This window comes from Aspergillus viridinutans (assembly GCF_018404265.1).
Source record: "Aspergillus viridinutans IFM 47045 DNA, scaffold_1, whole genome shotgun sequence".
Classification (NCBI taxonomy): domain Eukaryota; kingdom Fungi; phylum Ascomycota; class Eurotiomycetes; order Eurotiales; family Aspergillaceae; genus Aspergillus; species Aspergillus viridinutans.
Window position 1 is genome coordinate 3,259,291 of NW_025091217.1, and position 52,134 is coordinate 3,311,424.

Here is a 52,134-nt window from a genome sequence, read left to right on the forward strand (position 1 = left end):
GAACAAGATCCGAAAAGATAGCAACAAATAAAGAACAGCATATACATCATCAACAATACCGGAAGCTAGAGGCCGTAGCATCGTAAGCATATTCGTAAAAAAGAACACAAGGGAACCAAGCCTCCATGATTATCCATTACCATTTCATAACGGATCTTGTATAGATCCAGTTTCCCATTTGACCCTGACGCCTCCGGATATCATTGCCAATTAACATACCAGAACAGAAAGAAAATACGAAGATCAGCCGAGAGCCTTCAGCTTACATCAATCCATGAAGCTCAGCATCAACAAGTCGTGACCAGAGTGTGACGCCTCAGATCACGTTGCTGATATCCATGGTCGATGATGGAGCGACGCTGTGAACAGACTTGCTTCCGTCCAGGGACATGCGGTCGCTGCTGAAGATTTTGCTGGCCCTTGGATCCTTGTTGGGTCGAGCGACAAGCACCTGAGCAGGGCAGACAACTACTTCATCTTCACCCTCGCCTGTGTCGTTGCCCTTCTTTACCACTAGCGGGAACAAGACCACCCGGACGACTGCTTGCTGCGACTCCAGCTCCTCATTTGATGTTGTCTCCCCGCTGCGTTCGTTCATCAACGAGGCGTTGAAATAGACCTGCCGTGCCAGGTCCCCATTTGTGTCGTATTCAGGTTGGAGTGGCGGCAGCATAATGTATTCGGCCAGCTGCGTGCGCATCTCAATTGACAGGTTGACTGCAACCCGTAGAAGCTTGCGTAGGGACTCCAAGAGCTGCGCTTCGGCATGGCTTGGGGGTGGGAGGAGGCGCGACAGAGTCTCAAAGATTTCCAATGCAACCGCTTCTGTGTCGCTTTCACGCTGGCGAGCAAATGCCGGGCGCTTCGACAGGAGCGTAAGAGTAATCGCGCGCCAACGATGGACAGCGCTCCGTGGACCAACCTCGCTCAGCTGCTTTTCCAGGGACTTGAGTTTTTGGCGCTGCTCACGATCCATGCCAAACAAATACCGCGTGAACACAAACTCCCACACCATAGTCATCACCACAGACATGAAGACATCGCGACGACGAACGCGGTCGGCGAGGTAGGTATCTGCATCGTAGCCGTCCAGGATCGCATTGTCGAAGCGGTCCGCAATCTTCTCATCTTGTATCTCGGCAAGTTTGCGGCAGCGTCGATGGTCGGAGTGTTTGGAGAACCGCAACACCCATTGTTGCACATGCCCACACAGTTTTTGACATGCAGCGTCAAAGTAATCCTCATCGCGGAAGACGAGAACGTTGTCATGCAAGGATGCCGCAATTTGTTGTTGTAACTGCGACACCTTATCCCGAGCGGTCTCAAGCTCTTCCCTCAGCCGTCGCAGTTCGTTATCCTTTCGCGCCAGCGCAGTCTCAATTTCATGCCGCACTGTGTTCTGTACTTCCATGGAGAGCTGCTCATATCTTGAGCGCAAGTCCTCCAATTGGCGAGATGACGATTCGCGCACCGACTCAATTTCCTTGGCATGGGCGGCGGTCAGGTTGGAGTTCGTCGTAGCAAGCCCTTCGTTCTCCTCTGTTAGGCGGGTCACTTCCTTTTGAAGCCATTCCACGGAACTTTTCAGATTTTCCACCTCGGCTTCTCTGTCCCGTAGGTCGGCACTGCGCTCGTTGAGTGTATGGTCGCTCTTCCGACGGGCGACACTAGCATTTCGAAGTTTGTCCTCGGCAGCTTCACGAGCGGCAATGAGGAGTCGATTTTCGGAGATGAGTTGATCGAGACGAGCTTCAAGTTCTTGGAGGTGTTGCATACTTCGACGATGACGGATACTGGGCGGTCGGCTCGGCGAGCGAGGCGAGCTGGGCGTCTCTCCCCATCCCTCCTAGACCGGGATCAGTTAGTATTGGAAGGCCAACAATAATCGCATCTATTAAAAGAGATAACAGAATTGAATTAACAAATACTTACATAGACGTCCGTCATGGCTCGTATGGGGCGCTTGCCCTTGTCCGTGACGGGGTCGTAGGAGGAAGACGAAGCGATGCGCTCGACGTTGACATCGGAGGGTGGGGGCTGAGGAGGCTGGGGCGTATCGTGTGGCTGGGGACTGTGGCTTTCCTGTGCCTGGCTAGCTGCCCGCAAATCCCCGCTGGTGTTGCGACTGGTGCGTCGCAGCAATCGCTGCCCACCAGTCGCACTGTGATTGCTCTGCACGCTTTTGATGCTGCTCACACTGCTGGGTCTAAGGATGGGCATTCCTTGGTCCGGAGTTTTGAGTACTTCTGCAGGCCATTCGTTACCTGGCCGTCGTTTCTTGACAGCGAGTCCCGCATCCTCGTCTTCTGAGCTTCTGAGTTTGTCGTTGTCCGCTACAGGCCATGTCTGACGTGCCAATGCATTATCTGTGAACTTTCTGATCGGAGTTTCGGGACGTGGTAGAACATGGTCGGGCTTCATCTCCAGACGGGGCGTCCCGTGTTCGGAAACCATGGATCTGAATTCGCTCGCTTGCCCCACTCGATCCTCTGGCTCTTGTTCCGCGATGGGTTGTAATGGAGTACGTGGAGGTGAGCCTACATCCGCAGTGGCCACTACTGGTCCTCCAAATAGAGACGTTGTCGCCAGGGGTGGTGTCACTGCCTTGGTGATTGGTGTGTCCTCCAGCGACCATGTTAGCGGTGGGTGATGGTGTCGCCCATGAATTGACGGGCTGCGACGAAGCCCACAGGAAGAATCGTTTCTCGGAATCCGCTCGTCCCGGTCCATTTCGACGGGAGACGTTTGGCTGATAAGGGACGACTTCTGTTCATGCACAGGCAATGGTGCGTACAAGGGTGTTTCATCTTCTAGGGTCCGCGTAGCGTCGTCCTCCTTCCATCCGATTTCAATAGACTTGGCTTCGTTCCCTGGACCATCGGATATCACAGAAACATTGTATGAGGGGTCAACCTCAACGTCGACAGCAGGGTTAACTGGGGTGCTGCTTGTGTCCTGCATCTTCGTAGGCTCTTCCAGAGATAGATCCCGTGTAGAAACCGTAGTCCTTGGCTCTGGAATTTTCTCATCTTGCTGACCCAGTAAATGGCTCTCTTTCGGCTCGCCGACCGGGATAGGTGCCTCCGAGACCTGGATTGCGCTGTTGCCATCCGCATTTTGGTCGATAGTCTCATCCTCAGCCCTATCTTTTACCGACATCAATCCTTGGCCCGGAACAGGAGGTCGAAAGGATCCGCGCTCAAGATTTGGGAAGATGCTCGCAACTTTGCTTTGCTTAGACGGCACAACTTCCGTCGCGCTCTTTGCTTGATCCCATGCCAAATCGTTCTCGGAATGCTGCACAGCTTTTTCTTGGACCGTATTAGGAGCCACTTGCGAACTTACAGGTTCTGCTTTCAGTTGGGCAGACTGCTCCGTCTCGACCACCGCAGAAGGCTCTATCATTATCCCGCCTTCTTGCGGAGCAGCTTCTGTTTCGTCGGCCCCTGTATGGTGTGCACTTCCGTCGTTGCCTCCCCCTAGCTGCTCTTCACGCGATTGACGTTGTCGTCTAAACAACCCCTCTGGGATGGCAGACTCGTCAAATTCTGCAATGGCTGGCTCAAAAGGAACTGCATGAGCCTCAGGTGATGACAATGGCGTCTGTTCTTTGATTTCGACTTTACCTTTGTCCCAGTCTATTGCAGGCCAGTCATCCTCGTCAGCTGCACCTTGGTGCACCTCCGAAGCTCCAGGCTCGACCTCAAGTGATCGTGAAACCTCCACGACTATTCGCTTGTCGGAGGCAACTGCCAGAAATGGATCTTGGTCAGACTTGGCTTGGTCCTTGGTAGAAACAGATGCCCCGATAGGATCTGTTGGATTTTGCAGCTCCGGCTCGTCTGAAGGCTCGATGGCATCCTTGGCAGATTTCTTTTTGGCCTTTCTTTTCTCTTTCTTGGACAATTTTCTCGCAGCAGCTGCTGTGGGTTCAGGCTGACTCTCGATGGAATCCTCGGCAGCTTGCTGGTTTCTAATTTCAAGGCCTTGGCTTGGTTCGGCCTGGAAATTGCCCTCTTTTTCCTGCTCCATAGATAACACATCCTCAGTTTGATTGCTCACATTCGGAGTCCGCTCAAGAGTCTCTTGAGGTCGATCGGTGTCCGATGGAACCAACTGCTCAGAATTTTCAAGTTTCGTCCCCTGCTCTTCCGAAACGTTCGCCTCAGAAACATCACCAGAACTCTCCACTGGGCCAGGCTCGCTTGGTATGGTGGGCGTAGTCTCCACAATGCTGGATTCTCCAAGCTCAGCAGGGGCGGGAGTTGTTTTCTTTCCTTGCTGTTCTTGAGCTTGCTTCTTTGCCTTCTTTGCCTTTTTCTTTGAGTTCTTACGACTCAGGGCTGCTTCTTCAATTATTGGTTCCGTAGCTGTATCAGCATCAAGCACTGGCTTCTCCACAGCAGGTAGTTCCTCTGGAGCCGTTGCATCTTCATTCAGCAGAATTTCTCGCTCGAACTCCTGGTTGGCAGCCTCTAATGATTGGAGGCTATCAACTGTCTGGCCTTCAGAGGTTTCTATGGCCTTTAAATTGTCTTCCGCCGGAACAGTGGATTGAACCGCGCTCGAATGCAGTTCCCCTTCGCCAGTGTCTGCCGTGGTCTCGGTAGGTGTTTCTAGTGCTTGGGTGGATACAGGAGTCACCAGCTCGGTTGGCTGACCATCAGAAGGTGGAATGAGGTGCTCTTCAGTCGCCAGCGGTTCCTGCTTGGATTCATTTTCGCGTGACTCAACCGCAGCCTTTTGAGCAAGGCGCTCTCTCTTCTTGTCCTTCTTGCTCTTCTTCCGTGAAAGAGCCGGTGCTTCCTCAAAGCCGTCCTCCGCAGGCGTTGCCTTTTCTTGCACCTCTACGGTCTCCTCCGTATCCTTGATCTCAACTGCAGTTTCAGTTGGTTTCTGTTCGGAAAGCTCGTGCGAGGGCTCGGTGACTAGATCCGCCTGAGGCTCGGCAACAGGTGACGTGGGATCAGCCAGTCCATGGCTTGTTGGCAATTTTTCTTGCACAGCATCTACCAAAAGCTCCTGCAACGTCTCATCGGTCTTTGTCTCCTGTTGCGCCTTCTTTTTCTTCTTGTCTTTCTTCTTTTTCTTTCCTGAGATTGGTAATGGCAACTCTTCGTTGTCTAGCTCAAGGATATCCTCTGACTTTGAAGGATCGTTAACCTCGATATCAGTGGATTGATCCTTAATTGAGGCATCTCCGCCATCTGGCGCGGATTCTGGAACCTGTTCCTGGCTCATGGAATCTTCAGGTGTTCCTTCAACCGGTGCTTTCACCGACTCCTCCACTTGTGCGTCGCTTTTGATCTGAATGGCGTCTTCTCCTTGTATCGATATCTCTCCCTTCTCTTCTTGTGGAATCTCAAGTAGACCTTCGTACCGCATCTCGGGACCCTCAGCCACAATCTCGCTCTTGACTATCGTACCTTCTTCACCAGATCGCTCTAACCCATCATCAACAGCCGGCGAAGCATCGTTTGCGTTGTTTTCACCTTGTTCAACATCAATAGATGTTGCTGCTTCGCCGACGGAAGTTGGCTCGACTTCAAGCGCGGGTTGGGAAGGATGATCGAATGGCGTTGCTTGTTGTTGCTCTACCTGCGAAGATACCATGTGATCAGTCCATGTCAGATCTTTATCGTTGCCGCCGTGTGGTTCGGTGTCGTGGGACTGATTTTCTTTACCGTCATCTTCAGCAGGCGTGAGTGCCGTCTCAGGCGATGGCTCCGTGGACTTCGCTTCGGTAGAGACGGCTTCACTCGTTTCTTGAGAGAACTTCGCATCGGGGCCATCCGCTTCGCCACTTGGCGTGTCCAAGGGCGCCTGTTCCGAGATATCTGGGGCAGTTTCGGCGGTGCTGGCGGCGTCGTTTGCGCTACCAAGAACCTTGGACTGACGCTTCTTGTCTTTCTTTGCCTTTTTCTTTGCTTTTGCCGACATAAAGCCGCTGAACTCTTCTTGCGGTGTCTGCTCTTCGTGCACTGTTTCAGACACTGTAGTGTCAGGCTCGACAGTGTCGTGGGTCTCTTCCGTTTCAAGGACCGGTGTCGATTCGAGCGGCTCAACGTTTGAAGGCTCAGGCGGTATCACTGGCACATCTTCGGTTGACTCCAGAGTGTTCCTCTTCTTCTTTCTCTTGTTTTTCTTTGACTTAGAGGGGCCGGCTCCTTGCTCACCATCATCAATGGGCGTTTGCGGCTCGGACTCTACTTGTTCCGCCAAGGCCTCTGGCTTGATGCTCTCGTTGTCTTCTAGCGAAGGCCGGACAGCGGGCTCCTCTTTCTTCTCGTCTAACGATTCGGGGTCCTGGACGCTTTTGACACCGTCCTGAGTTTCAGACCAGAGGGCCTCCGACGAGACTTTCTGTTCTTGTAATTGGGACGCCTCATCAGCCAACGTCGGAGCTGCAGTTTCTTCCACAACGGGCTGTTCCTCTGCCATTGAACCTTGGAAAGGCTCAGTCACCTGCTTGTCTTGCTCTGTAACTTGTGTAGCTTCGGCAGTTGACTCAGGTTGCTCAGGTTGCTCAGGTTGCTCAGGTTGCTCAGGTTGCTCAGGTTGAGTAGTAATATCTGCTCCATCTTCAGTCAGGCTCTCAGGGACTGTTTCTGCGGGCTGAAACTCCTCAGTAAGGCCTTTCTGGGTGGTAAGTTCGTCCTCGGGCTTCGGATCCTCATGCGGGGTCACTGTATCGCCAGAAGTCGCAGCAGGGTTATCAGGCTCGCTCTGCTGAGTCGACGGCTCTTCAATCTCGAAGGAGACAGACTTTCGCTTCTTTTTGTCTTTCTTTGCCTTCTTCTTGGACTTTGCTGTTTGAACTTCCTCTGTGGACTCCGCAGTCTGAGTTTCATCTGCAGCGGGCTCTTGCGTAGCTTCATTGGAAGAAGCTTCTGCAAGGTTCTCTGGTTCTTCTGAAGTGAAAGGTCGTGCTGGCTCAGCAGCTGTTTCTGCAACAGTTTCGGTGGCGTCGATCTCAGACTTCTGCTGCTCTTCAGGGGTGGATGGAAGAGGCGCAGATTCATCAACGCCTGAGGGCTCTGGAACAGGTTCGGAGGGAAGCTCAGCAGTTAGTTCTTCCTTGGTAGAGGGAGACTGCTCATCGTCTAGGGCAAGCGACTGGCGCTTCTTCTTTTTCTTCTTGTCCTTTTTTCTAGAGGAAGCGGAAGACTGATCATCCTGAACTAAGCCTTCAGAGCCGGCTTCGACGTCCAGAACCGCACCGCCTTGGTCAGTCTCTTGATTCTCTGTGCTGACTTCGGCTTGAGCTTCTTTTGCGGCCAGGTTATCGTCGGCAGGCTCATTGTGCTCAATAGTCTTGTCTGGAGAATCTTCAGGTGTGCTCTTTTCTGCAGCCTCTGGTTCTTCGAAGGTGGCACCTCCTTCCAATGCGGGCGTGGGGGTGGATTCTCCTTGGACAAGTTGAGCAGCAGCAACAGGTGTTTCGGTGGGAGTGGCCTCGTTTGCATCAAAGACACCATCCTGGGTCAATGGTTGCTTCTCCAATTCAGTGTTCAGGTGTGAGACATCGAACCCCGTGGAACCAGACTGAGGTGTATTTTCATCATTGGATCCGTAGGACACGTGTTCTGGTACCATCACGAACTCTTCGTCGGAGTTGGAGCTGCGTTCCGTGTGCAAAGACACATCATCCTTGGGCTGTTCTTGCGAGGGCTCAGTTGTCGCTTCCGCGTGCTCAATGACATCCAAAGTAGGCTCGGATGACTGCGGTTCAGACGGCACTTCGTGGCGCATCTGAGCACCTGCAGAAGTAACATCCTTGGTATCGGCTTCTTCAATCGACTCAGATGCAGGTGTCTCATCCAGTAAAGCAGATTGGCGTTTCTTCTTCTTTTCTTTCTTCGCCTTCTTCTTCTGCGCAGCGGTCATAGGGACCGCTTCCTCCGTCATGCTTTGATCTGGTGTTTCAGCAACTGGGTCAACGGTCGGCTGGCTTTCAGTTGGCTCCTCTCGCATCCGCTCTTTATCGGCTTCCAATGAGGAATCTTCGCGTGCGACAGGCAGATCCGCGTTCTCATCTGCAGCGTCTGCGGGAGTCAACGACTCGGGGGCTGGCGTTTCATCAGGTGCAAGCGACAGGCTCTGCTTCTTTTTCTTGTTCTTCTTGCTCTTTTTTCCAGACGCTGCAGTTTCCCCCGCTTCGGGCACAGGTTCGGGGCCCGGTTCAGGGCCAGGCACAGACTCAATATTCGGCTGCTCGCTGGGCTCGGACACATGTGGTTCTCCGCCATTGGCCTCATCTTTCTCCACAGCTAAATTCAGTTCAACAGCTTCCGCTGCGGGGATGGGAGCAACGTCTTCAATCCCTGCAGGTGCTTCTGTGTTACTCGACTCTAGCGGTACCTGACTGTCGCCCACGGTCGCTACCTCACCGCTTATTTGAGGCTGCGGGGTCTCCGCAGCCTCAACTGATCGGAGCTCTTCAGTCTTGGCTTCTACCTCAGACTCAGGCTGGGACTCGGAAACATCGACTGATTTGCGATTCTTCTTTTTCTTGCCTTTCTTTTTTGGCTGCTCGTCAACGTGCTCTTCCGGTGCTGTCTCCAGGGCGTCTTGAGGCGCAGCGGGCTGTGATTCACTCATGATCTCAGCTACTGCGTCTGGCGCGACCTCTTCCGCTGCTGTCGGATGATGGATTTCTTCAACTACAGTTGGCTGGGAATCGTTTGCTACCTCGGCCACGTTTTCGGATAAGGGTTCATCTTTGACGTCTTTTGGAAGGTCGGTAGCTTCTCCCTTATTTTCATCCACAACCTCATCCGGCAACGTTACTTGAGGTTCCTCCACAGCAGTGGTTGTATGCTCAGGCCCAGGTTCAGGCACGCCTTCAACTGAAGAAATAGGCTCTGTAGTATCAACAGCCTCACTCTGAACTAGTGTCTCTGCAGTGTTCTTCCGCTTGTTCTTCTTTTTGTTCTTCTTGCTGCTTTTGCGTGACAAGGGAGTTTCCGATTCCGCAGTAGTCGGAGTGGGCTCTTCGTTTCGAACACTAGATTCTGCTGTTTCGACCTGATCCGTAGAAGGAGAGTCAAACACGGGAGTAGAGGTCTCCTTGAATTGCTCTTGTTGTTCCTCGGGAAGGTCTTGGGTGAGGGCAGGAGCATCCACCTCGACAGGCTTCTCTGAGATCTCAGCCTGTTCTTTGTCAAGCGGCTGTATCTCGGACTCTGGTGCCTCCTCCTCGTTCTGTTGCCCATCAAACCTAAGATCGGCTTGCTCGGTTTCGGCGCTCTTATCCTCGGGAGAGGAATCCAATGCGTCATGCCAAACCTCAGGAGAGGCCGTCTCATTCACCATGTCATTCACTGATTGTCCCGAAGGATCTATGCCTGAACTCAAGTCGCCAATTTTGTGGGTGATCTCGGTATTCTCTGGCAGCTCTTGAGGGCGAGTAGGCTCAGCTTGGAACTCTTCACCAGAGTGCGGCAACCCTTTAGCCTGATCATCAACCTCTACCGGTGAGCCGTGCAATTCTCCCGGTATGGGAATATCGTGAAACGTAGGGTCTTCAGTAGCTTCCATTTCCTTGGGCACCGGTTCGGGCTCGACAGTATTCTCAGGCACAGCAATGGTACTCTGCTCGGTAGGCTTAAATTCGCCCTCTGCAGGCTTTGTAGTTTCCACGGTAGGTTCTACCTGCTCTCCCGCGATGACCTGCAAAGTTGCAGGGGATGGTTCCTGGGCCTCTGTAGAAGTGGGGTCCTCCGTGTTCTCATCCGGAGCAGAGCTCTTGTTCTTCTTCTTTTTCTTCTTTTTAGACTTCTTGGAAGATGCCGTCTCGGCTTGGTCCTCAGCTGGTGTTTCAGCAGTTGACTTGGCAGGCGTATCCTCAGTTGCAGCAGGTGCCGGTTCCTCTTCAAGTGCTTTGCTGACGTCCAGCGCTTCGGTGGCCTTTTCTACAGCAACTGTAACCTCTGTCGGCTCCTGCTGGGGCACACCTGTAGCTTCAGCACTGGCAGGCTGTTCAGCAAGAAATTGCTCCTTTAGTGCTGGCTCAGAGAGCTCGACGGCATCAGTCCGTGCATCTTCAACGGTAGACATTCCCACCTCCCCCTGATCGACAGTCGAGTCATTGACAGGTGTAGCCGGCTCCTGGGTGCTTGGATCCATGCTCTGACGCTTCTTCTTATTCTTCTTCTTCTTTTTCTTGGCAGAAGACGAAGATGGCTCGTCAGTGTCCACTGGTGGCACCTCAGAGGTAGCCTGATCATTGTCGTTCGCGTTCTCATTCGTTGTCTCGGACGGAAGCTCCTTGTTCTCACCGGTTACGTCTCGGACGACCGCGCTGGCGTCCAGCATCTCCTTTTCTTGCGAAGTTTCTTCCGCTAGGGGAACCACTGTATCCACCGAATCTCTTCTCTTGTCGTCTCGCGGGACGCTGTCGTCGTTCCGAGTCGGACGTGATGTCTCTTGTTCGTCCGCGTGTGGGACTTGGGGTACAGGCTCGGATATCTCAGGAGACTGCTGCAGGTGCGGTTCCTCAGGCCCTTGCTGTTCGCTTGCGGCAGCCACTATTTCGTCCTTTGACTCTTCAGTGGCTTGCGGTAGCTCAATTTCTCTAGCAACCTCGGGCTTCTCGCCAGTAGAGCTGGTGGCTGCAGCAACCGCAGCATCCACAACAGCTGCAAAGTCAAGAGGTGTGCCGGGGGTAGAGACGGAAGCTGCTGCGGGTTCATGGTCGGCAATTGACCTATCAGTTCTGTCCACCTCACCAGGAAGATCCACCGGACCTTCTTTGTCGGAACCTGCAACGTCCGGCTGCATGCTGAGATGACCGCTCACAGCTGCTGCAACAGCAGCATCCACCACCCCAGCGAATCCAGGGCCCTCGAAAGCGTTCACGGTCCTGGTTTGAGTGGGCGTTGTCTCCGTGTCCTCTGAGGCCGCGATAACATTATTTTGTGGAGTAGAGGGCCGAGAGGGCACGGCCTCAGCCGCGCGTTCTACATTGCCTTCATTCTCAGCACTTGCATCCTTGACACCCACGGCCGAGCCCTCGGCGGAGGGGAGATCTCCCATGTCAAAGGGCTGTACATCTCCGTACGGGCTCGGATCCTGAAGGAGTTCCGAGGGAGAATGAAACTCATATTTCAGCTTCTCTTTCCGTGAAGGATGATGCGGGTGTATTTGATCGAAAGTTGCCGCGATAGGTGTCACCTGCTGAGAACCTAGGACATCATACTCGACCCCTCTGCTCTGAGACACGTCGATGCCGCTTGGTCGGCGAGTGTCATGGACATGATGGCTCAGATCAACCGCCTCCCAGCTTCTCTCGTCCTGAAGGGCTGTGAGGTCTTCCACGGAGGCATTCGCGGATGAGGTCTTGCTTGACGGCAGCGATGGTAACGGTTCCTCAGGCTCATGCTCCCCGTGTCCAGGACCGTGACGCTCTACCAACCATAGGGGCCGGATCTCGCGCGAACTCTTGAACTCTGTAGAATTTGGTCGGCGTTTAGGGGCTGTTGGAGACCCAGGAGACGGTGTAGTAGGGGCGCCAACGGAAACTGAACGGTTGGTCCCAGGCGAGACTGGGGGGCGACGGAAGTGCAACGGCACCGCAGTGGGAGAATCCTTCGACCGCAACATGGATGATCGGCGTGACTGGCTCTGGTTGTCTTCCTCTTGCCTATTCGGCTCGGGCGAGGCCGGTCTACTCCGAGACCTGGGGGCTGTATCCAGGATCCTCTCCGAGGCTTCGGGAGGTGTCGAGCGCCCTCTTGGCCGCTGTTCTCGTATGCCTGAAGCCAACCCCGTGACGGCCTCCGCCAAACGAATGCGCCCCGAAGCACCACACTCTCTATCGCCGCCGCCTATCTGGACTGGCATTTCGGGGCCTTCCGCTAAAAAAGACTGGTTCTCGTCGTTGTCTTCCGATATTTTGCGATCCTATACGTAGAGGAAACGAAGAGTAAATCATTTTAGCATATGCGCGTTAAGACTGGCTTGCTTGATCGGTCCATATTCGGGCCATAACCGAGCACAAGACATGTTACAGTAAATGAGATCAAAACAGTTAAAGATGACTATACCTTCTCAAACTCCCCCGGTTTCCCCGAATCCACAATATCCTCGTATCTTCGTCGCCGTCTCTCTTCCCTCCGTTGCCTGCTAGACTTGTAGTTCTCAATGTCAATACCATCCTTGTCCCTGGCCTTACTGTTCTCCTTGTCCGAACCGCTCTCCTCATCTCGCTGGGAGGACCGTTCCTCCCTCCTCCGGCGGCGAGACTCCTCGTACTCTCGAGGCCCGACCTCCGACTGGACTTCACGCGACGAAGGTCTATCTGCAGAGGACGACCTCTTGCTGTCTACCGGCTCTGAAACTCTCGAGCCAAAGATACTGCTGAAGAAACCTCCCGTTCTTTTTTCCTTATCCTTATCATCCGTGCTCTTGCGTTTCTCGCTGGACTGCCCAATTCTGGCGGGCGAGGATGTTACAGAGGCAGAGTCAGTAAAGGTGTCACTGTCACGCTTGGAGCGCCTCTTCCGTCGCTTTTTCTTTCCCTCACTGCCATCCGCTTCAACTGACGCAGATGCGGCATCTTCACCATCGTCAAAGTAACCACTGTCTTGTGTGGATTTTCTTGATTTTGTTGAGGAATCGTATTCGCCAGATACAGGGGCAGAAGCAACGGACCGGCGGTCTAATTCGCCGTCCTCACGCGAGTCCACATCACGCTTTGTTTCCGAGCGGGACTCTTCCGTTTCGAATCCGCCGGGCATAGAAAACGAGTCTCGAGCAGGAAGATCAGATTCATCGCGTTCCTTGCCAGAGTTTGGATCCTTTTCCGCGTCGGATAGAGCTTTACGGGAGCCGTCTCGCTCATTTTGCTTTTCGTTGAGCCGGTCAATTACCTCCTGAGCGATCGAAGTTCGAGTCTGAGGCTCAGGGGGTTCTTGATTGTCAGGTTCCCGTGAAACAGGCTCGGGTTCAGAGTACAGTGGCTGCTCTTCGACGACTCTGTTGGATTGGGCTTTTTCATCTTCAGGGGTCTCAACCTCGCCTTCAACGAAGCCATGCGGAATCCGAGACTCTAACCCGCCCTCAACCCATGGAGGTCTGTATTCGACCCCGCCTCGAGAGCCAGGAGGAGAAGACCGCGTATGATACGTTGGATCCTCCGTCACGAGGGCAGGATCAAAGCCTGCGGCTGCGGTGGCAGCAGCCAAGGCAGCCGCAAATTCAATGTCCGCACCCACGTCATTCGCGACGCTTCTGGAGGATACCCTCCGTTGTTCGAGTACCGGTGAATGAGCCTCCTGTCGCTCCCTGGTGGTCTCATGGTCCACTGATTCAAGCTCGGATGACGTGGACGGAACTTCGTACTCATGCGTTTCGTGCTCCCCCCAGGAGACACGGGAACCGGTCGTTTGTCGTGCAGCCGGCTTCACATCTTCCTCTTCTTCATGAGGAGGCAAATCCCGAAGATTACCCACGGGTGAAGCTGCGTCTCTGACGGATCCACTCAGGCTTTGAGGAGGAGTGGGCTCGATAAGTTTCAAAACAGGTACCGACCATGGCAGATCTCGGTATCCGGAATGTGATTCCTCCGCCTGCTGCAGCGCTTCTCGGGATTGTCTTTCACTTGCAGGTTCAATCTCAACGATAGTAGGCATCGAAGCAGGCGCGCGCCGCTTGTAGGTGTCCGGGCTATACCGCAACTCTTCAGGAGCAAAGAACTCGGCGTAATCGTCGTATTTGTGGGGGCTACGACTGGGACTCGGCGGCTTGATAGGCTCCGGCTGACGTTCCTCGGGCGGATGATCACTCGCTTCCTGGGCAGCCTCTGATTTACTACGGCTGGACACTGTTGACTCCGGCTCGGATCCACGGCGACGCTCCGCTCGGCGCTGCTGTCGACGCTCGTCGCGGCGGCGTTGGCTTGTTTCGGAAGGTTCGTCAACCGAACTTCTTCCAGATAGCACGGTAGCTGCAGCTGCGGCGCCTATTGCACCCGCGGCGACAGCACCGACCCCCGAGAATGAATCTTTGTCCTTTCCGGAATCCTTGACGTAGCGATCCTCTCTAGACTCTTTTTGTCTGCTGTCATCGTATCCACGGTCTTCGTAGCGTCTTGAACGACGATCATCATCCCGAACGGTCGGTTCATATTCTCTATCAACGAGTTGCACGCCGCTGGCCCGCTCCGCTTCGCGCTTCAACTGCTCAAGGTGGTCCGCGCGTCGCTCCTTATCAGCTTGCTCCTTGGTCAGATCAAACTGAACCGAGGTCTGATCTTTGACGGTCGAGCGACGCTTCAGGCCGGTTTCTGGCGCACCTTCCAGAGGCTCTGTATGGAACACAGGGGAAGAGTCGCTCCTGCGATGTGGTCGATTGAAGCCTAGAGCTACATTCTGAATTTGTTCAGGTCTGTAGGGGATGTAGGAGGTCGGGGGGAAGGTAGGTGGAATCACGGGAGCAGCGTAAGCGGGAATCGATTCGCCCTGGGTAGCATAAACGGCCTGGGAGACTGGAGTCATGGGCTGCGGCTGCTGCAATGGAATGGGACCAGGTCGAACGAGTGCGGGTCCAGCAGATGACAGAGACGTCACCTTGATCGCATCAACAAGGGTGGGATCACGAGTTGGCACGGGGGCCACATGCTGCAAGCTTCCAGAGCTGCTTGACGCAGCCTGCCTAGGTAGTTTGGAGTCTCTGTCTTGAGTAGATGCCAACGCAGCCGTTCCTAGAGCACCTGCAGCGAGAGCAGCACCTGTAGGAAATCGATCCCGAGGGGGGCTAGCCCTCTTCTTCTTTTTATCTTTTTTGCTTCCCCATCTCCAACCCCATTTTGAGGTACCAGAGTCAGACGAGTGTGATTCATCGCTACCGAACAATGCGCTATCACCGAACGCGAGCGCCGAACTGACACTGGAGGAAGATTGGTCCCCTGAGTCCAGATCCTCCCAGCCCTCATCGTTAGTGACGGATGATGCGTAATCCGAGTGCCGCGACCGCGTCTCCTTCGCCGCGAGAACCTCTCCGGTCCGCCGACTTCGTCGGTGAGATGTAGCAGCTAATGCGGTGGCTGCAGCGCCTAGTCCCAGCAAAGCCGCATCTACGTCACGGTCTTTCTTCTTACTGCTCTTCTTCTTCAACTTGCCAGCGGGATTTCGCGCGAATCCGGTACCGAATGCCAAGTCCGCATCAAGCGAGGAAGAGGATGAGTTGTTAAATGAAAAGATACTCCTGCGTTTCTTGACTTGGCGCTTGTTACGGTTTTCAGAAGAAGACGTGAAGAAAGAAGCAATGCCACCACCAACGGACTTTCGAGCAGGCTGGGAGATATCGAGAAAAGAGGAAGAGTCAGAAGTTGACGACTTTCTCCCTTTTGCCTTTCTGGGTGATCGACTGCGGCTGCGACTGCGGCTTCGATGACGGGACTTGGCCAAAGCCGAAGCTCCTGAACCCACTGCAGCACCTAGGGCTGCATCCCTGAGCGCAGAATGGCGGTCATTTCGGGAGGACGAACGGGATCGGGACCGAGAACGGTGTCGTCCACCTTCATATTGGCTCTTCTTCGAGTCTGAGTAGATGGTGCGGGACTCGCGGTCCCGAGACTGGCTGCGACGCCTATAGACGCCACGCGAGGTCTGGCTCTGTCGTGCTGTTGAGACACTTTCAGTGTCGTTGACGGTCATTACTCGGCCCGAACGGACGCTATAGGTGTCTTCAAAATCCTTGTTATTGAAAAGCGCTTTGGCCGCCATTCCACCCAACAGTCCAGGCAGCAGCCAGGAACTCCGTGAGGACTTCTTTCGTCGGCGACTTTCATCCTCGGAGGATGTATAGCGACTTGCCTTCCCCACCCGCGAGCCTCCGCTATAGCGCTCGCCGGATGAACGGCGTGGGCGGTAGTGATGTTTACGAGGTGCGTCACGCGAGGAAGTGCCCGGTTCGAAGCAGTATTTGCAGACGCCTATGGCTTCGGTATAGTCTTCAAACATACCAACACCCTCAGGATCACGCCAAAAATCGATGAACTTGTCAAGCGGACCACGTTGGCGCTGTTGAAATGCCAAACCGCCCGAGGGAAAAGGAGCCCCGTGGTGGACAGCAGCGTGGTGGGGATGCAGAGGGCTTGCAGCATACGGCAAGGCTGCTCCTGTTCCAGCAGCGTACCACGCCGGATTGGCCGGTGCATTGTCAATTGTCGGACCTGGATTTCCGAACCCATGCTGGGAAGATTCGTCGTAATTCTGCATGGTGTACTGGGATAGATGGTCGGTGCTCGACATCGAATGGTGCTGGTGGTGGCCAAGCATGTAACCCGCTGCAGCACCCGCGGCTGCCGCTCCAACCGAGGCGCCGATACCATGGTTATGGGGCGGTTTGGAGGTGCTGGACGCCACGGGGGGGGCATAGGGAGCAGCCGTTGGGACAGGTTCCGGAGGCGATGTCGGACTGGCCGGCAAGGGAAAACTGCTTCCTGCTCCATAAGCAGCAGCACCAGCAGCCATCCCCGGCATGCCGAATGTAGCGTTAGATGGCTTGGGAGGCTTGGACGTTGCGCCAGCAGTTGGACGATCCGGTCGTCCTGGCGCTGGATCCACGTCTAGGTCGGCGGCGTCTGCGAAGTACGCAGCTGCTGCGCCCATCTGGCCCATGCTGCTCGGCTCCGGTGGTGGGTTGGCGACAGGCGACGCAGTCATGAGATGCGCCTGGCTGTTGGGAATGATGGATGGAGGTTTCGGGCGCACACCTGGCTGCTCCGCAACAGACTGTCCCTGATCTCCATAGTAATCGGCTGCTTCGCCGGCGGGATTCGGAGGCCGATATGGCTCAGCAACATAAGTAGGAAACTGACCTGGGAACTGCTGCTGGACATGGGGGTCATAGACCATTGGGGAATTTGGCTGAATGGGCATGGATGTGGAAACAGGCGGCAAATACGTATCGCCGGACTGAGTCTGTGACCGTTCCCGATGACGGTCGCGAGACTCTACAGCGTCGTCTTCCAATTGCGCCCGCTCGTTCCTCTCCGACCGGGGCCGTTCACGCTCACGACTCTGCGATCGGTCTCGGTCGCGTCTGCGAGAACTGCGCCCATCTCTGTCGCGAATATCAGAAAAGCGATCGCGACCGCTTTCTTCATCGGTATCTCTGCGTTTGGGTGTCCGTTCAATAATAATCCGATCGTGCTCGACCGATATGCCCGGTTCTGCCGTCGCATAGCTCGAAGCGACAGAATCGCCCGCTGCGCTGGGAGCGTATCGCTTGCTGCGGCTGCCTGAGGAAGAGTAGGCCGACAGATCGCCCAAGCCACGATCACGGTCGTCACCCCGTGAGGACTTGTGGCTGACCGTCGAAGAAGCCTTGGAGTTGGTTCGGCGGCGGCTACTGCTCTTGGAGTTGGAGGTTGTGCTGCGGGCATCGGAGGAACGGCCCCCGCCCATCAGGGCCCTGAACATGGTGGGCTGAAAAGAGCGATCAACACGATGCTCCTTGCGGCTCAGACAACCATGTGGGAATCGGAATGTTGAGTCTGGGAATGCTTCGATGGTTCAAGGCGGAGCTGGTGGCTGGTCGACTGGCGAGAGTGAACAAGAATAACAATCGTCGTAATGGTGCACTAAGTCAATCAATCCAAAGAGTAAATTAAATCAATAGATTAATTAGGTGTTCAGCGAGGGACTAAAGCAAATTCGTGACTCGTGATGCTAAAGAACGATGGCATGAACAGCGTGGAAACAAAAGATCGCTCAGTCCCAGCTCGAGAGGAGAACCTATCGAACGGATAATGGATTGTTGTTTTCCGCAAGGTAAACAAGGACAACAAACGGAGCTGAGCCGTGGTTCTTTTTCGTCGGCAGCCCCAGCCTGAACCGCTCGGATGATAGCGCTGGGTCAGCTTTGCTGCTAAGGGTGGTTGCTCCAGAGAATCGGCCGCCAAGGCGATCCAGTGGGCGGTTAGCGCCTAAGGAGCACGGTTCAGCTCTGTAGTAGTTTAGAGTATTTGAGGGAAAACAATGATGATGATGATGATGATGATGATGATGGTGATGAAGTTAGACAGTGATGATGAAAGTAAGAATGTGGGGAGTCGAGTTGATGCAGATGATAATTAGGATCCATCCAAAGATGATGACTGGATGATAATTCCCCTGAACGTGTTTACGTCTGAGATGGCAAAGAATGCCCGCAGGACTGAATCAAAAGGTGAGTGTTAGCCGACGAAATCGCGGTGAGGCTGGGGAGGCTGGTTGGCTGCACGTGCCAAGCAGCAACGAGAAGAATATGGTAGCCTTAGGCCAGGAGGCTGGTAATGAACTTTTCCAAATTAATGTGTAGATACAGAGGACTGTATAGGACGATTTATTTACTGATTGGAGATTGCTATGGTTGAACGTAATCAATCCTTCTGTGCGTCATTTCTCTGCCCGGTTCAGTAGGTACAACCCTCATAATCACTCGAGGTTTGTGGCTACCTGAACTTAGGACTGGAGAACCTGCCTCAGGTGTCCATTTGAGGCCTCTCCATAGCTGCAGTAACCTGGCCACGGACTCGTTCCCTAAAAAGCACAATGTTAAAGTACTCCCTGTCAAGCCAGTAGTCGCACACCGATTACTAAAAGTTCTCACTCAGGGCTAGACAGCATCAGCTAGACAAGCGGAGCAAACAGTCCAAGCACCAACCAGGCTCGACCAAGTCAACCCGAGTAATCAAGCTCTAATCAGCGCGCATCAATCTCTCCAACCACGACCTCAGCGAATGCTGGAACCAAGGTGGAAAGCTCCTCAGGTTCCGGGCCAGCCACCCCGACGAACCCGGCACAACAACATGCCCACTATTCCCCGTGAGGATCTGTCTCACCAACTGCTCCGCGACCGTCTCCGGCTTCAGCAGCGGGTTGTACCACGTATCCTCAGGAGTTAACCGCCCAATGAGCGCCGTCTGCGTGAATCCCGGCGTGAGCAGCACGGTCCGCACCCGCGGGGCATGGTACCTCGTCACCAGCTCTACCGCCAGTCCCTCGTGGAACGAAATCGCCGCGGCCTTGGTGGCGGAGTAATCGACGATATTGGGGGTGGTGGTGTATCCCGCCAGCGAGGCAACGGTGGCGACCATGCCGTGGTCGCGTTTGACCATGTGCGGCAGAAACTCACGCGCGAGCCAGTAATGCGCGAGGGTGTTGACCTCGAACTGGATGCGGGTCTCCGCCTCCGTGCTGCCGAGGATGGTCTTGTCGCTGCAGACTCCGGCATTGTTGATGAGGACGGTGGGCTCGCCTAGGCTTGCGCGGATGTCGGCGGCGACGGCCGCGATGGCCGAGGGCGAGGTGATGTCGCATTTGTGGAAGCGGACGGTGGGCGGGAGGCGGTCCTGGTCCTCCTGTGGTGGGTGGATATCCAGGATGGCGACCTTGATGCCGCGGTCGCCGAGCAGCTGCGCGATCCGTCTGCCTATCCCATTGCTGCCACCCGTCAGCACAACCACCTCGCGATTCCAGTCGAACCGGTCCGAGACGCCATTGTTTACGGTCCGGGCGTTAAGCCAGGCGTTAACACGGCGGAGGGCGGCGAGGAAGGTGAGAAGCTGGAGGACCTGGAAGAATCGCGGATGCTCGAGGGCGAGTTGGTGGCCCTTCGCGGTGTACTGGGCCAGCAGCAGGAGAGGGAGCGTCTTCCAGGGACTCAGAAGCGTGCTCTGAATCAATTTACCGAGGACATCGGCCGTGAACCCTATCCTCCGAGAGAACACGCTCTTTTAGACCCAATAGCCCAACAGACAGTTGACATTTGGGATGTGAAGCAATCAGACCAACCTTCGCGTGAGAGCCACCTTCTTTGTGTCACCATGGTGGAAATCAATGAAAGTGTTTTCCTCCAATTCCAAGATGCAGACACCATCTAATAATCAGGTTATGCTGGACGATGGCCCCTTGGACCCTTTGATCTAGAGGATGACCTCCTTAATGAGTGATCTGCGTATATAGGCGAGCATGAGGGGTGTCGCTGATTGTCCAAGGAAGGGACAGCGGGGAAAGGTCAGAAGCAGCCGAGGTGGGCTCTACGGTCCCTCGACAATGCTGCCCTGTCCATTGGCATGCTAAGGCTAAGGCTAGATATTCAGCGTTCATGAAATGTCTGTCCTACAATTGACGGATATAATGGGTGCAATTCACTGGTCATTCACTCAATCACGGATTTTTCTCCTTGCCGAATTATGCGTTGTACAAGTGAAACCTGGATATTCTCCGAGCAGGAACAAGTCTCTCCGTCATCTCTACAGTCACACCACTGTCCCTGTTGTGCATCACGCATGACAAGTGCTCCTGAAATGCAAGTCTTTATTGGAATGAGTAACGTACGCCATTCGACAAACAGGCCCTATCTTGAACTCTTATAATGAAGACAATGACCCAGTGACACCAAGATATGGTATGACACACCATCACTTCCATCCCCAGCAACTGGGGACAATCATCCGTTAGACTTTAGGCAATTTCGCATACAATATTCGGCCGTCCATCTGTCCAATAATGCAGGTAGCCAGGTCTGTTGGCGATCATCAGCCCTGCTTCGCGGAAAATGCAACGACACGATACCTCCCGTAGGTACAGTCACAATGGTAAGGTGTAACTAGCGCCGTTTGAACAACAAGGAGGAACAAGGTATCAAACCAAACAAAAAAGGGTCCGAGGCTAGATGATGCCGGTATGATCAGAATAATTCCAGGTAGCCACCCATCCGTTCCCAATGCGCAGCAAATTATATCAAAAAGAATAACCCAAGATGTTGAAGCCCTGCCCAAGAATGAATGATGATAAAACAAAGAACCGCCGTGCAAGACACCTATGTATGTATGTTATATATGAACCGTGCCATGTCAGGCATCAGTATATGCAAGGGATTCAAGGGTCGAAGAAAAGAGCATGGACAAAAGAGGGAAGAGAGGTTCGAGTCGATTATGTCCTAGAAAAGAAAATAGATTCGAAGGATCGGTATAGATGGGATAGTTGGTGTTTGTAGAAGCCCCCATTTTGGTGAGGAGGTTTACCTTTTCAGGCGACCCGCGGGAATACCGTGCAGGCGATGTTCTTAGGCGGTCTCCCCCGGCGGCAGCGAGACGGGAAGCGGTATGAACCTAGCTATAGGCGGATGAGAAACTCGTGTTGGCGGGCTCTCGAAAAATCTTCTCGTAGATTTCGGTCAGGATCCGTGCATCGGCTCGAAGACTAGGGGAGATATATCGGCTCTGCAACAGGAATCTAATTGTTCGCTTGAGAAGTTTCTCCAGCACATTTCGGTCCACTAGCTCTGAGAGACAGGACATGTAGGTCGCAGACAGCACGAGCATATTGCCGAATTGCGCATGAGCAGTTCCAAAGATATTTGTCACGATCGGACGACCTTCGATCCCATCAAAGGCCTCTGTACTCAGAATTGCAGAGTCGATGCATACTTTGCAGGCTCGTCGTAGCTTAGGCGGAAGGTCTCGGTATGCAATGGTGCCCATCGAGCCTCCTTGGAAGGAAGTGGGGGCGCTATGGACTGCTATGCCCATATCACTCGACAGACGTGCCATGTTTGAAGCCCGTTGACTGTGTGGTAAAGAGGGCGAAACCTGCTGAGATTTCGAGCCAGAGAGAACGGACCCGGCGGGCGACTCGACTGACGCGGAGGTTGGATTGGGATTTGGGAGTCCAGCAAAATGCAGAGCATGATATAGAAGAGGACGATGGATGATGTATCGCGCGCCGTAATATTTGGCCCGCATGCGAGCAACGTTTATGTCATTTGAAGGGGGATCAGTGTCTTTCCATTTCATGATCTCTGGAAGACTATTTCGCCACAGTTCGAGATTCATGCTAAGAATTTCCTGCACGTTTGAGGTCCACCGGTTGTTGCTCGAGCTGTTCATAGTTGTAGTATTGCTGGAAGGATTAGCTGTGATTGCGGCGATTGCAGCGTTGACAGCGCTCGCAGAACCAGCAGCATTGGTGGCACTGCCCGGGTTTGCAGTGTTAGAGCCTTGTTGTCCTATCAAGGTATAATTAGCGGTCTTCCTGGTGATATGGCCTTAGGCGCCTTACTCTCAACTTTGTACAGATCAGTGTGGACACGGTTAAGGACTTTCCGGAGGTGGATTTGGGCAGAATAGAAAAACATCATCATGGTACTGGGCGCGCAGATCTCATTTGGCAAAGCAAGTGTGAAGCGTCCCTTTGGTAGACCTATACGTGACTCTGCACGAGAAATGCCACTGGCGGGAAGATCAAGTTCTGCAAGAATATCACTACATTCTGAGTTAGTTGGGCCCGCAGGCTAGATCTGACAGTGACACCATCACAAGCATACCTCTCAAGCTGAAGACATGTCCAATACGCGAAATCATAGAGGTCTTTCAGGGGGCCGTCCTGCATCTGGTCATAGCGTTTCCTGGTACTGCGGTCAGCAAGCCACCTTGAGGGTTCAGTTCGGCTTTGGACAAAAGCTTACGATCGAATGAGTACTTGGCAAGCGCGAGCGGCTTGGTATATCCACCCATGACTCTGGAAAGGATGCGCCAGCTGGCCGGCGTAAAGTCCTGCGAGCAAAGCCGCTTGAACATGAAGCAAACCATTGGCCCCTTGAAGGCCGCCAAGGATCTGCGTGGCATATGCATAATAAGATAAACCCGGAACGACATCGACGTTTCTGAGATGTCGATTGGCAGGCACGTCTCGGCCCGATGACCCTGACCGCCCTCCGACGCTTCTCCGACCGTCAACAGGTGAGGGAGACGGGACAGCTTGGGGTGCGTAGAAGCTCCCCTGCGCTGGAAGAATCATGTCAGATCCAGCGGGAGAAAGGACGCTACGGGTGGGCGGGCCAGGGATCCACTCTTTGCGAAAATCCGGGGGGTTATCAGTAACAGGAACGGGGACTGGTGCTCCCACTTCGCAGATGCTGCCCAGCGCAAGCACGAGAAGGAGAACAGCGTTGTCAATTGACTTTTCGATGCGACGGCTCGTCGCTTCTGTCCTGACGCCAGCGGAAGTTGGAAAATCGCACGCTGCACCTTGCAAAGTTTCACATGACCTTTTCCTTTTTGCACCTCGTGGCATGTCGCCTGTCCCTGTAGGCGTCGATCCGGAAGTCTTCGGTAAGCAATGGAACTTGATGAACATTTCGATCTTCTTGTCCAGGTCACCCTGGTCGAGGAAGGGATGAAGCTTGTGTATGTGCTGAAGGTAACTGCGATGATAGCGACGGACGGTGTCCGGATCGGCCCACAGAGTACCATACTCGTCAACCCCCTTGTCTCGAAGCTTCTGCGGGAAACCACTGGGATGAGAGCTCTGCGTCCAAGGACTACTCGGCGATGCTCGGTGGGTGTGAGTATCATCCCATCCGCTGCTGGAATTCGAACTAGTCAACGGGGTTGGCGACATGCGATCCTCACTTGCGTCGTCGCCCTCACCACGGCCATAGACGCGAATCAAGCCACGTCGCTCTTCAAGCTTCATCACATAATCCTCGTCGTACTCGCGGGGATAGAGTAGATTTTTAATCGACGGCCAGGATAGCAGCTTGTGGGCAGCCGTTGTATGTTCCACGGGGATGGACAGCTCGCCGTCCTCCCTCTCCACGTAACTCTGTCCTGGGAGGTCATTCGAATCCAACTGCTGCATTCCCTCTCCATTCTTTGATTCTGACTCAAGCAAAAGATCAGCAGCACTTGGTTTCAGCAATCTATCAAGTGTCTGCTTGGGTGGCATTGATCGGGTGGCATCTTTGACAGCCAAAAGTTTCGGCTCTTTCAACCCGACCTCGTTGGAAATCTTACTAAGCTGCATCCCATGTTCCATCTGTACAGTTTGAAAATGCGTCAGACGCTCGTCGAGCTTATCTTCCAGATATTGTATCTTGTCCAAGATCTGCTGGGTGGCCTTTTCCTGTCTAGCTTGAGGGTCAGTAACCGACAACCAGCCAACCGAAGGACAGAGGTCAGGCAGGTCACGCACTTGTGGGGGGGAACTTCTTTATAGACACATATCAAATTGTTCTCCTTGCAGTGGCTGCAGGCGGGCCGCCCTTCATCGCACTTTGCCTTCCTTGCTCTACACTGGTCGCAGGCCTATTTATATTATGGAAGAACGTAAAGTTAGTCTATTTTCTTTGTATCCGGCGCAGTCTCTTTTTCTGCGCCATGGAAAAGAGACAGTCATTACCTGTTGAGCCCGGGCAGCCTTGCGCTGGCGCATACCAAAGGCCTGATTTTGGTAATAGTTCGGCTCATAGGGAGCAGGAGTATGTGAAATATGCGGGACCGGCGTCGGAAACTGAGCTGGAGGCATCGTATGTGGAGCTGGAGGAGGGGGAGGGGGGCCATCGCCATTACTGCTCTGTTCTTGAGGGGGATATGTCATCCGCGAACGAAAGTCGGGGGGCGCCGAATGAGGAGGAGCTGGATGCGTTGGTGTCGAATGAGGGATGGAATCATGCGAAGCTCCATTCATAGGGCGGAAAGTCGGCGGATGGGATTCCGTCGGGGTGAGACTGGGAGCAGGCAAACTATTTGGCCGACCATACGGCCCGTCGGGAGGTAGCTGAGGCAACTCTCGATTCGGCATGACAGGATACCCATGGGGCAGGGAAGGTTGAGGGGGGTTGGAGGCCCGTCGCTGCTCCGCGTGATGCTGCTCGAAGGACGGCGGGTAGGGGCGCCATGGCTGATCGTACGCCCCCGGCGCATTTGCCAGGCCATGCGCCGCCTCAGGAGGAATGCGATGATGCATTTGAGGAGGGGGGGGAGGGCCGGAGTAAGGAGGGAGCGAATGTGACTTATCGTCCGTTCCAATCATTTCGACAATGGTAGGTCCGCACCTCCGGCCGGTGACTCCAGGTTGCCGTAAATCCGCTACGAACGGTCTGTTCAGTGCGACAGTCATACAGTCATGAGGACATGTTGCAGTCCCGCAGAAAACACAATGTGCAATGTCAAGTGAGCGGGTGGGGTGGAGGGATAGTGAGAGTTGGACAAAGCTCAAGAGCTTCCCGAAAGAGGTAATTCAGCCGGTCAATTCTTTTAGCTCTCGATAGTCTGCGTTGCGCGTTTCGCTCTTCTATTTTTCTTTTTTTTTTTTTCTCTCCGTCCCTCTTTTCGGATCGATATCTTCCTTTGAAACGTTTGCGACCAGGAGCTCCGAACGATGCAATCGAACGGTTAGAGGCGCAGTTTGCGGGATGTATTGACTGACGGGCGATGGCAGTTACGAACGCGCAAGGCACGGTGAAACAGCTTTCCGATAGCTATCCAGGAAGAGCCAGCAATCCGTTAACTAGGAGTGAATTAAGAAATGAAGCAAGAATTAGACAAGAAAATGATCGAAGCAACGACAATTGAGCAGCCAGGACGAAGGAAGGCTAATGCAACGGGATACCCAAGGAGATGGTAAGGATAGCAGGAACGGGCAAAAGCAAAGCGGATGCACAGTAGCGGACCGTTCAAAGGTACCAAGCCAGTTATAGCGCAACGGGGGGAAGAGGGAAGAGCAAGAGATCTGCGTCCACACTAATTGCAGTGGGCACTCGACCCTGGTAAGGTGTTGGCAGGGGGAGGTACTTTATTAGTAGCTTCAGATAGAGCTGACCAGGGTTGAGAATTGGGGGTACATGTGGTGGCATCATTAATATAAGAAATCAAGCTGACTCCGCTTCGAAAGGGAAAAGAAGGGGAAAGGAAGAAAAAGGTACAAATTGGCAACTTCATAGATCCATCTGGCACAGTCCAAAAGCCAGTAAGGACTGAAAGATGGTAAGGTAGTACGATGGTGATAACGACAGAAACAACCCACCTCGGTGAATGAAATGCAGTGTGGATGAAAAGAAATGAAGAAAGCAAATAGGCAAAAAGGATGGGAAAACCAAGACAAAATGATGATGGGATCATGGGGCACTTACACAAGAATAGACTAGGTATCCATCCAGAAAGGATAATGCGAATAGAATGGATACACCAGAGGTTTGCCTTTTCACACTCCGATCCTTCGGGAGATAGATAGCTGTTAGCCAAGGTCGGTAAGCCAAGCTGTCGGGTCGCCCTGGGTGTGTCAAGAGTCGATTGAGCAAATGGTGGCAGAGCTTGAGGTGTCCAGAAAATAATAAGGTAATAATAGTAAATAATAATAATATCGAATAATAATAACAATCACCTCAAATTTTTATCAAGTGGTTAATGGTAACGGTATTAACGCTGAAGAAACGCGGAGATGGCCCCAAAAGGGCAGGCCGGTTTGGATGGAGCAGGAGCTGGAGACTCGAGGGGCGGAAATATGATTATTAAGGGTGGGAAGTGAGGATGAAGGATCCGAGAATCGATAATCCCCGTGATCAAGATAGAAGGAGGGGGTTGGAAATGTCGGTTGTGTTGTTGACTGTTCAATAGTTCCACACTGTCACCATGGAATGGCAGTAACAGCCTGTTTACTGTAAGGTGAATATCGTGGATTTGCGACTGAGAGATCGAAGGAAAGCGATCAGGAAAAGCAGATGTGGCCGTCGGAGATTGCTGTTGGTGCTCCTGGTACTGACGAGACTGATGAGGAGATGGTATAGAAGGATGCCAGAAAATGCCCCTCCTTGATAGCAGTCCTCTCTCCTTTGATTCGGTTGGCTCAGGTTCTCTTTTTAGTGGAGGAAATGTCAGTAAGTAGATAGGTACCTGAGGTGAATGGATAATAATCGAGGTAATGAACCTCTGGCTCTGTACTAAATCAAAAGAAGTACGCAGAAGTAGAAAGGCACACTTTTCTGCGTATCTCTTGTTTCTCTGATCTTCTGTTGCTTTTCTTTTCTTTTCGTTTTTGACGCGCGCGTCCTTCTGACTGACTGGGTGTCGTTACTTGTAACCTGAGCCAGGATCCTAGTTCGCATGTACTAACACAAGCCACCAGAATTGACAGATCGCTTTTTGGTCCTTGTTGGGGTTCCTAATTATTTTACACCTCCAGGTCTGAGAGGCGTCTCGATTTCTGCTCTCCTGAGGTATTTGACTGCTACACTGGAGAAAAAGAAATAAAATGTAAAATATAAAATATAGAATAAAACATACGGAGTAGAATAATCATGAATCATGATAATAAATAAATAGTATGGAAATGCAAATACCTCCTACTACGGAGTGGAGCCTAACGAAACTAATATTAATGGAGTAACTGAAGCTATGGAGCAAAGCTGTCTGCTGATGTGCGGGATCATGGACGGGCTGAAGGGACGTAATAATAATAATAATAATTCTAATTCATTTTCACCAGAAGCATTGGAGAACCTCCGTACTCCATACCGATCTGCTCATTCTGAGCCTCCTGAATAGCCTGCAAATAGATAACGATTAGCGTTTCCGCGAGGTTTTCTGAATGTGAGTTTCTTCAATTTCCTAATTTGTAGTTGAGTTCCGCCACTATTTAGGGCGTAGCTCCATGAGCTGTCTGAAATATGCCACATGGACAGTAGCAAAGATATGGAGTAAAGAGGACGGAGGACTGGAACGGAAATGTTCCCACACCGTTTGAGGACCGCTCTTCATCTTTGGTATCGTTGATACATGACTATCAGCATTGAGTTTGGAGACCAAATCTTATTCCTAACCGACTGTCTGGGAAGAGGAAAGTATAGACTAGAGTGTGGGTAGATACCTAAGGTAAACGGGTTCTGTTGTTGATACCCAAGTTTCGGAGGGGGTGGAATCCATCAGGAGCACTAGACAGACACACGGGCAATTCCCGAATACTCATGGATACCCATGCGGCCATGCCTTGCTCACCATTGCCTTTAATCATTTTTATTCTTGATCAGCAAGTAGACTATGACTTTCAGCCAAAATCAAACATTGTTTAAGAGATCAGATCAGGAATGGAGGGGACTCGGAGTAGACACTGATGGAGCCACGGATCGAATGGTCGACATCCTCCTCCCAAGTGTGCTAATGGATGATGATCTGACTGGACAGCAGAACTGCCAATTGCCATCCAAATCAAATGATCATTACTACCTACCTTGGCATCTTCGTTTTCATGTCATTTTGCGGTCAGTCACTTTGACAGTTTGACTGTTATTGATTAGCAAGGGGGCTCCCTATTTTCGTGTCCATCTCCCTGTAAAACTCAATCTTGAAGTCTAAACTGCATCTTCCTGGAGCGATTGCTTCAGAAACCGGAGGTGGATATCCACAGCCATCCCAGGTATTCTGAGAAGCGTTCGACTTGATAGGCGGATGATCCTGATGGATACTCACACGGGATACTGGTACTGATCGAGCCAAGGGGGAGGGGCTCCCCACAACAGGCGAGAAGGAATGCATGATGTGACCCTGAAAGTGTGCTGCATAAATGCCCCACGCAGAAGACGGTGAGAATCATCAGGTTGCTCTGTGGCTGCTGCAGTAGAGTCCTGATGTTGTTGTATGGAGCGCCAAGTGGCCTACACAGCATCGTTTTCCAGATCCATACCACCATCTATACTTGCCATACGGAGCAGAATCATCCCCTCCATTTATCAACCAGGCCAAAATAAAATGCCAGCTGTCCCCTGGTTCCCTCCGCATTTTCAGGCACAAGTACAACCACTCTTTCCCAACCACAGGGAAAGAGGAGACGGTAAGTTACGGGAACGGGTGTCACGCGTTCTGGCAGTGGTTGTGGTTGTGGTTCACCGCGGGATTAGCTCCATCTTAGATCTCGGGTGATGCTCGGCAAACAACATCTGGAAGTGGAACTGACATCCGAACCAGGGGTGTTCCTCTCTATCCACAGAGCAAATGTAGATTTCGAATGCTGTGCTTGTAGCTGTCAGTATTTGCAGAGATTTATTCAGGATCACTTGACAGGTAAATATTTTGCACCTCGGTATGGATAATGGATGCCCCCTCACTTAACGAGCAATGATAGCCCGGTCAAAGCTCTACAGCGCACTCAGAAGTGCTGGGTGCCATACTGAAGACACAATTGAGCATATAAAGTCAAACCGGCGTTCTCTGGAACTGAATCCTTTGAGAAATCCCTAATCCATTAGAGCGGTGAAAACGAATCATCTTGGCTTTGGAAAAACGGAGAGGTACGAAGTCTACGACATGTTGATAGATCACAGGTCTAAATGACATGGTCTGATTGCATTTGCCACTTCTCCTTTGTTCGCTACTAGAGTGGTTTTGTGTGATCACGGGAGAACGTAGAACACTAGAAAAACTGTTTCATTCCTACGGTGCTATTCTACAATGTTACCTACCTATCCTTAACATCATCAAACGTCCAACTATGGTCGATCCCCCTCGAGCTGATTGATGATCTACGCAAGGAAATAATTTCCTAAATCGATCTATGTTATAGTTATCATATTATTCTACGCTTTACCTGTGTCTGCCTCCAGTTGATATGATGTAGTCTACCTCTCTAGTTGTCGTCAAGTCCCGAATGAAATCACCTAGTGTCGGATTGTGGATCGTCCGCCTAAAATTCCATGATCCCGTCCCCTGGAACCTCCGTCGGTTGGCAGCATCATATCTGTTGGTTGGATCATTCAGCCGAAACAGGCGGTCCACAACTTTCTAACACTCAAGTACGTATTCAACAATGTGCACGTCACAGGAATAATTCGACAACTTTACGCAAATTTACTGCAAAGGATGAATGGCATCAAAATCTTGCCCAAACAGAGTAAGTACGTAGTACAGCCCTCGTTCAAGCCTCTTTCTCTGTAAGGACAAAAACTAAAACACCCCACAGGACAAGATCTACTACAGTATCCACCCGAACGGCGGACAAGGCATCGGGTCAGAATGAACGAAATGGAAGCGTCCGCCGTCCGGACGTCCATCTTGCGGATGATGTACATGCATACTGCAATGTATGTATGTATGACAGAACCGGAAGATGGTCAGGTGCCTGAAGCAAGGGATAGCCCTGTCCTGTCCAGAAGTCAAGATTGGCGGACTGCTGGCTCAGATCTGCATGGGGTAAACCAGACAGTGCAACCAGGTAGACGGCTCTCTAACTCTACTCATGCCTTTTTGCCTAGTTGTCCTTGTCAGTGGCTCTTTGTTTGGTGTTACGAGTATCCTCTATCCTCACCTTACGGGCCCAGATTGCCAGAAGGAGAGGCTGGCATGCTGTTGTTCAACCCGAGATTCTTACTAGCTACCACTACCGCAACCACTACAACGACCGTGTTTGCTATACTACCCTTGTTTAAGGCTTATAGCAGTGCAACTGACTCGCATATCCTGGGTTGCAAACGTATTTGGAAAGATGCATGTTCAATAAGTCGCTTCCCACGCTGCGTACCGGCTAATCGCACCTTAGCAAGAAAAATGCGGCTACTGCTTAACCAGCACCCTTTGTTCTGGGTCTCCAGACTCAGGATCAAGACTTGCGCCGCCATTGGACGGTGGAGCCGCTTCTCATCAGTCCTGGCCATGTATCGGATAACTCTGAGACTGACGCGGGCAGCGACTCAAGAACCGAGACAGGATGCTCATTTGAGCCGTGGACAATCTGACGTATTGATTGTCGGAATAGCTGAAGGAGGACATCAGGTTCAATCTTGATTCATCCATAGTTTTGGATATTCATCAGCAACTCTATTTTGGGGAGCCACAATTGTCCCGCACCAAGTGTGATGCAGCGGGAGAGCCCGCTGCCGTCTACGGATTGGGCCCTGGTAGGTAGCGTGCCCACCCATGGCTTGATGCTGAAGGATCGATTAGGGAAGCTTTGCTTCTATCATTCTCGGTCATCGAGGTCCGAACTCTGGCCTTAAGGAGAAGGCCTGATCCTTGAGCCTAATCATTGACACAGATATCCTGTCGGTAATCATATAAGAGTACTGCTACGAGCCTACGATCATAAGAGAAACAGTCAGCATTATCTCTTGGACACCGAGTGGACATGTCCTAGATGCGTATGGAAGTAAACCCGACACGTGGATGGCGTACATCTATCTCAAATGCGCAACAGACTCAACGCTATGAGATAGCATACTCCGCAATCACCCTATATGACCTATCGACTCCTATGGAGAATGAACTAGAGAGGTACCAGATCGATCGATGAATGTAACCCCTCATAATTATTAACTCTCCACAGTCTACTTTCCATTTTCTAGGTAAACCTTACCGTCATCCTTACGCGATCAATCACCTGCCCTAGTCCCATCCTGACCATTTGCATGTTCGTTACAGAGTACTCACACACCATCAAACGATCGATCAGACTGATGAACCATGGTTTGCGGCGTCTGAGAGGTTGATCGGTCGTCAAGACAAGAGCTCGGATCGCCTGATCATGCCGCTTGCATGTGCATAATCCGCATCGTCTCGGATGTCAGATATGTCAGATATGTCAGATATGTATCTCTAGAGAGCGTCAGGTTGTCGGCCCTTGAGGCTCCTGCGTAACCCCGGTGGAAGTACAGCAGATGAAGCAATCTATGATTCTCACGGCTCTAGGACGATCAACACCTACATTTTATTAGAGATATAAAACGGATTGATACGCGATATATTATCAATTGCGCAGTTCGTTCTTGAGTTCTTGATGTGGTAGATGCCACTAGCTGTATGTGTAGACTTGCATATTGATCTAACCTGAACGGTCATGGTCAAGGTTTCCGACGACTATGTATCTAGTAATGCTCTTCTAGGAGAGGCAAGTGGGCGCAACCGTTCTCGGTGATTGTTGATCTGAAACGGAGTAGAATCTCCCTCTGACCGAAAGCACATTTGATTATCTGGTGGGATGTATAAACTGGCCAGCTGCACAGTATGGAGTCCTCTGCATATGGCTTGCGCATGCACTATGTAGGCTGTAGCTACGGACTAGTCAGAGGCCCATTGCGTATTCGACTACCGACTACCGAGTAAACTAGATAGTACTAAACACTATTAATACCTTGCAGTAATGGAGAAACTTCCCCCCAAATCCTCACGTCAGGCATCGATCCACCGACCTGGTTGACGGGCTCGGGAGGCTTCAACATGCTTTCGCGGGTAACCCATTCCCTATGACAGTGACGGCACCCATGGAAGAGGCCAGAATCGATGAATCCGCACTCCCTCCATACGGTAGTTTATGACTATTGTCATTTGTCAGTGCTGATCATAGACAAAAAGTGTACGGAGTAGTACAGAGAGATTTTTATCCTTTGCCGCAAGAACCCCCAATACTTGCCGGTCAGCCTCGGACTCGAAGCGCGGTCTCTCAAGCCACTGGATCTATCACATTTTTCATCACTCAAATGGAATATCTGTCACCGTCCACTTTCCACTGCCAACTGTTTCAATGAGACGGGCGTGAGGGGTTTGCGAGCCCCAAATATAACCGTATTGACATGTTCATTTCATTCTACACGGAGCGCGGAGTACTCCGACACTACGTACCTTCGCAGTAATCAAATACTGTTCCGGTGATTGCTACGTCCTTGCTTGCTAGAATACGTGAGGTGCATTAAGACTACATATGATTCCGGGACTATTCATCTATGGCTACCTACCATAGCCATGGAACAATGTCAGCATGGAGTAGATAAGCTCGACCCCATCTACTTGATACTGCTCTTGCGCACTGTGCACCACCAATGGCCCAAGCGTACACTTACCATCCTCACTTTGATCAGTAGATGGACCAAGCGCTGTAGCCTTCCCACCGAGCGTCACGACCAGCCGCATAGGGCATAGGGCATAGGCCACAGCCCATACAATGGTGAAATCGAAAGGCCGAAACTTCTTCAGGGAGGACAAGGCAGAAGTCTAGCTCCGAGCAGAGCATACTTGCAATCGAACAGATGGACTGGTCTGGATCACCGCGCAGAAGTACGGTGCTACCATGATCGCATTCACACTGAACTTTCTCTGCTCCTATGACTACGGAGATTGGCCAGATAGACCCTCAGTGCAGGGTATAAAGTACGGGAAATGCATGCTCCAGCCCCTGATCGGCACCATGTGTCCTCAAATCGGCCCAAACCGAGTCGATGACCTTGTAACTTTTACACTCCATGATTGACTAGACTAGACCATCCCATCCAGCTCACAGAAACAAAGTACCATGGGGGTACAGGCGACGAAGAACACCCACCATCACAAGGCAACCCCGCACACACCCCCGAGGACATAAAACACCTCCAATGGTGACCATCCCCGGATATGATTTCTCCCTCCTTAGGTTGGATAGCTCAAGCCACGCAGTTACAACTATAGGGTCTACATAATGGACACGAGAAACCGAGTCGAAGGCGAAGATCACGGAGCCTCACTTTTTCCTGCATGGTGACGGATTTGGAGAACCGCGGAGAGGTATCATAAAGTATCCAAGAACTGCAGACTCGAGCCTCGACTCTTGGGTCCTGGGTCTTTAGTGTCGGAGTATCAAATTCGAGCATTCTGCACAGACCGAATGTGAATGTGAATGTGAATGTGAATGTGTGTGCTGGGGCGCGTGGGACCAAGCCACCACCACATGGCTTCGTTGCCTTTGGGTCTGGTTTGTGGATGGATGGAACTTGGAAGCTGACGGGGGGGCCCGGGGGGATGGCCCTGCGTGCTCCTATTCGACTTCAGGGGGTAGATGGCCATAGCCGCAGCCATGCCAATTATTTCTTCCTTACTCCGCAGGATGTAGAGTAAGTACAACTTATAGCTGCAAAAACTGCACATAGATATAGCTGACTGCACTGTCTATAGCTCTACGTGTGTGAGTACAGGAGATATTTGGAATGATTGCGTACTGCACGGAGCCTTCATCTATGGCATGTAAGGGAATATGACTTGCAGCATGTATTGTGGTTGATGGTCTTGTCGGTTCTCCCTTGCGTCAGGTTGATTAGCTTGATTTGATTTCATCTAAACATGCATAAAGTCGAAGGATGATGAACGCGTCTGCTCTATGTACTCTGCCGAAACGTAGGTATTGTGTTCGCATGCTAGGAAATGTGGTGATGCTCAACGTGCAGCTGGATTCTTGCTGGAAGTAAGTCTAAGGGCCGGTCAAAGACGGTCACTGCTTGCGCAAAAGGTAATGGAACATCGTCCACACGCCCTGAAACGCCTCTAGGCGTTCCTGTGTGTCAAACAAGTCGTACCATTTCGTTCGTCGAAGCTTGAGAACCTGCCAGGGCTGATCAAGCGTGTCGGTCTCCGGTGGGAAGTCACTCTCGCCTGTTGTGAGTATGTCCAGATACCGACGGTGGATTCGAAGGTGAAGAATGGCAACGTGGTGGTTGATGGAGGAGAGCATGTAGATCTAGCACCGGATTAGCATGAGTTCGCCCCTGCCTTGATGATTCAACATACATCGTCGAATGGGCTGTCCTTGTCTTTTCCAATCTGAATGTACCTCATCCGTTTGTCCCAAAGACTAGGACCTGGCTGCACAATCTTCCACTTTTCAGCATTGCTAAGCTTCCGCCCGGAGCCCGCTCGACGGGATGCGAGAAACGGATGCTTGTATTTGGAGCGCTTGCGATCTTTGCTATCCCTCACAGGTTGGTCGTCGCCATTGCTGTTGTCCTGCGTGTCCTGGGTCGCTCCGCCCCATCGGGGTTTGGTCGCCCACCACTTGCCCTCACCGGCTTTCACTTCCGTCGTCCCTTGCCTCGCACGTTCCTGCGCAGCGAGAAGCATGGCGCCGAGCTCCCGAAACAGGTCGCATACCTCCCCATGGCCAGACCCTGGTGCATCTTCAGGTCCTCGGAACGAGGTCTCCGGCCTGCATTGGGCGACAAAGAGAGGGCCTTCCATGACACCGCTACGGGCCAACTGTCGGTCTTTGGGCGATCGGGCAGCCTGGAAGGACTGTCGGATGGGGAAGAGAAGTTTCTTGACGGTCAGTCGCGGTGGGAGCATCGGGACAGTTACTTGGCAGCCAAAAGGCCAGGCGGCCATCTCAGCCAGCGCTCGCACCGTCTCCTCCCGAATATCCTCTGGCATTTCCTGTCCGCTACCTACCCGGCGGCCGGTATACCTTTGAACAATCTGTTGCTGCCCCTCTTCCCGGTGTGAAGCCGTTCCGTCGAAGGTCTGTGTTGTTGGTGGGTTGTCGACATCCATAGGCGTAGCTGTTGAGTCCAGTATCTCTGACGGCTGCGGTTCGCCATCAGTCTGCATCTTGTCTTCGTCGGACGCTACTTCAGGGGTATCAGGGCGCTCGAAGTAATTGTCCATACTGGAATCCCACCACTGGGACATCCGTTCCAGCCCCGTCCAAAATTTTCTTGCATGAGCCACTCGGACCCGCTGACGGCCCTCCTTGGGCGGTAGTCGTGCAACTTCTCGGAAAGCATCATCATTATCCAAGAGCAGCTCCTTCTTCAAATTCTCGAATCGGTCCGCCGCGGGGTATGGGTTACCATTGTCCATCAAAATCGGCTCGCCATCTTCGGTCTCATTACAGGTACGAGCCTCCCAAGGGAGCGGAGGAAAGATTTTTGAGCCCTGGGGGACAATGCGATCTGCAGTAATGTCTGTCTCCATTCTAAGATTGAAGGCTTTCAACTTCTGTGTCGAGAGGTCCTGCGGCCGGCGGATCGAGGCTAGAAGGTTGGATATCTCCCTTAGAGTCGACTCCGATGCGTCGTGCGGGACATCTAACACGTCATAGACTGGAAAGTCAATTTTTGTTGGAGAAGGCGGGGGTCGTTTCTCTTGTTCAGGCGGCGAGCCCATCGTGGGCAACCCTATTCGAAATTAGCATTATGGTCAATGCTAGTGTTAATATGTCAGGAGAATCTATGCATTCAAGCAATGCCGAATCCCACAGCCAGGAAGCTCAGGATGTAGTGATTGCTTGACACGCTGACATAGCAGCCATTGGTTTTGAGCATTGACGGCACAGTCGTCATGGGGGCATCCATCGATGAATCTTTTGTGCCATAAGGTATACTAGTATATACCACAGATCTCTGTGTAACAACTAGTGAGGGGGAAATCTTACCCAACCCACTGGTCCAACCGATCATCATACTGGTCAGGCTTGCGCTTGGTATTTCCTGTCAAGGGAACGTGCGAGTATCCAGCTCGAACAAGATAAGATCGTGTCCAATGTATTGAGAAGTAAAAAAAAATTATCAAGATGAAGAATCAATCACATGCTCCTCCGTATATGGGAAAATCGCGGGATATCGAACGGAAATGCGGCAGCTTCAATTGACCGAGTAGAATTACCATGACCAAAAGCAATAATGGAATTCTTTCGATGACAGTCGGTTCATTAACTGAGGTGGTTGCTTTTGAAGAGATTAACCACACAACACAATGATAAGGGGAATTGCAAGAATGATTGTTGTCGAAGTTGGATTGTGGTTGCGGAGAGAAAGGAATTAGTAGTAGATATGTCCAACTGGGCCAAGGATGCAAAAGGTACGAAAACAAGCCACTGTCAGGACTCAAGAGGGGAAAGTGATAATCTTGGCCATTGGTGGGCCGAATTAGCATCAGCGTTAGTTCATCCTATTCTGGTTCAACCACCATTATCATTATTCTTATTATCACCATTTTCAAGATCTCATCAGATGGGAAGCGAGTGAGCCATCATTGTGGCCAGTAGATAGAGGGTCGGAGGGTAGTATATAATTCCTCTGCGGTAAGGCATCCAGATACTCGTTCGTACCAGGAGTACTTTTGAGCCCTCTCACACGCTTTATAACAGCCACTCGGCCAGCAGAGACACGTCTAGTAGATACCTTAATATGCAATTGTATTGACCATTCATAAACTCTGTATATTTACCGCCTCTCCACATCTATGGCTTCGACTTGGCGGAAGATGTACTGACTGCCCCGCTTTGAGGGATAGGAGCACACAATGTTATGACTTGGAAGAAACTATAGTTTCGACGTGTACAAAGTAGTTATGTAGAGTAATTGCCAATGTTATTTCACCCGCCACTCAGCGTACCTAGATAGGTTTCACAGGTTTGCTTCATACGAAGTACCGAATACAAGCCAACGCATTGGAGCTGCCTGAGGAAGTAAAGTCATCTAGGACAATAGTCGGACCGTTGATTGAATCACATGACGCATAATCAGTAACTAATCCACATACAGACTAGCGAATGACTATGTTGATGGCCCAATCAAGAAATGTGTCATCTTCTCCGTGTATCTACCTCTCTAGATAAAGTTCAACAAGTGAAACCTCCATCGCCTGATTGATCATGGCTCAAAGTTCTTGCTCATCATCTTCACCGAGTTTAATGGAATTTGGTCTAATTCCTCGGTCTTCAGGAATAGGACCCCAACATGCTATGAAACCATTTCCCCATCTGCAGCTGCTACTCTCCCTTGAATCATGGTTAAATGAAGATACGAATCTCCAGCGACTGAGCGTCGTGTGAGGGGCTGGGGAGCGGCCTCTCGCTTGAGTCGCTTCCACCCCATGCGACAGACTAACGCCCTGCCAATTTATCGTCACAGTGATCACTGCATAGTTTCTCATAGGATTGGACGTGCTTGTTGGGCTCTGTCTCACTCGATCTCTTCGGGATGAATTTCCTCGAGCCAGGGACCACTTATCCCCTGCTTAGATCCTTCTTCGATTGAACTCTCCCGTCTTGGGTACTGCGGACTACTAATAACGTAATTCCCAGGTGAGCCGGCCACCCTAGCGAGCCGGCCATCTCTGTATTCCATATAAAATGGCACCCTTCAAGACTTTGATATCTCAACAACCACGCATCTACAGGGGCTAAATCTAGGCATGAGGTATATTATAGTTATATACTTATAATCTATATCCTCCTTGTATATATATACATGTAGCTAACATAAAATACACCTGTAATTTTAGTAATTTTAACTTCTAGATATTAAGAGAGAGAAATAATATTTTAGCATCCTAAGAAAGAGTATTTATATACTTCAGACTATATATATTCTAAATATCTTACTTAGATAATAGCATATGTGACTATGGTTAAGATATCTAAGCCTTGACAAGTGCCATTTTATATGGAATACAGAGATGGCCGGCTCGCTAGGGTGGCCGGCTCACCTGGGAATTACGTTAACTAATAAGCCAGCCCTAGATCTCGGTTCCTCTTAACTCTATCCTCGCTATTCGCTCCCCATAAGCCCCTGGTCGATACCAACCACACGCGATTGAGCTGAGAAAGGACCCCCGTTATTCCTCCACGTTTTTAGTATTGACTGTGTTCTCCATATTTCGTGAGTTCATAGTATCAATCTACACAAAATCAATCTATATACTACAAAGTGGGCTAGAATGCTACGCTGAACTTTCGTGTACCACCTGTGCTTCACCGTTGAATCCTGAAACAACACGGCACAACGCGAATGCAGCCCCTTCGAGCCCTGACTGCTATGACTATTGCGTTCGTCTCCTGGCACGGGGCACAGTGAGACTTCAATCATGAAGATATAGCGCGTTTACATTTCCTATCCATTCATTCCCTCGCTCTGGACTAGATTCCGAAAGCCACTACACCGTTCTTCCAATTTGTTGACCTCTGGTCGTTGTGGCATTTTACGCGCCGCACCTTTATCCAACTGGTCTTCATTTATCATTTCAGCACTATCGATTCATGCATGCCAGCAATTACCGCTCTTGGCCTTCCACTCTAGCAGAGCGAACGTCGCATCCGTCCAGCCTGTGGGCTTGGCCGCAATGTCGATGTCCAGTCCTTCTATCATCTTATATCAGGGCTTGAGATGTACCAAAGTGCCCAGAAGTTCAATTGCAGCAGCATCATTGCCTGCCGTCGTGCCAGAACCTACACCATTCCTGTCAGTCTCAGTACAAGGCGAAGAACCCGTGACGACGACTCTACCATCCAGCACGGAAACCGCCGATGCAGTGTCGCAATCGTCTCTTATCGTCGTCGCTCCTTCAGATGCCCATTTAGTCCCCAACCCAACTACATCCTCTCTCTCGGAACCTCCACCAAATCCCAAGAGCAACACGGACATACACACATCCGTTGCATCTCCTACCTCTCATAATCAGACATCTGGTCTTCCATCGACTGATCTGTCGACTAAACCGTCGGGCTCCGAAGTCCTGACGACTTCTACGGCGGAGACCAGGTTTATGGTCGACATACCCACAACGAATACAGTCACCGCAGCATTTCCTTCCGCAACGAACCCTTTGCAGGATTTTTCAGATCGCGGATCTGAAGACGTGCGCAACCGTCATACGCTTCGTACGATTTTGGGGAGCATCTTCGGCACCGTGGGCTTGATCGCCCTCATACTCCTGATGTGCTTTCTGATCTATCGTTATAGACGGCGAAAACCGCGCGACAGTCGAAGTTTCGGCGGGAGCGAGAAACTGCTGCGCAATGGTCGGCACTCCGCAGACTCCTGGGCAAGCTCCCAGCACGCCTTTTTATCCAGGACATCATCTCTTTCGGATGCTCCTTCTGCTCCGGACCACCAACATGTGCCGGGTCCGAACATGGGTTCCAGCTATGCTCATGTCAGAAAGGGATCATCTCATCTCTCGGGGCCCAATCCAAACCCATCAGACGTATCTCTTGACATGCCGCCACACATAGGCGACGCTATTGGTGGGACACGAGTGCACTCGACACGAGGCGACCAACCTCTTTGTCATGATGCTTCAACCCTCGTGGGGTCGCATTCCCCTTCATACGCGAAACCAATCTCGCCAGGCATCCAAATAAACCAGGACGAGCACTCCATTTACAGCAGTGAACGCAGCCTAGGAAGTACCATCATTCTCCCAGGACGAAGTAGCTTTGGCAGCAGCGTGCAAAGAGCGAGCTATCCGATATCCATATCGGATCTCGGGCCACCTGGACCCAATGATTCCGTGACAAGAGTCAGTACCCGGAGCGACCCGTTTGACTTGGAAGTCCCTCCAAGCGCGATGCACAAGCGCAGCTCTGGCGCACCTCCCAGGTGTTGATTGGCGCAAGCACTCGAGTGCTCGAACCCCAGTCAATGCGATACGTGACATGAGACACGAATGTTATCTACAGGACGAACAGGGCTACAGGGATTTTCTTGCTTTTGTACATCATCTTTCATTCTAGTAGGTATCATTTCCGAATATTGTATTATCATAATGTAACTGTACGTCACGTAAACTTAATCTCAATTTATTAGCAGTCGCTCTGTATGGGATCAGACACTGCTGCTGTTACTTCTTAGAATCAAGTAGCTCGAGAGGACCGTGACTCCAGGTTCTTACCTTTTTACATAAGACATGCTACTCCCCGCTCCGCAGAATACCCTGTCCACTTCTCAGAAATATATATCCACTGCAACTCCACGACCAACACAGCTCAAGTTTCAGACATTGCAAATAATGAATTGAACATCCTCCTTCCATTTCATACGATACAATAATTAATTAGGTAAACGTGAAAAAACCAACAGCCACAGATTTATACACCCGTGCACAAAGGTGAAGGTCTTATAAGACTATGCAGAAACGACGGAGACTCAAGTCATCGAGATGGACTTGAAATCTGTAGAATGCGCAGAGAGAGGTTCAGAATATGAAGATATTTCATTAATTCATTATGTATGTAAATCTATGTTTACTATTATATAGTAGAAGGAGCTATCTACTAAGTAAGATTATATAATTAGATCTCTGCCATACTAAGTATAGCCATATACCCCCAGATTTAATTAACAAGGTCATAGCTACTTCCTAATTAGGTAGTTAATCTATAATTATAGTATTAAGATCTACTATTTATAGCACTCTGCTAGGCTAAGCCTAGCACCTTAAAGAATTAATTAAACTTTAGATAAYTAAGTAGCTTTATTATAAGATCTATAATTATCTTATCTATTAAAAAATACTATAGGAAGACCTACTTCTTAACTATTATATCTCTAATCTAATAATAATTAATATTAATATGCTTACTATATATATAGAATTAAGTATTATAGGCTAGGTCTATAGTAGGCTAGCTATTAGTATTAATCTATATAGGGTATATACTATTAAAGCTAATATCTTTAAGGAGATAAGTAAGCTAGATAGCTTTCTTTATAATATAAATAATAGTAATATATTTAGCCTTATATATAGATAAAGAGATAACTAATTATAGCTTAAAAGTCTATAAGATAGGCCTATTACTAAATATAAAGATATATCTAGTAGTTAAATAGTATATATTAATATATCTTATATAATCTATATTAATATAGCTAATAATAATGCCTAGCTTATATATAATATCTTTTATATTATAAGGCTTATAGATAATTCTAATATCTAGGGTCTAATAGAAGAATTAAATAAGATAAATAAGATGCTTAAAATATAATTTATTAGGATTTATAGTATATCTAGCTAGCTTCCTAATAGCAAAGGCAGTATCTAGCCTAGTCTATAATATTAGATATATAACTAAGCTAACTCCTGCTCTATATCTCTCTTTAAGTTTAAGATTATATTGTGATATCGACCAGCACATATATGACTTTGGGGAAGTCTATTAGACATGTGATGATATCTAGTGATTACTATTACTATTTATATAGCTAGTTAGACCTTACATTCATTCTTAGCTCAGGTCAAAATATAAAAGATGACTAGAATCCCTTAAAGTAAATAAGGCATATATAGAGTAGCTACTAGTCTACTTCCTATTCTTATACTCTTTAAAGACTCTATATCCTTAATAATAATAAATATCCTATCTAGTAGTATATCTAGATTAAATAAATATATAATACTTAATTTCTAGGAAGGTTTAAAACCCCTTATAAAGAATTAATCTAAATTATAGTAGCTTTAATCTACTAACTCTTAGAAAAACTATTAATAATTTAACTTTAATAAAATCCCTTATATTAATTATCTCTAACTTAATAGAAAATACCTTAGATTAATAAGTTTTTAACCTTCTTAGACTAATCTAGATATCTATAATAGTAATAATTTACTATAGGGATATCCTTATTAACTCTTCCTTATAATAATATTATAAGTTATAGATATTATAGGCTATTAAAGTCTTTTAAAATAGTAATAGATATAGGATTAATAATTTAACCTTAAAGAAAGATAAATTTAGAGTTATTAAAGTTATTTTAATAAGTTTAAATTAATATTAATAATTATTAAATCTAACTTCTACTCTTAATTAGATATTATTCTTTACTTAATAAAATAGATAATATTAAATCTATATCTTCTAGTATAGAGATCCCTTAAACCTAGATTATTAATTATAATAATAGCTTTAAGATAGAATATCTTTAACTCTAATAGTAATTTACTCTCACTACCTAGGGTATAAATAAAGATACCTAGACTAAACTAATCTAGCTATATAAGTAGCTAGTTAAACTTCTCTAAGATTAATATAACTATCTAGATTATATCTATCTAGATAGAGCTATAGAAGCTATAGCTACTACTTCTAACCCTAATCCTCTCTCTACTATTACCCCTAAAATACTTAAGCTATATTAAAAGGTTTTTAATCTTAAATTAATCTCTATATATAATAGTAAGTATAGTAAGGATGCTATAATAAAGTAGCTCTAGTAGATTAATAAATACTTTTATAATAAGTAAACTCTTACTTAGAAAGAAGCTACTAAACTTAAAAAGGTTATAGTAGTTAAGTATTATCTTATAGGCTAGGCTAAAAAGTAATAAGATACTTATAAATAGAAGGCTAAATATAATTTAATAGCTATAATAATTACTCTAGATACTTTTAAGTAGTAGATTTAAGAATACTTTAGAGAAATTAAAGAAGAGAATAAAAGATAGAAAGAGTATAAGAGATATATCTAAGAAAATTAAATTATATAATTTTATACTACTTCCCTAATTAAAGCTATAGAATACATTAAATCTAGAATTCCTAATAATATATTAATCTAGAAGTTTATTATTAATTTAAAGCTAGTTTTATATACTTACTAGATAGAAGATTATAATAAACTAACTACTTTTAATAATATAGTTTATTATTTTATTAAGTATAAGTAGGGAGTAGCTCTATATATTTAGATTTAGCTTTAATTCTTTAGAGAAATTAATAATTATTAAATAAATCTAATAGATATTAATTTAAATACCATTACTGCATCTCCTAACTAACTAAAGAAAGGAATATATAAATAAAAGGTATAGTATTAAACTAATTAAGCTTACTTTAATTATAGATAGAAAGGCTATAATATTTAAGCTTATACTATATTAAACTAGCTATAATTAAATTATAAAAAGTAGTTAGGAAAAGTAATAGACTACTAGATATAGAAGTACTAGTTAGTTAACTATTATAGGTTTCTAAAGTTAAGGAATATAAAGTATTTAATAATCTTAAACTACTAAAGGATTATAATAATTCTAATAAGGACTATAATAAGGAAAATTAGCTACTATAAGAAGGACTATTTAATATAATAAAGATAGATTTAGAATAAGAAGATTATAATAGTATTAAGGCTTATTTAAATACTCTTAGATCTAATATTCTCTATTTCCCTACTATACTTAAAGCTTCTTAGATGGTGGTCTATCTCTAAATATTATTAGATTATAATTCTAGCTATATATTTATATTAAAATATCTAGCTAATTTATTACCCCCTTCATGGTTTTAGTTCTGATGAATAACTAACTAACTATAAATTTATCTACTAAATAGTAGATTTATATATATATTATATTAAGTTTAAATTCTACTTAAGTTAGATAATTAGTACTATATTATTACTCCCTAGGTCCTTAAAATAATAGAGTATAATATTATCTTAGGTTAAGACTAGCTAAAATACTTTAACCCTAATATTAATTAGATTATAGGATAGATGGTTATTAAAGGATATAAAATAAAATATATAATTATCTATCTTATTAATCTAAGAACTTAAATTAAGATTAATAAGAAAATATCTCTTAATCTTATCTTTATAAAATAGCTTTAATATACTCTTTAAAAGGGTTGATAGGAAGCTTAATTATATATTATTTAAGAATAGAAAGAAAATAAAGAGGTATTAACTAATCTATATTAGTTAAATTCTCTTCTAGCCTAGTATAAAGATATATTTAGAGAAGAGTTAGTTATAGGAATACCTCTAGTTTAATTATTAGAATATTATATTAATATAGAAGATTTACTACTAATTAATATTAACTCTTACCCTTAGTTACTAGAGAAGTTTAGTAAGATAAAAGGGTAAGTTAAAGAGCTTTTAAAAAAAGTAGTTATTTATTTATTAGCTAGTACTTAGGGCTTTTCTATTATAATTATCCTAAAACTAAATAAAAAGTAATAATTTTATATTAACTACTACTTACTTAATAAGGTAACTATAAAGAATATCTATTTACTATTAAGAATTTAAGAACTCCTAGATTAAGTAGGTTAAGCTAAATATCTTTTAAAGCTTAATCTCCTTTCTAGTTATTAATAGTTATAAATAGGTAAATTATTAATTCTAAAGATAGCTTTTAATATATTATTTAGTAAGTTTAAATAGTTAGTAATACTATTTAGACTTTATAATACTTCTATAATATTCTAGATAATAATAAATAGTATTATACAGGACCTTAACTTTATAGTARTATAYCTTAATAATATCTTAATCTTCTTAGACTTAGAAGAGGAATATTAGAAGTATATTTAATAAGTACTTAACTAACTCTAAGAATATTAGTTATATATAAAACTCTCTAAGTATATRTTTACTAAGAGAGAAATATAATTTTATAGTTATATTATTAGTAATAGACTAGTTTAACTAATACCTATAAAGATTAAGGTTATAAAGATATAGCTAAAACTAATAAATATTTATAAAGTTTAATAATTTTTAGGACTAGCTATATACTATTACTAATTTATATATAAGTTTATAAGAATTATAACTTCTCTTTATAAACTTCTAAAGAAATTAGATACTTTACTTTATAAAAAGAAGTTTTAACCTATAGTCTAGAATACTTAATATTAGTAAGTATTTATAATACTAAAGAATATAATAATTTATATATCTATTCTTAAGATTACTAATCCCTTCTTATTATATTAAATTAAGACTAATTGTAAAATCACCTACTAAGGGTCAATATCAACTAGTAAGATCAGTGTGAAGGGAGCAATTATCCATATATTACCTAAGTAAGGAGAACTAATTACTAAGTTATAGAATACTTAGCTAATTATAGAGATATATATAGTAGATTATGTGATCTGCTAGGTCTAAACCCTCTATACTATTAGTATTAGCTATATATAGTAGCTTTATAGTTTACTATAGCCCTTAATAATTACCTCTCTTCCTTATAGGCTTTACTCTTAAAGCTATAATACTTCCTAATTTAGAAATCTAAGGAGCTTTACCTTCCTAGGTTAATATTATCTTTCTATAGTTATTTAAAATATAGGAGTAAATCTCTTATTAGTAGATAATATATTCTATTACTATTATAAGTTATGGTATTTATTTTAATTCTATTATAGGTAAATAATTAATAGTGATTATTATAGACCTATAAAGATATATTATATTTTCTATAGTATAAGTAGATTTATAGATTTCTAAGGAACTTCTTCTTTTTCTCTTCTCTTATTAGTACTATTAAAATACCTACTTAGTAAGATCTCCTAATTAGTTTAGTAATATAGATTCTTCTTTATCTTTTATAGCTTCCTTACTCTATTTATTACTCTCTGGCCTGTATCTAATAGCTAAATAGTTAATTTTAGATAGTAAGTTCTATATTAAGTAATTAATTTAATAGATTAGGCTAATAATAATTTAGATTTATAGGTCTTACTTCCCTTTATTAAATAGTTTCTTATATATATTTAATAATTCTTTATCTAAATTAAATAGCTTTATTAATATCTTTATTTATTTATAATCCTATTATTCTTATAATCTAATATTTTCTCTACCTTATAATTCTATTATCTTATAACTTATTATTTTCCTTTATCTTATAATTCTATTATTTTATAATTAAGATTATCTAAAGTTTATTAGATATAGATTCTTTATATTATATAATAATAATTTTACTTATTAATATATTTCCCTTCCCTATTATAAAAAGGGAGGAAGTCTATAAGAGAGAGAATTAATATTATTAATATTAGTAAGACCCTAGCTTTATAGAATTATATACTAATAATATCTTATAGAGTTTCCTATATTTTATACCTTTAGGTAAAGCTCTATAACCCCTAGTACTACTACTATAATTATTTTATAGTAAATAGCTATATATAGAAGGCCTATAATTATTATACTCTAAAAAAGTATAAGTATATCTATATAAGTATCCCCTTCTTTTATATTACTATTAATCTAGCTATATCTTATTAGTATTTAATCTATTTATAATTTTTTATTATAGGTTTCTTTTATACTATAGTTATATTCTATAGATTTTAATAGAATCTATTTTTTTTTTAGTAATTCTAAATTAAATTTAGCTTTTCCTCTTAGATTTTAGAATTATATAATTCCTCTTTTTATAGATTTTACTAACAGTTTATAGGTGCCTTTAGGTAAATAATATTATATTTATATAATATTTTATATCTATCCCCTTCTCTAAAGAAGGGTAATTACTAATACCTTAGACTATATCCTAGTAATACTAGCTATATAGGCTATACTAATAGTCTAGATTATTATATCTATAGCCCTAGCCCCTACTTTATCTTCCTTAACCCTAGCTTCTTTATTATCTTCTTCTCTAGAGTAGTTTATTACTCTACCCCTATAGGCTATATTACCCCCCTCTACTCTAGGGTCCTCTATAGTTTACTATATAATTAATTAGCTTAGTTTTTAGTAGTATATAGGCTAGATAGATAGGAGGGTATATTTATATAGCCTATATACTACTTTTCTATTTTTTTATATATATAGTAGTTAAATTAAGACTTTTTCCTATACTATTTAGGTTACCTTATAGTAGTACTCCTAGATTATAGAGTTCTAGATATAAGGTAGTGCTTAAGAGCTTCTATATCTATAATATACTCTTCTAACTCCTATATATTATTAGAATCTAGCTATCCAGTCCACTTAACTAGATATTAGTATTTTCTATAGTATAATTAATTATCTAAGATCTTTTCCACCTGCTATTCTTAGTATCTATTAAGCTTAACTAGTCCAGGCTTTAGATCTATATTAGAGTCCCCTTAGAATAGTTTAAGTAGTAAAATATAGAATATTAGATATAGCTTATAGAATTATAGTAGGAGCTTTAGCTTATAGGCTTATTTACTAGTAGGTTTACTAATCTAGAATAGACCTATTTACTAGTAGTCTAGTTTCTTACTAGGTCTGCCTATATTAATGTTTTTTATGCATAGCATAACCCATTTACTAACATAGAATATTATATCTAGATATTTCTAGTTATAGTAATACTTTATAGCTTCTTTTATTATATTTAGTTAACTTACTAGGAACTTCCTTATAGCTTAAAGATCTTCTACATATATAATAGCATTTAGGTTAAGATTATTAGTTATTTATAGAATATTAATCTATAGTTCTAGTTTATAGCTTATAAGTGCTTATGCTAGTAGAATTCCTAGTACTAAATATTTAGAATTATTATAGATAAACTAGGTATATAGTAGCCATCTTATCTAATTATCCTGATGGTAGTTTATATAGGTATAGAGGTAGTATTCTAATATTTAGTTTTATCTTTCTATCTAACTATTAGTTTATAGATAAAATACTATAGATAGGCAGTGTTTAGTAGCTAGTAAGAAGCATAGGCTAGACTAAAATCCTAATATAAATAAGAATCCCTAGTTACTAATAAGGTTCTACAGTATTCCAAAGTGTGATATAAATCTTATATAAATTAGTTTAGTAAGGTTTTCTACAATTATATCCTTCCTAGAGGGATAATAGACTATATATTTAGTATATATATCTACTATAACTAGAATTAAATTATAGACTTTATTTTCCCACTATAATAGTAGTAAATCTATAATAAAATCTATACTAACCTAGTCTATTAGCTTTTCTAGGACTAGTAAGGATTACAAAAGTCTATATAGCTTATATCTATATACTATAATTTACTAGTAGACTATATATTATTAGATATATTCCTTAATATCTATAGTAATACTATGCTACTAATATTAGCTTTAGATAGTATTTAAGATATAATTCTCTCTAAAATATCTACCTTATAGATTACTATAGTTTTAATAGAGAATCTCTTATTAAATTATGGGCACCTTTAGTATAAATATATAATTTCTAACCTAGAGAAGTCTATCTTTAGATCTTAACTAGGATAAGCTAGCTTACTGCTCTAGAGTTATTTCTACTATTTTATATAATATCTTAATATATCTTAAGTATTTAGCCTGTGCCCTATATAGTAGGTCTATTATAATTAGTTCTAATTCTAAAGTATAAGCAGCCTTATACTATATAGCAGCTTTAGCTATAGTATATAATACTAGAATATCTAGAATATCTATATTATTATTAGTATAGCTCTAGGGGGTATTAACTATTAGGTCTGCTATTAGCTCCTAATTCTATACTAGTATTCTAATCTATATTAGTTTCTCTTCTTAGATTAATAGACTATCCTATATTTTAGCTTATAGTTTCTCTAGTAGTGAGTCTGCTATATATTCTTTAGGATTAATAGTATAGTCTAGATAATAGCTAAGTATATCTGTAGGATTATTCTTCCTAGGGTAGTATTTAATTTAGATATTAAATATAGATAAGAATTCTGCCTATCTTATATAATACCTATTAAGTATTTTTATTATCAGAAAAGCCTATAGGTTAGTATAGTTAGTAAGAATTTTAATAGTATTACTATTACCTTTAATATAGTAGTACTATTACTTAATATATTCTACTATAGTAAGTATTTCTCTATTATGTGTATTATATTAGGTTTTAATATCTTATATTTTCTATAACTAGTATACTACTAGGTGCTATTATCTATTATCTTAGAGCTAACTAAAGATACTAGTAATTATAGCTTTTAAGGTATTAGACTTAATATAGCTTTTTCTCTTTAGATTAAAATAGTATAATACTAATATAGAGGTGAATCTCTACTTTAGTTTATTAAATATCTCTCTAGCTTCTATAGTAAGGAATTCCCCTTTCCTCTTTAAAGATTCTTAAGTATATTATTTTCTACCCTTTATTATATATCCTTTAGTTAAGTTAGTTAAAGGTATAGTAATCTTAGAGTAGTACTTAATAAATCTCTAGTAGAAGTTAGTAAAGCCTAGGAATTACTATACTTTCTAGATATTCTAGGGTTTAGGCTATTCTATAATAGTAGTAATATAGCTAGGTTCTATCTTAATGCCCTTTATGCTAATATTAAACCCTAGGAAATTAATTTCTATAATATAGAATTTATATTTACTATATTTAGTATAAAGTCTATATTTATAGAGTCTAGTTAGGACCTCCTAGACCTACTAGATATATTCTTCCTCAGTATTAGAATAAATAATAATATTATCTAGATATATAATATAGTAAGTGTCTAATAGATTACTTATAGTCTGGTTAATATATAATTAGAATATAGCTAGTATATTTACTAGGCTAAATAGCATAACTATATATTTAAAATATCTATATCTTATATAGAATACTATTTTCTATTTATTATCTTTCTAAATTTAGATTTAGTAGTAAGTATCTTAGAGATCTAGCTTTATATAGATCTTAGTACTAGATAATTAGTCTATTAGCTTACTTATAAGCAGTAGTAGATAATAGTTTTTTACTATAATTTTATTTAGGCCTTAGTAATTAATATAGAGTTATAGACTACTATCCTTCTTTAGTATAAATAATACTAGGGCACCTATAGGACTCTTAGATAGCCTAATCTATCCTCTTTATAGGTATTCCTTAATATAATTCTAAAGGATTTAAAGTTCTTCCTATAATAGTAGATATAGTAGCTTATAAGGTAGCTAAGTTCTCTCTTTAAGTTCTATTATATAATTATATATAGTATTCTTAGGTAGGATACTAGCTTACTCTTTACTAAAGATATCTATAAATTCTATATATTCTAGAGGTAGAAGTAATATATCTTTAATACCCTTTATAATAGCCTATAGGTAGATAGTTTTTTCTATCCTAATAGATATAGTAATTATATAAAATAGTACTTTATAGGCTTATAGTTCTTCTATAGCTACAGCAGTAGATATTAGTTTAATATTTAGCTTATTATTTTTATTAGAGGACCCTAGATAGTAGTGCTAAGTAAGGTTTTTCTAGTTAATATCTAGATTAATAGCTTTTAGCTAGTCTATTCCTAGAATTAAATTATATTCTACTATATTAACTACCTCAGCAGCTAGTTAGTAGATTCTAATATTTCCTATAGAATTAGTAATCTTAATTTCTAGATTATATTATCTATAAGATATCATCTTATAGCTATTAATAGCCTGCACTAGTTATAGTAGACTTTCTATATTAGGTAGGAACTCTTTTACCTAYTAYTAGTTAATAAATAATTATTTAGCTCTATAGTTAATTAATATTTAATATTAGTAGTAGCTTCCCTTAATAAGGATATTTATTAGGTAAGCTAGTGCCTAGCTACTATTAAAATTTCTTTTAATATCTAATACTATAGCAGTGCATAGTATGGGCTAGCTTAGTTTTTTAAATATTTAAGAACCTATAGCTTAATATAGTATTTTAGCTAGTAGCTATATTCTCTATATCTATTATAGTATAGTCTAGGATAATCCTAGTATAGAGAGTAGGAGTATTTCTATTTCCTAGATTCTAATCTATAATTATTACTAGAATATCTATTACCTCTAGGCTAATAGTCCTTAGTGTAGCCTGACTAGTTACTATAGGGTTTAGAATTCTACTAATTATTATATTAGATATTATATTATTTCCATAGGGCATCCTATTATAATAGGATTCTATTTTTAATAGTAGCTAGGTAGGAGATATATACCTCTAGTAGTTCTAGTAGATTAGTAAATCTAGTAGCTTTGCTCTAAATAATTAGTAAAATATAGGTGTAGAGGAAGTCTTTATAGATAAAATCTAATAGTAATTAAGCTAGTTAGTTATAGATTCTATTAATAAATATAAAGAACTCTTATATACTTTAGTATTCTAACTAGATAGTAGAGAAATATTATACTACTACTTCCTTATAGAGTTATTCTAGTGCAGAAACTAGATATAAGTAGAAGTCTTAAAAGTCTAACTATCTAGGTATTTTAGTAAGCTTAGCCTTATAAGTCTACTATTTATTATAGTATATATCTATAAGCTAGGCTAAAGCTATATAGATATAGTTTTCTTTATTCTTAAACTAGTCTAGATATTCTTTAAAGTATACCTCTAGGTGGTTAAAGAAGGTAATATATTCCTATATAGAATATATAATAAATTACTTAATATTCACTAGCTTCTATAATCTTTCTAATCTAGTAATCTTTATCTTAATCTCTATAGTTAGTTCTAGTAGTAGTCTAGCATTCCCTACCTCTTATCTAATAAGGTTATCTACCCCTGGGTATAGTATAGATATAGGATTTTTATTATAGTTTCCCTATAGTTAGGATTCTATCTCCTAGATATATCTCCTAATTTCTGCTTATCTAAGCTTTTACTTAAGCTAGTATTCCCTTTCTAGAAGCTTATAAGTAATCTTATTATTATTATTAGGATTAGTACTTATTAATTACTTCCTCTTTTCTATATATTAGGCTTCTAATTCTATAGGGGTATTCACTCTTTCTATCCTTTTAGAGGTAGATTAGTTATTTATATATAGTAGGTAAATACTATTATAACTATTATCTAGTTATTTAGTTATAGATTCTATAAGATTAGTTAGTTCTTTATAGATAGGAATTATCCTTTCTACTATAGATATAGATTTACAGCATGGGTTTAGAGTTCTAGATAAAGATCTAGTATTAACTATTATCTTATAGTGTCCTAATAGGCTAATTAGATTTTTAAGAGTAATTAGAACTATAAAATTACCTACTAAGGGTTAATATTAACTAGTAAGATTAATATAAAGGAAGTAATTATCTATATATTACCTAAGTAAGAAGAACTAATTACTAAGTTATAGAATACTTAACTAATTATAGAGATATATATAGTAGATTATAT

At 45.3% G+C, this 52,134-nt stretch overlaps 5 protein-coding genes across 5 annotated transcripts; 1 reads left to right on the forward strand and 4 right to left on the reverse strand.

Annotated features, from left to right (window-relative positions):
- Nucleotides 1–316: 316 nt before the first annotated feature.
- Nucleotides 317–17,429, reverse strand: lah (involucrin repeat protein; the record flags this gene model as incomplete). The annotated part of the gene is made up of 3 exons (XM_043266140.1): nucleotides 317–1,846; nucleotides 1,933–11,904; nucleotides 12,048–17,429. The coding sequence occupies 3 exons, from the start codon at nucleotides 17,427–17,429 to the stop codon at nucleotides 317–319; spliced, it is 16,884 nt and encodes a 5,627-aa protein (XP_043122075.1).
- Nucleotides 17,430–18,688: 1,259 nt separating this feature from the next.
- Nucleotides 18,689–19,818, reverse strand: Aspvir_001011 (short chain dehydrogenase/reductase family protein; the record flags this gene model as incomplete). The annotated part of the gene is made up of 2 exons (XM_043266141.1): nucleotides 18,689–19,701; nucleotides 19,785–19,818. The coding sequence occupies 2 exons, from the start codon at nucleotides 19,816–19,818 to the stop codon at nucleotides 18,689–18,691; spliced, it is 1,047 nt and encodes a 348-aa protein (XP_043122076.1).
- Nucleotides 19,819–21,106: 1,288 nt separating this feature from the next.
- On the reverse strand, nucleotides 21,107–24,896 carry clcA (putative C6 finger domain protein; the record flags this gene model as incomplete). Its single annotated transcript, XM_043266142.1, has 5 exons — nucleotides 21,107–22,002; nucleotides 22,056–22,258; nucleotides 22,321–22,401; nucleotides 22,462–23,900; nucleotides 24,177–24,896. 5 exons carry the CDS (start codon nucleotides 24,894–24,896, stop codon nucleotides 21,107–21,109), a joined length of 3,339 nt encoding a protein of 1,112 aa, XP_043122077.1.
- Nucleotides 24,897–33,992: 9,096 nt separating this feature from the next.
- Nucleotides 33,993–35,659, reverse strand: Aspvir_001013 (uncharacterized protein; the record flags this gene model as incomplete). The annotated part of the gene is made up of 2 exons (XM_043266143.1): nucleotides 33,993–34,238; nucleotides 34,289–35,659. 2 exons carry the CDS (start codon nucleotides 35,657–35,659, stop codon nucleotides 33,993–33,995), a joined length of 1,617 nt encoding a protein of 538 aa, XP_043122078.1.
- Nucleotides 35,660–38,617: 2,958 nt separating this feature from the next.
- Nucleotides 38,618–39,883, forward strand: Aspvir_001014 (uncharacterized protein; the record flags this gene model as incomplete). Its single annotated transcript, XM_043266144.1, has 1 exon — nucleotides 38,618–39,883. One exon carries the CDS (start codon nucleotides 38,618–38,620, stop codon nucleotides 39,881–39,883), a length of 1,266 nt encoding a protein of 421 aa, XP_043122079.1.
- Between the last annotated feature and the right edge of the window lie 12,251 nt (nucleotides 39,884–52,134).